Raw genomic sequence first — 66,588 nt, forward strand, 5'->3', positions numbered from 1 at the left:
CCAAAAATATTATTATAATCAGCAGAAAATATTTAGGAATATATTTATTAGTTAGGTGAGGACTCGATCATCTTGTTTTGCTGGTTCAAGTTCTTGTAAAACTTCTCTATAAACTCATTCGCCTCTTTGTCCACACATGTCAGTTAGCCATGATAGAGAATAAAACTGGTCTACAAAGAAGAACTTCGACGCGGAACATTATAAATCAAAAAAAAAATCTTGCACATAACACAAATATTTTAAATTACGTTGCTAAATAGCTTTAGTATCTCAAAACTCCCAAATAATGGAAAATAAGAAGAAATTTTGGATTTTAATCAACTTTAGATTGCACTTTAGATATTGCACTAAGTATTATAGCCATATATATACATGGATATTAGCCTGATGTACTTTTTTCTGATATAAGATAAATTGATATACATATAAAAATAAACTAGTGCGGGTGTATAAACTCGGCCTTCTACCATGATGGTATATACGCTTTACAACTGCATTTTTATCTTAAAAGTGTTCAATTTTTTTTGAAGGAACTGAATTAAAAACTATACTAGATTTTGATCCGCGCTTCGAAAGCGCGGATTTTTTTTTGGACTATATACAAAGTTTGTGAATTAATATTGTGGGATTGATATAGATTATTGTGTTACAGAGACATTATATCAAAGAATGGCATTTGTTTGAAATTATATAATTTATGAATTAGTTTTATTAAATTTTTTATATACACTCTAATATAACTTTTTTAGATCTGAATATTTTACCGGATCCAAAAACTAAACAAAAATCGACTCATAAATATAATTGTGGCGTGGGTCAAGATCCAAGGCAAAGTACATTTGTTTTTTTCTTCGAGCAACAGTATCTGTACGGTTCTGGATTCTATCCGAGACCCAAATCGGGTATTCAAAGTACCTGAAATGTTTTGTGTGTATAAGGTATATTTGGGTATTTCAGATATGTATTCGGTACTTCGTATGTGATTTCAGTATTATGAATATTTTTAAAAAAAATTCGAATCTAGGTTTCCGATTATAGTTTCGAGTTTCTGGTAAAATTTCAAATTATGAAAAATATAGTTATTAGGAAATGTTTTTAGGTATTTTGGTTCCTAAGATCAGATTTATGGAAATTTTTGTGTTTTAATTGGAAATTGAAATATTTTCAGGTATTTGTTGGTGTTTTCAGATATTTTTTTTTGTGTTTCAGTGTTTTGGGTTTTTGGGTACATCAAGTTTTTTCGAGTCCTAAATACTCCAAATTAATTTAGACCTTTTACTTACCCAAAAAGAAGGTATTTTATATGTATTTGAATTATGGACTCGGACTGCAAAGGAATCGACCTGAATCCGAATCATAAAATTTTAAATACCTAGCTATGTCCAAATTTTTAGGATAAAAAAAACCTTGAACTGAAGAGAACCTATCCGTGCTAGACCTCCTCTCTCACATTATATTTTGTTGCGTTTTATAAGAGTTATATTTTTTGAGCTCATGAGACTTAAGATTTACTTGGTAGATTATAGCTAATTTAATAGTAGTGATTCGTAAAGTGTTTTAACAATGTTGAAGCTTATATTAAATAGCAAATTTTATTTTAAACCATTTTAAAAAATTTAACGTAAAATATAATTTTTTTTATAGATCTGAACATTTTACCGGATCCAAAAAAAAACTAAAATCGACCCAGAAATATAGTTGTGGTTTGGGTTCAGGTCCAAGGCAAAGTACATTTGATTTTTCTTCGACCAACGATCTTTGTACTATCCGAAACCCAAATCGGGTATTCGAAGTACCTGAAATATTTTGTGTGTATAAGGTATATTTGGGTATTTTAGATATGTATTCGGTATTTTGTATGTGTTTTCGGTATTGTGTATATTTCTTAAAAGTTTCAGATCAAGGTTTCCGATCATAGTTTCGAGTTTCTTGTAAAATATCAAATTATAAAAAAATAGTTATTAGGAAATGTTTTTAGGTATTTTCGGTTCCTAAGATCAGATTAATGGCAAACTTTTGTATTTTTGGAATTGAAATATTTTAAGGTATTTGTTTGTGTTTCCTGGTATTTGTTTTTCTGTTTTGGTTTTTTGGTACCTTAAGTCTTTTTCGAGTCCTAAATATCCCAAATCAATTCAGACCCTTTACTTACCCAAAAAATATTTTATAGGTATTTGAATTATGGATCCGGACTCCAAAGGAATCAACCTGAATCCGAACCACAAATTTTTAAATATCTAGCTATGTCCAAATGTTTAGGATAAAAAAAAACTTGAACTGAAAAGAACCGATCCGTATCCGACCAGAAGACCCAATGCCACACCTATTCTATCACATTGTATTTTGTTGCGTTTTATAAGAGTTATATTTGTTGAGATCATGAGACTTAAGATTCACTTGGTAGATTAGTTAATTTAATAGTAGTGATTCATGAAGTGTTTTAACAATTTTGAAGCTTATATTAAATAACAAATGTTATTTTAAACTATTTTATAAAATTTAACGTAAATATATAATTTTTCTTTTTTACATATGGTTTGCTAAAGTGTTTGTATTAATTTTTTTTTGTAAATATACTATATAATGTAAGATGATATAGTATTATATGATGTATGATATTTGCTAACTTTTAAATGAGTTTCTAGATTTATTATAAATTTAGTGGATTTAAATAAAATATCTACAGTATATTACTTTTGTTTAAAATATTTTGTAACAATATATAATATATCTTGGTTTTTCAAAATAAAGTGAAAATATATGAATATTAAATTTTTGATTTGTTTGGAAATGAGTAATATATTACCGCACGGGGTAAAATATATTCCAATATACTAATGCATGATGTACTAAAATATAATATATTATTGTACTATTTATATTTTTGGGTGTTTAGAAAATTATTCGATTTGGACTTTCATTTGAGAACCACGAAAGTAACCAATATACTTGAAGAATACCAATATACTTGAAGAATAGAAAATTACAATAATTACATGAACCCAATGCAAAAGCTAAATACCTACCGACATATATACAAAATTTATTTTGCAAATGATATTTGGTAAGTATCTCAAGCGATATATTTTTTTTAATAAAGACCAGATATGTCACAAACTTTCTAAAAGATAAACAAATATCTAACAGTTACCTAAATATAAGAGAAAGATCTTGAGAAGATTCATGTGTTACCAATATATACTTTTGTATATTATATATTTCTAATCAATTGGTCCAATAGACTTATATTCAATTAATGAAATGGTGCACTAACCTGTATAGATTATATTGCCATTGTGGGCAAACCTTTCTTCCTCATACTTACTTTCTAGTTTGTCTTTTAAGAGTTTAAATTCCACATTAGTTTACCACTGGTGTAATGAGTACCATAAAGTTTAGGCAAATAAATTAAAAAAACTAGTGTAGTTGAAAAGAGGTCCAAGTTTCAGAGAAAGGCAGATTCAACAACCCAACATTATGCAAATCTCTCCAAGCAGTAGCACACCTTATATATTTTAACCAGTAAATGAAATATCATAATAAAATGGAGAATACTAATGGAAATGACAACTTGAAACTAAACTTAGCTTCATTACAGTGCTCCAAGAAGAAATAGAGCATGTTAATGGAAATAACCAGCTTAAAATTAGCCGTCTTTAGAGAAGAAAAATAGCTAGTCATAGGGAATCAAAAGAGTATTTTTATATATTTAATCTCTCATAAAAAAATACCGTAAGCCCACTTCAAACTGAATGGAGCCCAACTGAATATCATCTCACTTGGGAAACCTGAATGTTGCGCTATTTTTGTTTTATGTTATCTAATGCGTTGGGATGTAAGTTTGTACTAATTTTTTACAATACACCAATACTGTGCATGTTTGTGCCATTATGTAAAAGTAAAACTGAGAAAGATGTTGAATAATATCTTGCAAGTCACTGAGAACAATCTATTTTGAAAAATTGATGTTGGAAAGGAAGTATAAGGTAGAAGAAACCTTACATCTTGTAAATATCTGCATATAACATGTGTATGAAGTAGTAAGAGAAAGCTATACAAAAGATATCTCCTCTTCCAGATAAGAGAAACATATCCTGTTCTCCTCTCTACATGTATAAGATCAATATAAATAAACCATAGAAGCAAAGTAAAGAATCTAAACAACATCCAACGAATCTAAAAGGGTGTCCATATATCTGTATGTTACTCAAGTCTTTGCTTCTGTTACTATCTCATCTTGATTTGCCTCTGTGCTTTCTCTAGGCAGCTCTGCGTTCTGGCTTCTCCTTCTTCTTCGTTCCTAATAAAACATTCATTAAACCAATTATATTAACATATAGTTTCCACAAACAAAAATATAAATCGCTTTTTTTTTTGTATACCTCTCTAGGCATCACAGGGTATTCATCTGATTCAAGCATTCGAGCCACTTGACTCATCTTCGGCCTCTTGTCTGCATCAGGATCAACACATCTCAAAGCTGTCAAAAGCGCTCGTTTTAGTTCGCTCTTCGATGGTTTGATCTCAATCTCTTTATCCACCACTTCTTCAAACTGTTTCTGCTGAACCATTAACTTCAACCACTCCACCATATGCACCTAAAACACACACACACACACATTTCCATGAAACAAGATCAACCTCTGATTCATGTCATCTCTATTTAAAAGTGTGTGAGTTCTTTGCATTACCTCTTCTTTAGGCCGATCATAATCAACTGGGTACCTTCCAGTAATAGCTTCCAAGAGAACAACACCAAAGCTGTACACGTCGCTCTTCTCGTTTAAGAGACCAGAGTTAGCGTATTCAGGCGCCACATATCTAAATATTAAACAAAGAAAAAATGTTGCAAGTGACCAATGGAGAATACTAAAAACGTCAAGTTAAAGCTACAGTGTTTATAACTCACCCGAATGTACCCATAACTCGTGTACTCACGTAACTATTATCAGCTCCGAGCAATTTAGCAAGACCAAAGTCAGATAACTTGGCGTCAAAGTTATCATCCATAAGTATATTGCCTGATTTGATGTCTCTATGCACCACTTTCGGCTCAATAGCTTCGTGAAGATAAGCCAGACTGTAACAGCCACAACACATTCTCATAAGCTTACACTACCAGAAGAAAAAACAAGAAACAAGAATCATCATAAAGCTTACGCTTTAGCAGTGCCAATAAGAACTTTGATCCGTGCTTCCCACGTGAGATGTCCTTGGTGGTTCATGTCTCCGTGGAGCCATTGCTCTAAGTTCCCATTGTTCACATACTCATAAACCAGCATCCTATGTGTTCCTTCAACGCAGTATCCAAGAAGCCGAACTAAGTTCTTGTGCCTGACATGTCCTATTGCTTCCACTTCAACTCTGAAGTCTTTATCAGCTTGCCCTCTAAATGGAACAACAAGAATGCCAATCTCAGCATGAGCACTAGTTCTGTGCATATTATCCAAAATCCGAAAACCGACCCAAGAACCGAAATTCAAACTGGACCGAAACTTACAAAAATGGAATAGTTCCTATTTCCTTAAATCTGAAAAACCGAAACTTAACCGGACAAATGTTTAGCGTAAATACAATTCATTAACCTAAATATACTATAGTACTGTATATCTAGTTCTAAAATAACTTTATATTTAAAATATTATTTATAGACCAAAAATTATTCAAAAAACGAAATGCTCGAATATTTTCGGGTTTAATTCAGATTTTAAATTTTTTGTTGGTTTTTAAAATACCGGTTCCTAGATGGATGCAAAACACTCCAACCCGAATGAATCTGAAACCCTAAACCCGACCTGAATGTAATGAACATACAGAGAAAGGTGGTATGGTATATCTTACGGATTGTTGAGCAACTTTTTGACAGCCACAGGGGTTTTGTTAGCTAGAGTTCCATGGTAAACAACTCCATAGCCACCATCACCAATGATATTCTCCTTGGAGAAATGATTAGTCGCGAGCTGAAGGTCACGTAGAGTGAACCAATGGCCCCAACCAATGTGAGAGCCCTCTGGAAGACCCGAGAGAGGCGAATGAGCTGTTGCTGCTGAAGGAGTAGTAGCAGGAGACAAATGTGACCTAACCGCGGTCTTTTTCTCTAACGAGCCAGAGTAGTTACCATCACCATTCTCTATGTCTCTCTCGTTGAACTTCTTATCTAGAGTTTGATGAGATGTACCGTTGTTGTTAGACAAAACATGATCAACACTTATGTCTTTGATTTCTTCTGGAAGGTGAGTGGTTTGCGTTATGGGAAGCTGTGTGAAGTTAGATCTTCTTGATTTTTTACGGAAGCTGAGCCATACAGAGATGATGAGGATTAGTATGAAAGCTGCAAAGAGAGCAATGACTATGATCTCCCATAGTTGAAGAGCACCGTATCTCTTGGTTAGAGTTTGTTTCAGCTCAGAGGCCATTATAGATAGAGATTCTTTTATATATCCTGTAGAAGTTGAAATGGATCATTAACGTTATAAAAATGAATGTGAAAGGAACAATAAATCCATACTAGAACCTAACAGAGAAGGGGAAAGATGAAGATATATTGTCTTTTTTTTTCTTTTTTTGCTAAAATATGAAGATATATTGTCGCTAATGTGTATGTAGTAAAATTGAATTAAGAATTTGTAAATTGTGATAATAATAAATAAATTAACATAATCATGATCTGATAACATCAAATTTATCACAAAAATATAATAAAACGAAAGAGAATCATAAAATGAGAAAACAGAGTATATAAGAAACAGATCGAAGCTTTGAAACACCAACAACATCAAAATCATTCAATGTTTGTTATATCAATACCTCTGCTTTTCTAACACGTTTTCTATCTTCTACTTTTTTTTTCTTTCTCTTTCCGGTTTGAAAGATGGAAACTGGAGCTCGAGTTAATGAAGGGATTACATAAAATAAGAGAGAAGAAGAATCAGTGAGATTATCTTCTCCATTTTTAAGAAATATTTTGAGAGATCTTTGTAGGATTTTCACTTGGTGGGGGGGAAACAGAGAAGGATGTTTTAAGCTTTCTTTGATGTTTCTACTTCTTCTCGAATATTTGTACGCTTGTGGGCTCTGTTTGCTTTTATATTTTCGTCTTTTTCCTGTTTAATTAGTTTTTAATATAAATTGCATTTGTTTTGATTTTTCCTTTACATATTCCAGCAATTAAATTATTCGTTTAATTCTTATATTTTCTTCTATTTTTCAAAATAGCGTGGTCAATTTTATCACATTAATTTTTTTGGGATACCTAAGAGAATTGATTGAAACTTCAATAAATCTCCAAAGCTTTTACGTTTCCTTAAACAAAAAAACGTTTGAGTATCTTAATCAATTTATAAATATATAAATAAATATAAAAAATTAATATATTATTAGCATAATGCTTCCTACATAAGTCCAATTAGTTATAAATATAAGATTTGTTATATGATACACTATGATATAATAGACGATTAAATCATAAAATATAATTATTTTAAAGTAATAAATAAAATTGTTATGTTTTAAAATATTATATTAACAATTATGTAATACATTTTTAATTAAATATATATATATATATATATATATATATTATACCATTAGTACAGAGAAAAATATTAAAGTGAAAAAAATATTTATACGACGGTCACGGGTCAAACTCTAGAAATAAATAAAAACAGCGCAACATTATTTTTCTTTAAAAAAATTATTTTAATAGAAATTATAGTTCCAAATATGGTTATATATTTTATGTATTTATAATTTTTTTCTTTGTTTTTGACGGATGCTAAGATTTTTTAATTGGAAAAAATTATGACCACCTCTATATTATTTTAATTAGGAGATTTAAAATTTATATCAGAATATTTTTTAAAATTTTAACTTTAATTCTTATTATAACTGCAAAGATTATTTTTCAATCTAAATTTATATTTAAATATTACAAAATACATCATTTAATATTAAAAGAAACATTGAAAACATAAAATAAATACCTGCCCGGTCGGGCGGATCAAAATCTAGTACGTACTTAATTTGGCTTCAGAGTGAGTTACAAGTTTTTGATAAGAGAAACAATAGTTAAAACTTATCATACAAGCTTGTGCTAGTATCAAAACATCATACATTATGATATACATTTGAATTCTATATTAGATATGAGCTTTTATGATGTTTTATTTGTTTTATTTAAAGGAGACACATATAATATTGCATATGAAGATTATTAAATGAAAGAACCAATCACACACCGTGAAGATACTAATCCATAATTATAAAATAAGAGATTAAATTACCAATGGATAAATGATTAATTTTTTGAAAAACAGATAAAGCACTAATAATTTGCCTTAGCGTTTGCTTTACAAAAGTCAATCTGAGAATGCTTTGCCTTGATGAGTGGAATACAAGATTCATTTCTTCATCATCATCATCATTCTCCAGCTGCACATTTTTGTGGTCAATTTCCTATATAATTAAACCAATTGTTTTTTTTTGGTAAAAATTAAACCAAGTTTTGATCAGAAAAGATTTATTTTGAAGAACAACTTTAACCGGCCGAATCTTGTTTACGTAGGAAAATAAAACACTAATCCTAATCTATTTTACAAATGTATCTGCACGAACATTTCTATTCTTAGGGATGTGGAGCAAACCCGCATTCTCAAAGTTTTCATGCATGAGCCGAACTCTGAAACGAAGACCGGCCAATCCACCAAGCTAATAGCCATATCTACCAAATCTGAGTAAGCCGTTTCAAAACAGATCAAGGGAATTTGGGTAACTCTCATATATGATGCTGTCCAGAGCAATTCTTCTATTTCTACCTACAAAGTTGAGAGGTTTTTGTTGTTATTACGGAGTCCAAAACGTCATTTATTAAAAATGGATGGAGTATTTAAAAAACTATACGCACGATATGGCTGCACCTTCTCGTTTAAACCACACCACAATGGGGCTGCTGGTATTTTGAATTATTGTTTTTTTACACCATTTTTTTTTCTTTCTAAAGGATATTCCGAATTATTGTGTGTTTAACTTAATAAAAGAAAAGTAAGATGATTGGTTGTAGAGGTAGAACAATAATTTAGACAATGCGTAACAAAAACAATTGCATGATTAGTGTCCGCGTCCAAAAGCTAACAAACAATGGGTTTAGTTGGTGTTGTTGATAATATTTTATCTGAACATGTTTATTATTTTTCTTTTTCTTTTTCTATTTGTTTTATTCGTGGCTCTTTCTCTTTTCTATTAATTTTTTGTTTATCATCTATTTTTATGTCTTTTGTATTTGTTGATGTTCAATTATTTTATTATATATGGTCTTGAAGTTGTTGGGTTACATCAAATCTGATCTACTAGCAAAGTAGCATGTAAGATAGTCCACAATTAATATAATTAGAAATCATGTAGAAACAATGATAAGCGATTCTCTAATTCTACTTTGTCTAAACTACACATGCATTACATCCAAATCAAGACAACAATATATCGGAAGTTTCTGTTCAAGAAAAATATCAGAAGTTACATAAAATTACATAGTGTTGTGATAGTTTGTGGTTTGTGGATATGATTATTAGTTATAGCTTGATCCATATAAATACTTTACCATCAAAACATGACATAACATGTCACTAGTTTATGCTAGTAGTGTCCGATAGTCAGTAACCAGAATTGAAACCCATATAATATACGTCGTTTGACAAACTATAACCATTATTAATAGAAGTCGTTCTGAAAGCTAGAAATGTTACAGATAAATTACTTTTCACTACTTCCTAGATTTACTTTTCAGATAGCTTCTGAAAACGCACTACATATAACTTGTGTTTTTTTTTCCATATAACTTATGTTAAGTCATATAGAATATAGATACTCAGAAGTTTGTGTATACCCGACAATTGTTTTATATGGCATATTATTATTAACTGATACAAGGTATGTGACATAATTGTAAATGAATTATAAACATCTCATATTTACAGATAACAAATTAAACTCTTTCTCACACACACACACTCTCGCTGTCTCTGCTACAGATCCTTCTTGTTTGAATCTGTAATTAACAATGTCGGAGAGACCAAGCCGTCACCAGAGAAGACCCTCTAAAAATAAATACTAAAAATTTGGAAAATAGTTTTAAAAAGTATTTTCGAATTATAAAAGAAAATTTGGAAAAAAAGATATTCGAAAAAGTATCTAAAAAGAATATTTATAAAAAATTTTGAATTTGAAAACATATAATCTGAAATTATAATAAAAATTTATTTTTCTTTATTTTTTTATATTTTTATTTATATATTTAGAATATAAAAATCTTTTTCCTTCTTAAATAATATATTTTGATTATTTTTTCCTTTGTTCAATGACAAAAACATAGAAAATGTTATCAAGCATTGCACCAACACAATCAGCGGGTGTGATACACAAATGGGCTGCTATACGTACAGAGTCGGTGCCCAAAACTTTGTATAACCACGTCTCTTTCCTGTCGTTTTTTTTTGTCTTTATCATGTTTACACTATTCACTATTGTATTTATAGTAAGACGTTTTTATTATTTATTTTAGAGCTAAATGAGATTGTAGATTAGTCATGACTCATGAATGTCGACTAACAAAAAAAATACCTCGAATCTCAGAGTTCCTTTTGAGTTTCATATCCGAAATTGATTACAATCCCATTGAAAATATCAAATATATGAAGCTACCTCAAGGCTACACATGTATGGTGATGTTCGTGATCACCATAGATGTATTTTAATCATCAGTAACTTCTTCAGTTCTTTGTGTGAAATGAAAATGAGTTGATTACAACATCTTATCGCCGACAAGAATTGATTAGTAATCCTGATAATAGAATAAGACCCCTATTTATAAATTGGTTAGTATATCACATTCACTTGGTTATTCTAAATTAAATAATATTAAAACCTCCCAAATCCTCACGTTTAAATACAAAATAATACTCCATATAATATACATCATTATTGCATACTTCCAGATTTTTTTCTCCACTTGTTTATCAATTAATGGGCCTAAAATAGAGCAGGAACAAATTAAGCCCACCAAGCTCAAACCTTCTAACTTTCTTGGCGGGTCGTCTCCACATCCGTGAGATAAAACAATGGCCGTTCGATTCGGATTCAGCAGATTAACCTATTTATCTCCACCGTCCCTTTTTAATTATTTTAAAAATAAAAAATCAATTTCAAGTTCCAAGCCCTCTTCTCAAACCAAAACTCACTGTAGCTCCTCACACTTGGTCTACGTTCCCTTCCCTTCCTTCCTTCCATTGATTTAAAAAATCTTCTCCTCTCTGTTTCGTTGATTCCCATAGAATCTCTGATCAATACGTCGTCGTTGCGTTCGTCTCCTCTGATCTCGAGGTAGTAATCAATCTTCTAATCTCCCTCTTTTTTTTCTCGATTAACTACACTCGATCTCGGGGTCTGATCCAATTCGCGTTTTCCTTGATCGTGATTTGTGGAATTTAGGTTTTGGATGACGTATTAGTCCCCTTAACTGTTGGATTAGGGTTTCGCTGCAAAGATTCTCTGGTTTTGCACTTAGGAGAGGAGGAAGATGGTGATAAACAAGACGCTTGTACTGACTTATATCTACTTACTCATCTACATCATACTCTCCTCTGGAGTCATACTCTACAACAAGGTGTGACTGATTCAAATGCTATTAATTATTTATTAAATATATCTAATTCAAGTATTTTTTTGTATCATCTGTCTCTCTCCATAGGAGTGCTAGTATTGTGATGATGTTAGCATCAGATATATATATATATAGATATGCAAAGTGTTTAAACACATAGTTGTATTGATATCTTTCGTTTTAGCTTTTGTTACAGTACAGGCTTACTTCTTCTAAATCATGTTTATTTTTTAATTTTGCAGTGGGTATTATCTCCGAAATACTTCAATTTTCCACTTCCTATAACGCTGACGATGATCCATATGGGGTTTTCTGGATTCGTGGCCTTCCTTCTCATTCGCGTCTTCAAGGTATTATTATTATTCTAAACTCCAAACAATATTACTACTTTCTTTTTAGGTTAGGCTTTTTACTTGCATTAGAATGCTTTTTCTCTTCTCCCATTTCTATGGAGTATGCTTATGCAAATCGTTTATGGTCTTCTCTTTTATGATATGGTATCTTCTATGGAGCCTTGAACTCCTTTTTTTTTCCTGTGCGGTGATAAGTTTTGCTTTTGTGTGTTTTAGGTTGTGATAAGTTTAGCTCCGGTTAAAATGACATTTGAAATGTAAGCCAGCTTTTTCGCTATCTTTTTTATTTTTTTCTTTCTCTCGTACGCTAGTTTCACCACCTCTCTGTTTTGTCACACTTTTTTGTTGTGTCCAACAGATACGCAACATGTGTGGTACCTATAAGCGCATTCTTTGCATCAAGCCTCTGGTAAGTTCCTGTTCCATACACATTCAACACAATTGGTTTTGTTGATGCTCTTCTTTCTTGATCTCTATCTCATATCCTCCGTTTGTGCAGGTTTGGCAATACCGCATACTTGCACATTTCTGTTGCCTTTATTCAGATGCTCAAAGCTTTAAGTATGTCAAGACTTTTAAAATTCTGGCTACATTGTCTACTTTAGAATATAATTTTTGTTACTTTTACAAAGAATATTAATACATGACTTTTGGAATTTCAGTGCCAGTAGCAACGTTTATCATGGCAGTTATCTGCGGCACTGACAAACCAAGATGCGACGTGTTCTCGAACATGTTGCTTGTCAGTGTTGGAGTTGTGATATCTTCCTATGGGGAAATCCATTTCAATATAGTTGGCACCGTCTATCAGGTGACTGGCATATTTGCTGAAGCACTTAGACTGGTGCTAACTCAAGTTCTTCTCCAGAAGAAGGGGTTGACATTAAACCCCATCAACAGCTTATATTACATAGCTCCCTGCAGGTATTCACTCCTAAATCCTGATAGTTCTCAAAGAATTATATTTCGAGAATATGATGTTTCATTACCTAATCTTTGGTTCCCGTGTATCTAATTGGATTACATAACATGATTTTCTCTCATTGTTGATGTCATGACATCATGTACTACTTATTCCTAGAGCATAGATGTGAAATTGTCTCCTCTACCGCACATTAGTTCACATAATCTTCTCTTTGAAACGCTATTGCTTTAATCTTGTGCAGTTTTGTTTTTCTGGCCTTCCCTTGGTATGTGTTGGAGAAACCCACGATGGAAGTTTCACAGATCCAATTCAACTTCTGGATTTTTTTCTCCAATGCTCTATGTGCTCTTGCCTTGAACTTCTCCATATTCTTAGTAATCGGGAGAACAGGTGCAGTAACAATCCGGGTAGCTGGTGTTCTTAAAGACTGGATCCTCATTGCCCTCTCAACAGTCATTTTCCCTGAGTCCACGATCACTGGGCTGAACATCATTGGATACGCAATTGGTAGGTTTCTTCAGTTCACAAGAATTTAATTTGTGTAAACATCTGTTTTTTCCTTCTTGAATGTCTCTGCTCCACACAGTTTGCATCGTTTAAGTATTTATTCTTGCCATGTGTGCTGACACAGCGCTTTGTGGCGTCGTCATGTACAATTACATAAAAGTGAAGGACGTGAAGGCGTCTCAACCAATTGCTGACAGTCTCCCAGATCGAATCAATAAGGTCAGTCAAACATTCGCCATCTCTAACTCTTTGTAGGGTTGAGGTTATGAGGCTTGTTTAAGATTCCTTCAAATCCGTAAATAGGTGCACTGAATCTATAAGCTGTGTTAGAGACCTGATAGCCTCCTCTCATAGTAATATATCACCGGCATAAAGGGTTCTAAAGGCAAAATGAATCTCTAGATTTCCAAAATAAACTGATGAACACAAGCAATATGCAGGAGTGGAAGATGGAGAAGAAGTCTTCAGATAAATTCAATCCAGATGTGGGTGGAGGAGAGAGCCCAAGACTGGGAGCCGAGATTAACGACGAGGAAGCCCCTTTGATAACGTCGCGGTTATCTCATATTGGTAGGACGCAGCTTGGAAATCACGCTGCTTAAGATGCTGGTAAAAACGTATGATAGAGAGGTTTTGCTTCCCAATTCGTTTTTTCTTTCTTTGCTACAATATAAAAGTATCTTTGAAACCAAAAGAAAAGGCACAGCAGAGCATTCGGGACCGCGTGTCCTCTCGTGTCTCAGGTGAAAATGTTGTACTTCTCTTTGAAAATTTGCAACTTTATTACGAAATAGATAGCTGAGTAATACTAGTATGATCGATGATTTAGCTTTAAAAAAAACTTTAGAAGTCGCATATTCGTTTGTAATGAATTGACATTAGAGTTATATATATTCTTGTGGTCTTCATTTTTCCCACCATCTTCATTTTTGTTGAGAGCTGAGCATTCTCTTTTTAACATATCGAATCGGTTTAAATATTGCTATTTGAGTTTCTCTTCCTGGTGGTTATAAGTTTAGTCGGGTGAGGAATAAAATCTTCAAGAGCTGTCCAATACGAAAGAACAGTTGTACCTTGTACAACGGATCAAAAGACTTGCAACAGTTAACTAAAGACTCAAACGTGGTCACGCACGTATTAGTAGTAGTCTTTCATCACGTTCTTCGTTTTGACCAGGTAAATAGAAACTGAACCATATGGACTGTTGTGTAATGGAAACTCCAGATGTGTCCTTGACATTTTCTACAGCTGTGATGTCACTATTGAGAACGTGAGAGAGAGTATGACATGGTCTGGATTTTATACAAAACAAGTGATCAAGTTACTACCAGAAGATGAAATATACACAGCCCTCTCCAGTCAAAAACAACAAAGATTCAAATGACTATCAAACCACACAATCTCTCCTCTCTCTCTCTCTCTCTCTCATGGAGTGTAAACAAATGAATTTAAGCAAAGAAGATCAAATTACCGAACCTCAAGATGCAAATATCCTCAGTCCACGTAAATAAATATACAGACAGAGATTTCTTTCTTTCTTTCTATCTTCGCATGTACTCTGGATTCCTCAAGTAGAGTAGCTTCCTTGATGGCGCTGGAGGAGCTAACCCTGGGATGTCCCTAATGTCTTTGTTATTCGGGTGTACAATCTGTGGAGAAAAAACATTAAAAAACAGAGTTACTACAACTTTCTAATGAGAGCAACCTCCACAACTATTATTGGAATGAGCAAAAAAAAGTACCTTCACTACGATAATGGCTACAACACCACATACAATGAGAAACAGAAACATCATTATGCATTTATCAGTTGCCACCTGAAACAACAGTTAGACATAAGAGATTCAGGGATTTTGCAGTCAAGCAAGAAGAGATATAAATATATGTCAGTATGTATGAAGTTACAAAAACCTGTCTGCCTATCTCTTTGACTAGCTTGGAAGCCTTCTTGAGAGAGAACTGAATCGTGTCCAATTGGTTAACCACACGCCCCATTTGATCCGTCTGCGATATTATTTACAGACCAAATTGAGTTGAGTCTGTGGCAGCAAAAGATTAAAATAGGGGGGGGGGGGGGGGATGAGATGGAGGATGCTTTTTGCATTATTACCTGTCCCTTTAAGTTAGCTGCAGTTTGAGTTCCAACTTCGATTGTTTGCTCTACAACCTGAATAATAGGAAGAATGTTTACCAAACAACGGAACACAATTATTATAATCTGTAACTCTACCTGTTTTGAGCGCTCAATGGCCTGGTCAGTCTCATCCATTCTTTTCATTCCAGCATCAACAAGCTCCTGGTTTGACATAGCTATACAGAACATATAATAAGCTCCACGCCAGTTTTCTTATTCCAAAAATAATCTAACTTCATGCCAAAATTCACATAGGGATATCTTTAAACTGAGAGCCTAAAATAGTCCACCATCTCTTGATGTGTTGGGACAATTCATGTCCTGGTAGCATAAAATAGCAGGCATAGGGACTGACTGACCTGAAGCCACTTGAACATTTTCTTCAGTTGTAGGTGGTTCGCCGCTGGCTCCAGCTCCCATATCAAAAAGCTCAACTTTCTTGTTGCCAAGGGTACTCATATACCTGAAACTCACCAGAACAAGTTTAACACATAAACCAATAGAAATCCTGGAGACAAGACATGTGCTGAACTGATGCAATGTGTAACGGACGGGTACGAGGTTCAAATAATCTATCCAGCTATTAAAAGAGAAAGCACTTACGTTTTTCTTAGTGCAACATAAGAGTTGAGTTCCTTAATCTGTGACATTACACACAAAAGAAAAAAAAATTACAAAGCAGAATCAAAGAGCAAAAGGAGAGCTATAGAAGAAACACAATGACACTAAAGTATCGTCCTGAGAAGTATCCAATTGGTTTTACAAATGCAACTAAATCTAACCAAACTGGAATACGATTACTGGCTGCAAAGTGGAAGAACACTCTAACAAAGGAACTAAGTTAATATTCCTACACCGAAAAAAAGAAAAAGAAAAAGAAAAGCTTCCATGAATTTGCATCTCAACACAATGAAAAGATAGAACTGACCATAGATTGTTTCTCATCGTTCAATTGCTTGTTTACTTCAGGAGGGTTTCTAGCTTCCTCGTCCTTGAGTTCACGGTCAAAGTCCTTAACCAACCTGACATGAAGAAGAAGTAAGCATTACAATTACGAAAAAGGCACTTACAAAACATGACCAACGCAAGGCAAGAAGATGATTCAAGCAAGCAAGGAAGCAACAAATACTAATACTAATACTAATACACTAAGTGCATATACCTTTTACAGTCTCTCATCTTGTCAGTAAGTTCCTCAAGTTGCTTGCTTTGTCTAGTTGAATCTTTGATCTTATCCAACCTCTGGAACCCATTCCTGCAAAACACACAAACATATATAATGATGTGAGAAAAAAATATATTTTGTTTTACCCTAAAACATATCTTTGTAACCACCACCAAAGAGAATGAATAGAGAGAAAGCATTACGCGAGGGCTCGGAAATGGTCACGGATTTCGCCATGGATCTGTTCCAGTTCAGGGCTCATCGGGAGATTCGATGCCATGTCTCCGGAGATATTCAGATTCCGACAGAGATCAAATCGGAATTCTCCCCCACTCAGCCGGCGAACCCTAAAGAAGAAAAGCTTCACCACATCCAAGAAAAACCCTACTTTGACAATTTTAAAAAAAAAACTGAAGTTAATCTCCAAAAAAGGAAATTCAAATTGAAAAAAAGAAAAAAAAGAAAGAATCTGACTTTGGTGAACGAAACAGAGAGCGTTCCAACAACGGCAAGGGAAAGGAGAAGTAAGCTTATGTCAGGTGAAGCCTTCCTTTTTTTTTTTTAATTTCAAATAATCACTTTAAAAGTTTTTAACTCAATTTATTAAATTGAAAAAGACAGATATTCGGTCGTTAAGACAGCGCATCGCCAACTTTTATTTATTTAGTTTTGGGACCCCCATGTTTACGATATATCTGAATTTGTTTGAATAGTTAGAAAATACACTCTCCGCACCAAATCCTATTGAGGGTAGTCAACTACCATCAAAAACTTATTTTAAATTTTTTTCGTCACTAACCAACCGACCAATAAAACTAATAAACTTTTTAATTTATATCAAACGGTCAACTTCAAAATACACATTTTGCTTGCAGCTTGCTACATGTTAGGGACGCTTTATCAGCATTAGAGTAAAACACTAATCCTCGTCACTGTAAACATCAACATTCTCTTCACCATCACCATAATGGTCGTAACAATTCTCCTCCTCCACGTCCCGGTCTTCATCTTGCAAATTCTCCTCCTTCACAAAAGAAACTCAAAACATTCATCATCAATATTCACATTAGGCGTTTGGCGTTTTAGGCGTTTTCAAAGTACCTCTTCTTTCTCAGAAGTCACGAGCCAGTCCGGGAGCAACCGATCGAGCAAAACATAGTTAAGACTAATCGGTGGTGGTCCATCATCATCGTCATCATCATCATGCATCCGCCGTTTCAGCTGTTTCTCTCTGAGCCGTAAGTTGTAATGAACGTAAGCCGCATCTCTCCTTGACTTCCTCACGAAACGACTCTGGCTTTCACCGTTGACTTGATCATACACGCTCCACTTAGGCTCACAGCCAACGGAGCAGCACGTGTGGCTCAGTATCCTAACCGCTACTCTCTGTAGTTCCAAACAGCTTATCCCATGCTGTTGCCACCACGCGGCTGGATCAAGCTCTGTTCTTGTCCCAATGGCTAGTTCCGTTCCAAAATCACCTTTAGCTGAAGTATATTCCGGAATCTAAAAACATTCCAACAAACAAACAAATTGGTTTAGTTACAAGTTCTTAAGAACAACTTACAAGAACAACCGGAAAAAAAAAATTTCAATGAAACTTATGTAGATTATACAAAAAAAAAAAAAAAGTAAAAAAACAGCTGGGGACACGTGACCATGTATCCGTCCCAGACTGCACCTCCACTTGGAGATTAGTCTGGATATTAAAAAAAATAAACAATGTACAATCTGTTTTACTCGTTACCTGCATCAATGCTGTGATTCTTCTCGCATTATCAGGCTCAAGCCGAACAATACACTCATTAACTCCACGGACAACCTCAGAATGCTGCATTTAACAACCAAAAATATAAGCACCTTGCAGAGAGTTTGTGAATCAAGTTAACAAACGAACAATCAATTAACCCTTACCGCCATAAAATCAGAACGGTATCTGTAAGCAGGGTTGAAGAAATAAGCAGCAACGTAGAGCGGATGATGAAACAACGAGTTCCAGTGGTAATCTATCACACGCCAGAACGGTCCATACTTCCTCGCATCATCCCCGTGAACAGACTTGATCGCCATCTTGGCGCGGCACATGTATCCATAAGCATACGGCAAAGACAGTCTCTCCCCAGCGTGGCCAACCATGCGGATCACCTGCATCACCGGATCAACAGACTTCAAAACGTACTGAACCTTCTTCCAGAACGCGGCGCTGGACACGGTCTTCTCCACCTCTCTCCCCTCTTCTGACTTGGCTGCTGCTGATAGAATCCAGCTGTTGGATTGAAACAGAGCTTTTACATTGGCCTTGTGGTCCATGAGGGTTTGAAGAGTGGCGAAACCCGAGGCGTGGCGGGTGGTTTCGGTTCTGAGAAGATCTGCCCCTTGCGTGAACTCGTTCTTCATGAGGTTGAGAAGCCAGGTCTGGTTGTAGATGAGCCTTGTGATTCTCTGGCTCTTCTCCAAGCACTCGGAGACGTGTTCGAGCTTTGAGATGTCTTCAAGAACGAGTTCAGTTGAGTGCATCGCGCAGGGAGACCAGTAAAGATTCTTCCTCTTCTCTTCGAGTAACTTTCCAGCGCTTCTACACACTCCTGTGTTCTGCGTGATGACCTGAACCACGTTCTCCTCGCCGATGTCTTCGACTAGTTTGTCTAAGTAGTTTAAAAGGCTTAAAGAATCTTCCGCCCCAGTTGCATCGATAGAGGAGTGGAAGTAGACGCCTCGAGGGGACGAGACCAAGAAACTGATCATCGTCTTCCCTTCTGCGTTGATCCAAGCGTCTGCGAGTATAGAACAGCCCGTGACCATCCAAGAAGATCTGTACTCCCTCAAGTGGCCTTTGATAGTAGTTATCTCGTCATGTAAGAGTCTAGCGGAGAACAGCTGGCGAGAGGGGACAACGTACCCTTCTCCGTACATACCAATCAGTTGGACCATGTTCCGAAAGTAGAGAGAGTTGGCTGCTTCTGTTGGAACTCCAACGTGGTGGAAGAACTTGGAGATTGAGGAAGTGACTTCTCTTCTTGAGCAGGCAGTGTATGATGATGTTCTTATCTGCCTGCTTGAAGACGGTGACGTAAACGAGCTACCTTTCACTCTCTTTGGTCTTCTTGCTTCAGAGACAAAGCTTCTTCTTCTTTTGTCTTTACTATACCTTCCATAGAAGTCATGTTCCTCCTCTTCTTCATCATCTTGCTCAGGATCCTGAGAGACCGTTAAAGCGCCGTCATCAGGCACGTTCTGTCTCTTCCCAGCTCGATGCCACTTCATGTTCTCTTTAATCTTGGCATAAACCTCCTCAGGAGCGGCTTTACACGGCGCAACCTCTCCAGGTATCCTCGCCAAGTGCTGTTTAAAACGGTTAATACCTCCGCTGACAATCTTGCCACAGTAATTACACTTGACCTTCTTCTTCCTCTCGTCCTGAGCAACACCGTGTTCCCATCCAGGATCAACGTACCCTGAAGACCGTAGAAGAAGAACACTCCCACCACATTGCTTCTTCCCTTTGCTTCTTCTAGACAAACCGCGCTCTTCCTCCACATCATCATCATCATCATCCTCAAGCTGATGACAAGAAGTTCCATTGTTGTTATCTGGGTGCCTCAGCTTTCTAGCGGAACGACACCGTAGCAGAATCTCCTTCATCCTGAGAGACACTTCCTCAGGAGACTTATCGCAGTAAGTGACTTCTCCAGAGACACGAGCCAAGTGTTGCTTCAGTCTGTATATCCCTCCGCTGACTATCTTCCCACAGTAGTTGCATTTGACCTTCTTCTTACGGTCGTCTAGTGCCACACCGTGCTCCCATCCAGGGTCTACTACTCCCGTTGTTGGTGCCATTTTGCTTATACCATTTGCAACCCTTCAAGACAAGAAAACTTTAAAACATCAAGAAAGCTTTAAACTTTTTTTTTATCAATTCCACAAACATTTAAAAGTTTCAGACTTGCATAAGAGCTCTAAGGAAAACAAGAAGATCAAGAAAAGGTACGTGATTAGCCCTTTTTTAGAGCGGAGAAGAAGAGGCGAAGTGGGAACACATTGGAGGCGGGCGAGGTAAGGAGTTTGAGCTAACGAATCGACGGAAGTGTTTTTTTCGCGGGACGAGTCACGGGGGGCGAGACGGCGCTGCGCTGGGTTGAATTAACTCGACTCGGACGATTTCTAGGGTTTCTGTTCTCGACTGACTCGTTTGGTTTTTTAACATAATTTGCAAAATCAGGACTCGTATGTTGACATTATTACATTTGAGCCGCTATACAATTAAAAAGTTGAATAATTAACATTCTATGTACAGGGGTAGACAGAGAACGGATCTCCGGAATTTTAAGGATATCCGTGATCTGATCCGTCCCATAGGAATAATCGATTTTCTATTTGATTATCAGAAAAAATCAACATATTTTACCAGATATTTGATTTCATATATCGATCTGGTAAATAATAATAGAAAGTTCAACAATGTTAGAAGAAAAGAAAAATTTTAATATAAAATAATAATATTTCATTACAAATTATTTTAAAATATATTTTTTAAAAATTTTAATGACCAGTAATTAATTAAGTAAATAAAAATACCTAAAATTATAGACATATAAAATTATATATAGTTATATATATATATATATATGCATATGTATATTACGGATCAGATCGGATATACGTTTTTTTAAATGAGTATTTATGATTTGCTTTTTATTTGACGGATATGAATTTTAGTATTTACTTCGATTCGTAAAATTACGGATATATGACTTTTCGGATCGAATCGAAACGAATAACATATCGAATCAAATTTAAATTAATCCCCAAATAGAGGTGAAATCTACGAAAAAACTCTTTACGAGTATTCAAATGGTTCGGTAGCAATGGATCCATACCACGTGTTGAGATAGTGCATAACTGATTTTGTACTCTCTTTTTGGCCATTTACAGCTCTGTGATTTATATGAAAATGATTCCGACAAGTTCTAGTGTTGCATAAGTGGCAATGGATTGCAAGCAGCTACTGGTTCTTACAGGTATGTCCCTTTAAGCAGGGCATATATTATTGTTTTTAGCATTATCAAATGACTATTGATTCCCAATGTGTTAGACTTAGTTTATGGTTAGTGATAGAGCTTGTGATGAATGCTTGTTTTAGTTTAAGAAGAATCTATGTTTAAGTTTAAGAAGAATCTCTGTTCTTGCTCTGTTTAAGTTTCTTGTGTGATGGTGTTGTTAAACGAGTGTAGCATGTTTCTTGTTCTCGTATGGAGTTACCCTAATCAAAACAAGTAAATTTTTTTTTTAAAGAAACTCAAATTAAGAAACTACCATTGTAGCTCAAAAATTAAGTGATTCTTAACTAAGGTTTTTAGCTAAAATTTATTAGTTAAATAGTCATTAAAGTGTATTTAAGAAACCTTATGGGTTTCTAGGGATAATGATGCTCTTACCTCTCAATGGCTCTCATACACGATGTGGGAGTTTTCCCACTTCCATTCATTAACTTAATGCCACAAAGACTTAATTTTAATGATTGACCCGACGGCCCATTTCGTTTTCACATTCTGCGAATAAATATTTGCCCAACATTGGGTTCTGTTCTACAGATGATTCATTCTTTTCTTCCAGTGGTTTTCCGTCATCTTGATGATAAAGATAAAATTGTTCAAAAAAAAGAAACGATGATAAAGATAGAACAAAAGAAGCAAAAAGAGTGTCTCCAATCTCAGTTTCCAAGCCAAAACAATAACATTTTCTTGGATGTGTTATTTCTCCTCAAGTTGTTGGATATGTGTATAATTCACCATGACATATAATCTTGAGAACTCAGTACATGAACAAAAATCTTCTTCCATGAACATCATCATCAAAACCAGTAAACAATACAACAATGACAAATTTTAATAGGGTTTGAAATTGTCACTGCATCTGACACACCATTATACAAAAAGAAAGAAGTAAATCTAAACCCCTAAACTCAAAGTCTCCAGCTTTCACTGTGAACTAAAAAAAACTGAAGAAGCCAAATGATTTTTAGCTGATAATAGCAAAAGAAGTAGTCTTTTTTAAAAAAACCCCTACGTACCACAGATAAATGCAGAGGATTTTGGTGAGAGAATTTGTGAGAATCAACTAACGGTCACTGTTCTTCCTCTTGTTAGGGTTAGGGTTGTTACTATTCTTCTTCTTCTCCAAAGCTTTTTGCTTGACAACAAGGTCCTGAAGATTCCCCAACGCTTCCTTAGCTCTCTTCTTGGCCTCTTTAGCTGCCAAGATCTTCTCCTCAGCTTCCTTCTTCAACCCAGCCGCCGCGTTATTCATCAGAACCGCTGAGATACTAGCCGCCGCGACGAGAGCGTCGGCTGCTGATGATTCTTGGTCAAGAAGGTGAGATTTGGGGAAGAAGGAGAAATTGGGGTCGGAGCAGGGCGGGCAAGTGAAGGGAGAATCGGCCGCGGCGGAGGAAGGGCAACGGAGGTGGGCGATGGAAGGGCAATTGAGGCAGGCGAGGGTCTCTTGTGGAGGAGGAGGGGTGAGGTAGACTTGGAGACAAATTGGGCAGAAGAGGTTACGATGCTCCTTTAGTAAACAGTCGGTGCAGAGTCGCCGGAGTGTGCTGACGGGGAAGGTTATCAAGGCTTCTTCTTGTTCCCCGCAGCCTGCGCATTCACGTGACGGATTCATGGCTGCTTAGTCGGGACAACTCTCTCTCTCTCTCTCTTAACGGTAACCCTAAGGGAGAGAAGCGTTTGTGTTGTCAGAAGAAGTTTCAAGATCTTTGTGATAATAGAGAAGAGATGAGAAACACAAAACTGTATTTTATATAGAGAGGCCTTAAAAATTGGATCTTGATTCTTGTTGACTTAAAAAAACCATTTAAGAAAAAAAAAATAGAAGATGAGGTGTGTAAAGTTCTGTGTCTCTTAATTGCTTATTGCAAACTCTTAAAAGCATCTGAGAGAGAGATTCAATTCCTTTCTGTTCATGTTTTTCAGTTTCATACATCCAAAAACAACTAAGTAACAAAAAAATACAACCTTTCCTCCGTTTCATCGGCTTCTTGTCTTGCACAAACGTTTTTAAAAACAAAAAAAAATGAAAAAGGCCATCATGGCGTTTTTCATCACTCTGCCAACATAAATGGGTCGACTTCTCCTAGATCTGCGACCAACGGTTCTAGTTCTGATGGATCCTCGTCTTCTGGTGCTAAGTAGGTTGGAAATGGAAGCTTTGAGATGTCTGGCTTCTTGTAGAACGCATCTTTAATAAACACAAAGTTTCCTTCTGCTCCAGGAACCTGTAACATCCATAAATCCCAGTCTTTTCACCTTACCAAAGAATACAAGTCGCATAGAACGTTTTGGATTGAGATACTTACTTGTCCTCTCACCCAGATGAGGTTCCTGGCAGGATCAATCTTGTAAACCCAAACGTTCTTTACTGTCCTCTGCTCTGCACCCATCCTCCCAGGCATCTTTCTTCCCTTGAACACCTGCTCACCGTATTAACAAATGTCAGTCTTGTTTATTACTTTGGAGAAAAAACAAAATCAATTTTTGACACATACCTTTCCGGGATCATCTCTTTGACCAGTGGAACCACCTTTTCGATGTGCCTTTGAACAACCATGTGATGCCGGCCCTCCTTTGAACTTCCATCTTTTCATAACTCCCTGCAAAAAAAAAAATACATCATCAAACAAACACATCTACAACTCTTTACATTCCCTCACTCCATTGCTATCTTTCTACCACATGGTTACATGACTATCTAACTTCCAACACTTGTGTTCTAAGTCAGGCAAAGAAAAGATCAAAGCTTTATAGCAGTTTTGTCTATAGTTTCACCTCAAAACCTTTCCCTCGAGTGACCCCAGTGACATCCCCTCTCTAAACCCAAACACTGTTCCATTACATCACTACATTACCATTCATCTACCACATGGTTACTTCCCTATTCCAACACTTCTCTTCTAAAAGATCAAAGCTTTTAAAATCAGTTTCTCACCTGAAAACCTTTCCCGCGAGTGATCCCAGTGACATCAACATACTGCCCAGGCACAAAATGCCGCACACCGAGCTCAGTACCAACGGGAAGAAGAGCATCTTCCGTCACAGGAAACTCCCTCAACTTCCTCTTCAACGGCACGCCCTGAGCTCTGAAATGACCCAACTCAGGCATCGTCAAATGCTTCGGTTTCTTATGCCCACACCCAACCTAACTTAAACACAAAACACAACACACCATGAGAGACTCTCTCGCAATCAATCATTCATCAAAGAGAGAATCTTTCCTTTTACCTGTAGCGCAAAGATGCCTTCTTTCTCAACGGTTTTGACCTGAGAGACGATGTTGTCGTCAACCCAGAGGATCGAAACCGGAACCCTAGCTCCCCATTTGTCCCACAGCGCCGTCATCCCGCACTTGACGGCGATGATCCCTGTTCTTTTGGATCTCGGAGACATCTCTCCCGGTTTCGCGTCGATGATCCGAGTCGGATTAGCTTCGGTGGTGTCGGATCCGGTGACGCCAGCGTCGGAGCTGAATCGTCGGAGGAGATAGAAGGTGGATTGGGGGAGAGATTGAGAGGGTGGAGGAGTGGTGGTGGACCGGGTTGATAGAAGATGAGCGAAGCGGGAGATGAGGCCTCGCGATACGGCCGCCATGGTTGCGAATCGAATCGAAGCGAGCTTCGATGGAAGAAGAAGAGGAGGAGATGAAGAAACGGGAACTCGGAGGAGGAGGAGGAGGCTTTTGCGTAGGGTTTTAGAATGACGAGTAGCAGACCCTCTAAACGAAAGAGAGGGTCTGAAATGATGATTTTTATTTATTTAAGTTAGATGTTGGGACGATTGTATTGGAAACGGTTTTTAAACAAGCTGGTTTTTTATAAGGCAGGTAATAAGGCAGCAGACAGAATAGCAAAGGCATCTCTCACTTATGTTTCTAGTGTTCCCAAGTTATATTCTGTTGTGCCATTGTGGCTTAAGTTTCAAGTTAGATCAGATATTGAAGTGTATGGAAACAATCATGGGTAAATGAAAGTATTTGATGAGTAAAAAAAAAAAAAAACAAGCTGGTTTTTTATGACTTTTACGGTGAATTTTCCAGTTCCCCTGGGGGAAAATTCCTTAAAAATACACAAACTGAATTTCTTTTGCTGAAAAAATACACGAACTTTTTTGGCTTCCCAAAAAATACACAAACTAATTTTAATTGTCCATAAAATACACGAACTTTTGAATTTTGAAGGTTTCACACCTCGATTTTAACGGTGTAAACAGTGACTAACAGAATAATAAGACGCCGTTAGACGCCGTTAACTCTGAATAAAAAGTTCATGTATTTTATGGACAACCAAAATTAGTTCGTGTATTTTTTTGGGAAGCCTAAAAAGTTCGTGTATTTTTTCAGCAAAGGAAATTCAGTTTGTGTATTTTTAAGGAATTTTCAAATGGAGTTTAGATATTTCATATCCAATTCAGATGCTAAATATCTGGACCCAATACAGATCCAAAATTTTATATTTGTAAACTTTCGGTTTGGTTTTGGAACGAATATTTTCGGATTAGTTTCGATCCAAGTTTTTAAATCCGGCTAAAATATCTAGACCTAATCTTGACATTTTAGCCGGATTCAAAAACTTGGATTGGAACTGACCCGAAAATATTCGGTCCAAAACCAAACTGAAATATTACAAATATTTGTTGGATCCAAAACTCTTCTACTTGAAAGAATTGAAACCAAAAAGAACTGATCCGAATAGACCTGGGCCTAATAAAATCGACACGAATAGATTCAATCCGACAAGATCTTTCTGCTAACAATTTTGTTATTATTTTTGCAATATTTTTTAGTTTTGTTTTTGTAACAGAAACATTTTTAATTAATATGAAACTTTCAATGTAAAATTTAGAGTTTTTTGTGAATTTTTAGATACATATGATAGATTTCGACTAAATTGGACTCAACAAATATTTGTAAACTTTTGGTTTGGTTTTGGACAGAATATTTTTGGGTCAGTTCCGATTCAAGTTTTTGAATCCGGCTAGACATTAATTCGGTCCAAAATCAAACCGAAAGTTTACAAATATAAAATTTCGGACCTGTATCATGTGATAGAGAATGTGTTTTTTCAGGTCTTTGGGTCGGGTTTGGGCCGTTTTTTTCCGGATCTGGATTTTTCAGATCGAAAATATCTGGTCCAAAACCAAACCGAGAGTTTACAAATATAATTTTGGATATGTATTGGGTCCAGATATTTAGCCTCTGAATAGTATATGAAATATCCAAACTCCATTTGAAAATTCCTTAAAAATACACATACTAAATTTCCTTTGCTGAAAAAATACATAAACTTTTTAGGCTTCCCGAAAAATACACGAACTAATTTTGGTTGTCCATAAAATACATGAACTTTTTAATCAGAGTTAACGGCGTCTAACGGCGTCTTACTATTCTGTTAGTCACTGTTTACACCGTTAAAATCGAGGTGTGAAACCTTCAAAATTCAAAAGTTCGTGTATTTTATGGACAATCAAAATTAGTTTGTGTATTTTTTGGGAAGCCAAAAAAGTTCGTGTATTTTTTCAGCAAAAGAAATTCAGTTTGTGTATTTTTAAGGAATTTTCCCTTTCCCTGGTGATCTTAGCTTATTATAAATTATGTAACGAGCAGTACAATCTGTTCAAACGTCAAGAAAAAAAAAAGATTTAAACTGAATGAAAAATGATGTGATGAAATGGTGATCCTGAAATGATCTAAAAGACAAAAGAAAACCCAGTTAAATAAATGCCTTTTGCCCCACACAGGGTGTGAGACTGATTTTTCAGTCATATAAAAATGTCTACACCCATGTCATTGTTAAAAGATATAGCTCGGTTCTTCCACACGCAGCCACATCTAACGTGTAAAATCACAGTAAAAAAAAAATTACAATTCTAAAACAAACAAAAAAACAAAAAATTACAGCATCAAATCAAAGGATAGGCCATAGATTCATAAAACAGAAATTTCTGAAACTTTTTCTATATTTTCAATATTTACTAAAATACTTTTTAATACTGTATGAGCAAAAGATCTATCGAAATATCCATTAATAAATATAACAACATTGTATATTTGATCTACCATATATATTGAGATCAAAAATTCATAAAACAGAAATTTCCAAAACTTTATGTCTATATTTTCAATATTTATTAAAATACCTTTTAATATGAACAAAATATATCTGTCAAAATATCCATTAATAAATAGAACGAGATTCTATATTTAATCTACCATAACATGTTGAGATAATAGATTCATAAAAAAGAAAATTTCAGAACTTTATTTCTATATTTTCACTATTTATTAAAAAAATATAGTATAAACAAAAGATCTATCAAAATATCCATTAATAAATAGAACAAGATTTTATATTTAATATATCATAACATGTTGAGATCATTTGCATTTCTTCAATGGGGCAACAATCCAGTATTAACCAATCAAAATCATAGGCGTTCATAATTTTGATAGATTTATTAATGTTAAGAACAAAATTTTGAGATTTAGAGCCTTTTAATATGAAATAATCCAAATATTTAGTATAATTATTTTTATAAATAATTAGATTATTATAAGCCTGATGTGAAATTAGTTAAAACTCTAATCTCTTCTCTCTTTCTTGTCTGTTTAGCTTTCCTCTCGCTTTCTCTCGCTATCCTACTCTTTTTACTCCTTGAGAGATCAGCTTAGATGGTGACTCCCAATCTTCCATGGGAACTGGAATCAGAAATGCTTTCTAGGGTTCCACCCACATCTGCTAAACAGCTCCGATTAACTTGTAAACTATTAAAGCCCACACCAAGACTCATCTTATGATCCAATATGAAGTGTTTGGTAACCATGTAACTAGGGTTATAGACTCATATATATATGTCGTTATCTGTTCTTAAGATGTAACTTTGGCTGCTGTAATTGCAGCCTCTTTCGAATTCTATTTCATGAATCAATCGATCTATTTTAGTTTTTGGTGACAACTCTAAGTTTATCTCTTCCTTTTATGTTTCTTGCACAATAAAGCTTTATAAACTATTTTATTTTCTATCTTTCAATAAAGCTCTTATGAGCTCAATCTTTCTAGTTTCATAAACATTCACATAAACGATGGTACGCTTTATTCAAAGATCCTATATTTATCAAGAACCACTTGGGCAAAGCAGGAACACAGATGATCTTAAAGAATGATGACTTAGTTTATTCATTCAGCTTCGGTTTCCACGGATATGATCAAGTCATTAAGTTTACAGGTAAACTTAAGAGGCTAAATAATTCAGAAGATGTCAAGATATCTACAATCTCTCACTGTAAAGGTTTATTATTATGCACGACCGAAGACGATAGACTCGTGGTTGGGAACCCTTGTACTGGTCAAACCAGGTGGATCCAGTTGAAACCATCTAGTATCAGTTACGCAAAGTCCTTTCGGTATCATTTAGGATACGAAAACAACAACAAATCGTGGGAGAGTTACAAAGTCTTGAGCTGTAGCCATTATCATCACAAGACTCCAGGTGGCTGTGTTAGACAAGGTGCCTTTGAAATATACGAGTTCAACTCTGATTCATGGAGGGTTACTGATGCTATTAGTGGTGACTGGTCTTTTCTCTGGGGCGTTGCCAAGTCTTTAAAGGGAGATAGTTACTGGTTAGATACAGGGTATGAAGACCCTATGAATAATTGTATACAAAGATTTGATTTCACAGCGGAGAAATTGGAACGTCTCTCTCTTCCATGTCAGGGTGACGAGCATAGTGAAGTTTTATCTTCTGTAAGAGAAGAGAAACTTGCGTTGTTGTGCCAGTACTACTCACGTAATACAGGTTCATTTATGAAGATATGGTTGACCAATACTAATACTGATGAGGCCAAAGATTTTTCGTGGAGCGAATTCTTAGTAGTCGATTTTGGTATGGTAGATAGGCCGGTGGTGAGGAGTTTATTGGTGGACGAGGAGAATAAAAAAGTTATGTGTTGTGATACATACTATCTCAATTACGATGAACCGAGGACCAGAATTTACATTGCTGGAGAGGATATATATACACAAAAATGTCTTTAGAGAGGTCTAAATGAATCACTATCACCTTCCCTTTCTTCACCTCCACTTCTCGTCGGTTATGTTCCGAGTTTGGTTCAAATTCCGACAAAGGCAGAGTGATCCTTGTCGCAAAAGAAAAAGAAAGTGATTAGCTGATTTAGTCGGTTATCAAACTAGAGTTGTTTCTATTTATTCAGTTAATAAAAAAAGAGTATCTGGCTTTACCTTTTTTTTTCTTCTTTGTACACTTTTTGCTTTAGAATCTTTTTTTTTTGTTGATGCCATAGGTCATCAAGTTTAGCATTCTTGTCCAAAACAAACAATATTTACAAGTTAGTGGCGTTCATGTCTTATACGCCATGCAAACAGAATACACACGTAGTTGCTTCAGACCGATCTTCACTTTGACCCAATCAGTCCATGATTCATCCTTAGCCGCTCTTCCTCGATAGTTTCTTTATCACAACACACTGTTACAATAGCCATAAGCACCAAAGATACAACAACCAAACGGTACACTCTTCTCCCCATACACAACATATTGTTACAATAATGGCCTTGCAAGATGTGACTATCTAATGTGAGAAATTTTACAAGCATGGACTGTAAACCATCTTTGTAAGAAGCCTTAAAGAGATTGAGTGAAACCCAAACCCAAATCCGGCAGCCTATTAAGGAAGACTAAACAACTCAATCTATATATTATAACTAATAAAAACGGTAATGCAAAATGTATTATTAACTAAATTATGTCGTAATTTTTTTGCGCATTTTCCTTTTCTCGAGAACCTTCTTTCTTTGACTACCACACCCTCTCTCTCTATATACCAGTTGTGCATATTACAAAGTTAAAACCCTAATCTCTTCTCTCCTTCTTGTTTGTTTAGTTAACCTTAAGGCCCTAATATCTCTTTGCCTTCCTCACGCTTTCTTACTTTCTCTTCGCTACCCTCTCTTTTTATATTCCTTGGGAGATCAAGTCAGCAAAACAATGGTGACTCCCAAACTCCCATGGGAACTGGAATCAGAAATACTTTCCAGAGTTCCAATCACATCTATAAAACAGCTGCAGTTAACTTGCAAACGATGGTATGTTCTATTCAAAGATCCTAGATTTATCGAGAAGCACTTCCAAAAAGCACCAAGGCAGATGATCTTAAAGAATGATGAATCGGTTTATTCATTCAGCTTCAGTTTCCATGGAATCCACAATCAAGTTACTGAGTTTACAGATAAACTTAAGAGTCTAAAGGATTCAGAAGATGTCAAGATATCTAAACTATTTCAATGTGAAAGTTTATTCCTGTGCACGACCGAAGACAATAGACTCGTGGTTTGGAATCCTTGTACTGGTCAAACCAGGTGGATCCTGTCGGAACCATCTAGTAACGATTTCCCAGTGCACCATTGCTATTATTTTGGATACAAATACAACAACAAATGGTGGAATAACTTCAAAATCTTGAGCTGGTTCCATTATTATGATCCCATTAACCAGCGTTACAGAGCTGGTAAATTTGAAATATATGAGTCTGCCTATGATTCATGGAGATATCATGGTGCTATTAGTGATGATCGGTCTTTTCTTTGGCTCGACGTTGCCATGTCTTTAAAGGGAGATGCTTACTGGTTAGATTTAGGGATTGGAAAACCTAGCATACTCAGATTTGATTTCACAACAGAGAGATTTGACCGTCTACCTCTTCCTTCTACGAGTCGTGAGCATAATGAGGTTGTAGTTTTGTCAACTGTCAGAGAAGAGAAACTTGCGTTGTTATGCCAGTACTCAGGTTCACTGAAGATGAAGATATGGGTGACCAATGTTAAGACGGATGATACCGAAGATTTGTGGTGGAGAGAAGAAGAAAAAGATTTGTCGTGGAGCGAATTCTTGGTAGTGGATTTAGGTAGGATTATGATAGATGGTATGCCAAAGGTGAAAAGTTTCTTGGTGGACGAGGAGAATAAAAAAATCATGTGTTGTGATACAGACCGTCACGATGAACATAGGACAATAATTTACATTGTTGGAGAAGATACACATGAAATTGTCTATAGAGAGGGTCCAAAGGGATCAGAATCACGTGTTTCTCCACATCTCTTCAGTTATGTTCCCAGTTTGGTTCAAATTCCAGACAAGGAAGAGTAATCCTTGCTGCAAAAGGAAAAAAGATGATTAGCTGATTAAGTCAATTATCAAGTTATGGTGTTTTCTATTTATTAGTTAATAAACAGAGTAGCTGGTTTTTCTTTGTTTTTATTTTCTTTTTTTGCACTCTTTTTGCTTTTGAAAAAGAAAAACATTTTCTTGATCTTACTCGATTACAATATTTTTTTACGGCTGACCGATCTTGGTGAATTTTGCATAGTTATGTTAAAATGATGAAAGAGAGTGTCACAATCAAACACATTTGTGAAGCGATTTAAAGGCTTACTTTTGATCATCATCCATCTCACTGTTTCGTGACAGAGTCCATGTCCAATGTCTTACTAAATGAAAAGTATCTTCTGACAAACTTCAATTAACAGTTGTTATATAGATGGGTGCACTACAAGAAAACATCACTAACTCCGAATACAACTAGCAAGGTGTTATATAAATAGCTTTACAAGATGCAAGTTTTTTAATGCATTTATGCATGGGGGTCAATTTTGCTAGTAAAGCTAGTGTTATAATTTATACTACTTGCAGGCGCAGCCAAACAATTTGACTCATAAGTAGGGATGTCAATTGGACACTCTGTCCATGGACGTCCATGTCCAAATTAATATGGACTAATATGGACATGCCCAAATCCGTCCAAAATATTTTGTTGTCCAACTGGACAACGTCCAAATACGCCCAAAGACCAATGGACAAGATCAGATGGACATGGGCCGTCCAAATTATTAAAATGTCTAGGGTTTTTAATTGGAGAAAAATTATTTTTTTCATTTGGCCGTCATTCTTATCTCTCGATCTCATATCTCTCGATCTCAAGCTCTCCATGACTCAATCTCTCTCGATCTCGAGCTCAAACATGTAGTTTTAATCTAAATATCTGTTGTTATATATAAAATTTAGAATCTGTATATTTTTTTACATCAAGTGGGCGAACTGGACTCCATGGACAGTCCAACTGGACATGGTCCTATTTGGACATGGACTACTTGGACATGGTTCTATTTGGACATGGACTATTTGGACATGGACCTATTTGGACATCAAGACCAAAAACGCCCAAAAAAAAAAGTCCATCTGGACATGTCCACTTCCTTCCGGACAGCCCAATTGACATCCCTACTCATAAGTCAGAGGCGAGAGTTCCTCTCCTTCCATATATAATAGATAGTAGCCTGAAAGATCAGCTTGACAATAGTTTTGAATATTTTTATCCCCCATAACCTGATCTAACCATGCAACTATCTCAAGCTTGATAGGGAAGATCAATCCTGCTCTAGCCGTTAAGCCCCTCCAAACGGCTTGGGAGAATTGACATTCAAAGAATAGGTGAGATGATGACTCTGCATCTGTTCCGCAGAGCAGACATTCAGCTGGGACTATTAAGCCCCATTCTCGAAGCCTGTCTCTTGTCGACATTCTCTCTCATGACAATCCAAGTGATAAAAGCATGCTTGGGAATCCGACTTTTGAACCAGACAATTGAATACCAACTAACTTTGGGAGGGTCAGGGTGAAGCGACCTCCAAAGTTTCGAAGCTGAGAAATTTGACGATTGATCAGTGAATCAGTGACACGGAAATTCATAACATTTTCCTTAGTCGCACGAACAAAGTAATCACAAATATTGTATTGCTTTTTTCTTTCTGTGTTTGGTTTCGGGTTAATTAAAATTCTTTTTTACTTGTGACTATCTATTTGAGAGTTTCTTTCTTGACCATTATACTCTCTATGTTTATAAATAAATGTCGTTTGACATTTTTTCACACAGATTAAAAATATCAACCAAATATATGTAAATTTTATTAATAATATTTTTGACTATTTGAGATAAATAAAATTATTTATAAAATCAATGCAGTTTGCAATTAATATTCAGCTGAAACCGAAAGCGTTGAAGTTGTAAAGTGACATTTTTTGTGTAACAAGAAAAAATATTAAAATAACACTTTAAAAATAATAGATAAAACACTAAAAATTGAATCTTAACAATTACACAAAGTACAAGCTATATACTCCAAAATTACACATAATTTCTATACACTTATTAAAAATAATAGATAAGACACTTTAAAAATTGAATCCTAAAAATTACACAAAGTATAAGCTTAAAATGTATTTATATGTTCCTATATAAATTTATTTGTATTAATCTTGGTATCTTATAGTTTCATATTCACTACATAAGTAATAAATTCAGATATGATCGACCACTACATTAGTAACACAAGGCTAAACAACCAAACATCTAATCTAATAGTTTATTTATAATTTTATTTTCTGATTTTATAAATCAACAACAAAAAACATAATCCGCGTTTTAACACAGTTAAGAATTAGTTTGCATTGAAATTGCAAAATAACATTTTTTGTGTAATAAGAAAAAAATGTTGAAATAACACTTATCAGAAAATATTTATTAGTTGAGAATTTCACGAGATTTAAAACCCTATATCTCTTGTATCTTTTCGTTTGTTTAGTTAGACCTAAAGCCCTACTTTCTCTTTGCCTTCCCCACGCTTTCTTACTTCCTCTCAGCATCCTCTCTCTTTATTCCTTGGGAGATTGGATCAGAAAAAGAATGGTGATTCCCAAACTCCCATGGGAACTGGAATCAGAAATACTTTCTAGGGTTCCGCCCACATCCGTAAAACAGCTACGACCAACTTGCAAACGATGGTATGCTTTATTCAAAGATCCTATATTCATCAAGAACCACTTGGGCAAAGCAGCAACGCAGATGATCTTAAAGAATGATGAATCGGTTTTTTTCATTCAGCTTCAGTTTCCATGAATTATTCCACAATCAAGTTATTAAGTTTACAGGTGAACTTAAGAGTCTAAAGTATCCAGAAGGTGTCAAGATATCTGACATCTTTCACTGTAAAGGTTTATTGTTATGCACGACGGAAGACAATAGACTTGTTCTTTGGAACCCTTGTACTGGTCAAACTAGGTGGATCCAGTCAGAACCATATTACCCAAGGTGCTATTTAGGATACGAAAACAACAACAAATCGTGTGATAGCTACAAAATCTTGAGCTGCAGCTATTATTATCGAGGCAATATCAGAGCTGGTAAATATGAAATATACGAGTTTAACTCTGATTCATGGAGGGTTCTTGATGCTATTAGTGATTATTGGCCATATCTTTGGCACGACCTTGCCATATCTTTAAAGGAAGATACTTACTGGCTAAATTCAAAGACTAATGAAAACCCTAGCATAGTCAGATTTGATTTCACAACAGAGAGATTTGAACGTCTACCTCTTCCTTCTAGTAGTGATGAGCATAACGAGTATGTAGTTATATCGACTGTCAGAGAAGAGAAACTTGCGTTGTTATGCCAGTACTCAGATAGTACAGGTTCAATAAAGATGAAGATATGGGTGACCGATACTAAGACTGATGAGGCCAAAGACTTATTGTGGAGCGAATTCTTAGTATGTAAGGTTGTGATATATGGTATGACAAGGATAAAGAGTTACTTGGTGGACGCAGAGAATAAAAAAGTCTTGTGTTGTTATACAGACGATGACTATAGGACCAGAATATACATTGTTGGAGAGGATACATATAAAAATGTCTATATAGAGGTTCTACAGGAGCCACGATCACGTGTTGCTCCACGTCTCTTCAGTTATTTTCCGAGTTTGGTTCAAATTCCGATGTCAGAGGAATCCTTGCTGCAAAATAAAAGGCCGCAAAAGAAAAAGGTGAATTTAGTTAATAAACAGAGTAGCTGCCTTTTCTTTGTTTTTTCTTGAACTCTTTTTACCTTTGGAAGAAGATTTGGTTAATCTTACTCAATTACACTATTCTTTATGACGATCCTGGTGAATTTTGCATATTTATGTGTAAATACCAAAAAAATGAAGAGAAGAAAACAAAGGAGTAGGAAGCTAACTAAGAAGGTTGGTGAAAATATCATCACATTGACAAGGCTTTAATTGCTATCCTGTTACCATTTATCTACACATAGCAGATCTCAACATCTTCTAATTCTGTAGCTTGTGAGGTTTCCTATGTTCTAATTCGCTTTTTAAAGTATAAACTATTTGGAGAAGAAGTTGATGACGATTTCTTACTAAGTTTACATCAGAGATTTGATACATTGACAATTACATGCTTTATTATGCCCACCCCTACTAACACAGTAATATCACTACTTCTTGCCCTCTCCTTTAAATTTGCCATCTCGCAAATATCAATTGTATAAAGTACAATGTGCCTAACACTTCAAGTTTTCGGGTACAGCAAGAATCAGTACAAGCATATATTACATACAAAACAAAATTCAGTGGTATAAATCCTCTTTTCGTTAGAAAACGTGAACATATAATATAATTCAATGGTCCAAGCTCTTATATAATCTTATCTTAATTTTTTGGAAACATTACACACGTACATGTTATAAACGTAAATGGATATGCTAAAGAGATAACAAGAGCAATTCCATACAGTCAAATTAGAACGATTCGTCCGATGCGTAGGGTGTTTCTGTTTATTGCATTACAATCAAAGCTTTTGTAATTTTCTTGAAATATTTTTTTATCTTGTTTTTCTTTATATATCATCATGAATTTTATAATGGGATAGCGAAAATAATATTAAGAGGAACAAACCACATCTATAAGTTATAATCAATTATTAATCCCCCAAAACTTTATAATTAACCATCTTATTGAAGTATTAAAACCATCGTGTCTCGTCTCGAGGGTACCTCCAAATGTGATAGAACCACGAACCAAATCATGTTCTGCAATATTTTAAATAGTTCAAAAATATATTAACATATTAGTTTTTATCTTGGTATTATAATATTATAATATCAATTATAAGTTGAGAGAAAGAGACAAGATAATTATGCACCAATGAGGAAAGTCTGTTAGCTGTCATGTAGGATGCTATAGACAAATTAAAGGAGGAGAGTCACATTTATAATAATTACGTAAGAGTAATAAAATTAATAAATATAAGATAATTTTAGTTCATTTTTTAATTCATACTTATCATAGATTTCAATTTTTAATCTAACTAAAAAATATTAGAGTGGTCTATCCATTTATAGAGTAATTTTTTTTTACTATTGATGTAGATTCATTCGTTAGCGAATTAAACAACAAATTCTATTGTAACGAGAAGATGAAACAAGCACTAACAATCTACCATTGTTCCTCTCATGCAAAAGATGCTTTCTAAATTGTTCTTAAACCAATAACAAAAGAAGAAAACTAAAGCATTACTTTTAAGCAACGTCAATTTTACTTGCATAAATGCAGAATGTATCTATAACTCTCCGTGCAGCTCCGCCGCGGCTAGTGGACCAACCCACACCCGTTCTCTAGGTCTGTGGGTTCCATCCTATTTTATGCTTCATTAATTTTTTAAAACTCGAAATCATTGTTTACTGACCATGCAATCACCACATGACTTTTGTTCATGCTTTGATCTCACTCACAAGCTATTGCGAATCACTTTCCGATGGATCACTTATCCTTCCACTAGTCCAGTACAAACACGTTTAACTTTAGAATTATAAACAGATGTATACTAAAAAAAATACACACACTTTAGTGACATAGATAAATAAATCAATTTTTTTAAGTTTTTCCATATATCACAACTTTTGATGTTATAATATCATGCATATGAAAAATGTGGTAATCTGGACCTAGCGTGCATACAGCTGAATTATTTTTCTTTTATCTCAAATAGTCAAATAAGAACTAAAAATACTAACTGAAACAGCCATATGCAAATTCTGATTAAGAAATGGTTAACAATGGTAATGGTTTAGACTATCGAAGAAAGAAAAGCTTGTGTGAACAAAAGAACTGAGAAAAGATGCTTTTGTTCTAAGTTGCGTACAATGAATTATTTATATATTTATGAGGTTAAGTGGGTGAACTATACAGTGGTGATATATGTATATTTAAGAGTAAGAAAAATACTACATATATGAGATAGTTTTAATACAAATTAAGAGATTGATGGAAAGAGGGTAAGAGATAGCGAAGCAGAGAAACATGTGGGAATCACATGGTATATTACTGACCAATCTGTGCCCACCTCAATCCTCCAATCATTGGTCAATCCAATTTTATACATTCGTACCGTTTTCTAACCATCCAATGTAATCAGCAACACACATATATCTCTCGCTCATGAAATTATTGCTTTACTAGATTTAGCTATTGATGAGATAGCAAATATAAAGAAATTGATGTAAAGATGGATGATAAATAAATAAAAAAGGGAGATGGGCATGGGTACATATAATACTGTGGGAAGTAGATGGGGATGAAAAAAAAATCAGAAAGCGTTTGATGATGTAATTGTCAGTACCAAGGAGTAAGGCAAACTCGTGACTTCATTTGCTTCTCATAAGCATTGGTTTGGATAGGTTCAGTTTGATCCGGTTTGGTTACATGATATTAGACACAACTTGAAGATTTTGAATCTAAGTTGTGTTGTAATGTACTAATGTGTGTGTGTGTGTGTAAAAAAGAAGATATCACGTGGGGAGGCATGTGGGAGGGTAGGGAGAGGCCTAAATGAGGTTAAATGGATAACAAAACCTTAAAAGTAAAAACAAAAAAACAAAGTGATGTTTCTTGGAGGCTCTGTTATTGCGGATATTGCCTCTGGGAATCCTCTCTTCCCTTTGCTTTACCTTACTAATCCCTCTTAATTAATAACTACTAATATAATATGCTTAAGAGAGAGAGAGAGAGAGAGAGGGTGTATGTGTATAAATACACCCAACAAGTCGTTCTCGAGCTCCACCAATCCGATTCTCTGATTGGAAGAAGAAGGTTTCCTCTTTTCAAGAATCGAGTAAACAGAATAAAAAATGGCATCATGGAAGAAAACAATAGCAACACCATTCAAGAAGGCAGCAACACTCTTCAACCAACCGCAGCAATCGCCACAAAAGGGTTGCCGCCGTGGTGGAAGAATGGATGCGAAAGCGAGGGAAGAGCACGAGAGGAGGACTGTACAAGAACTTCAAGGAGAAGTCATGGCTTGTGGATACGACGATGTTCTCGTCATGTGGTCTATTCTTGACAAATCCAACTCCTTCAATAACCTCACTTCTTAACCCCAAACCAAACCCCAAAACATGGTTTTCTTTTCTCCTGTTGTACATATGTTAAAAGCGGTATTAGCTCGCCATAGCGGTCACATCCTTCTCCTCTTCCTACTTATCCTTTCTTATTCCTCGGTCGTGGCTTTTTCTTAAGGTCTTCTGGTTTTTTTTCTCTACGAACTATCGTCGAGGATTTAGATGTTACTCTTTTCTCTTTTCATAATCCTTCTGATTATGTCATGGTGGGATTTTTTTTTTTGAGGAAAAAATGTTTATTTTGAGTTCTATATCATTTGCTTGAGATGATTGGCATTAATTTTTCATGAGTTCTCCATAATGTAAAAGCCATGTATTGACGACCGACGTTAAATTATTAATCAGAATAAGAAAACTTAGAAAAGAGATCCACTATTGTGACTGAATATGAAATAGGACTACTGTTATACTGTTCTCTTAGAAGTTGATTGCTTTTTTGTAACGATGCATTGCTTCGGACAGACACGGAATCGAACGATTTAAGCCGTTACTCTGCTCAGTCAACAAAAAAAAACAATTCGGTCTCAAGTAGACTCAACTCAATAATCACAAAGAGAATATTAATTCAACAATCACAAAGAGAATATTAATTCTAAGGCCATCATCAGTAGAAGGTATCTTGGTGTTTTTAAAGAACTTATTGATAAATAAATAGAAAAGAGATGAAAGAGATGAAAGAGAAGAAAATCGTCTATCACAGGAGAGGCTTTATCAAAGTGCTGGAAAACTCATTCGCCAAATGTCAACTCAACCCACTTTTACATGCATACGCTCAGATGGTCTTTCAGTTTCAGTTAGGTGTACTGGAGAACCTTCATTGAAGGTCTTTCAATAGGATTCTACACAATAAACAACAAAAAGAAATACAAAAGAAATACAAAACAAAAACTAGAAAGCAAAATAAAGTATCTCATTTGAGATATTCATTTTTCTTTTGAAAAATCATTACACATGTCATTTTACAATTGAGTTAGTTTTTTTAATTTCAAATTTAACTAAATACTTAATTTAATGATTTAATATTATACATAATTAAATATTCTCACTGTGGCGTGAAAGGAATAGCAGACGTCATGGGGAAGCATCACAAGATCCGACCTACTGGTATCTCTCATTGATAAGTACATCAGAAACCGAATCGACTCGTCCAGAGAGAAACTTCATGGACAATTATGCTGAGACAACGCAGCTCTGGTTCGCAAGAGATGATTTTGTCACTGGGCAAATGCTATACAATATTTTTTTTTGCTTAAACATTTCAAAATTATTTAGCTAAAAGACACATTTATTGTAAAAAATATTTTTCTATTCAAATAAATTTAACATTCATTCAAAAAATTAAATAGTTTCAAGAGTATCTAACCAATGCTCATGTTCTTACTAGCAAAACCTATTCCCTATATATTAAAAGAGAAACACTTTTAATATCAAATCTATTAAAACTGAAGTACAAATAAGATTTAACCCTGACTTTTCCTAAGTATTTACAATCTAATGTCATTGATTTAAACCATATTTAACACTTAAATCAAACCACCTAAATATAATTTAACTAGCTAACCAAACATTACATTTATACCACCGATTTAAAAAAAAACTTACCAAGTAAATCTTCCCATCAAGTAACATCTATTTATTATATACCTAATTAAGCAAATAGATATCTGAAAAAAAATCGTTACTTCCAAATTATATTAGATTTGTTATATGGTAAAAGAAAGAATATTCTAAATTATATCCACCTACAATCAAGCAGTATCTAACTATTAATTAAAGTGTTAAATACCAATATTACTCGGTTTCTAAGCAAGTAATTTCCTTATATATATATATATATATATATATATATATATATATATATATATATTTTGGTATAACAATATAACTTTATTCTTCTCTGTTGTTACCTTGGTTGGTGCTCTTTTAATTTCGTTATGGACTATATATGTAACATTAAGTATAAATTTATAGAATAGAAAGTTTGGCGGGTTTTTTACATATTGTATATGACCAGATGTTAAAACATTTTTCACGAAAGTCTGAGTAGTTTCAGGGCCATATCAATCTTTGTTATATACTTTGGCATATAAGTGTGGGGACTGATGATCATTGTAGTGGAGGTATAATGGTTTAAAGCTATTCCAAATCATCTTTTTTGGCCAAGGAAATGGTTAATATGATTTTGAGATTTATAAATACTCATATATAGGAAATGTGTGGTCTTTTAATTTTGGAGGAGTTTGTGATTAAATTAGGATAATATGCCAAAATAGATCATGTCAGATTTTTTCTTCTTTGGTTGACGCAAAAAAAAGAGAGTAGATATAGAAGATTTAGTTAGTTTTCATATATGATTTATTTTGTTGTGGCTATAGATTTAAGGAAACACTGTTATCACAGGTGTACATTGTGGTTGGTTTAACAATGGTTAATAATGATAAAATGGATTTATTCAGGAAGAATAGGACAAGAGTTTATGTTTTTCAGGAATAAAGAGTCATGAGAGTTTAGATATATTTATAATTTTAAATAGTATATGTTGCAAAATTAAAAGACATTAATATATAACAATTCAGAGAAAATGCCAACATCAAATAATCTAACTCTTGAAAACGAACACAAATATGTTCCATCTCAAAATAACTAAAAATATGAGTAACTCAAGTGTGTTTGGCGATCTCAAGTAATGATTCAGTTAATTTTCAAACCCAAAAGAGTAAAGATCAAATAAACATCATAGAACACCATATCAATATATTGCATCTATAGTCAATTTTTTTGGGAACAATTTAGAGTTAATATTTAATGTTACATATTACATATCTATACAAAATACATTATATATTTTTTAAAAACTATAGGTTATAAAATCAAATGTTTATAAATGAGACAAATCCCATGTTTTATAAATCAATGTTTATGTAATTACCGAAAACAAACACCCGTGCGGACGCACGGGTCAAAATCTAGTTTTCCTTAAAAGTGTATTGGCAAGACATCTACGTAGCTTCATGAGAAACTAGAGTTTTGAAAATTGCTTACGTATCCAGTGGAGAAAGATTCTCACCAAAAATTTGTAATTAATGCTTACATAAACATTCCATAAACAACCTATTAAAAATACAACTCACGTCGACATAATTTTCGAACTCAACTACGCTTCGCTTCCTTCTTAGAAGAATCGCCTGATAGCAAATAAACAAACTCAAGTTCGAGGCCAACGTATTCTCCTTCTGTGTTTTCCTACTCGACCTCAATGTTCATATATGTCTCTGTTAAATTCTGTGTTTTTTCTTCGCGGAAGTTTCATAATCGAAACAACAGTTCCAAATAATGTGTTGGTTATACACATAGCATCACCTCCCCTTTTCTCTTTTTGTCAAACAAGGTTATAGAATGTCTGAAAAATCTTCTACTCTATTTAATTTTTGAACATTCAGGAATGTAGTAGATTATTAACAGATAACTAGAGCAACTCGGACATTTTGTAAAAGAGATGTTGATTCAGAGAAAAGAGGAGGGTAGAAAAACAAGTTACATGTGTGACATACCTAAGAAAACAAGTTCTCTGTGAGACAAACGAGAGAAAACTCTGAGGTTGTTTGGGTTGGAAGAAAACGATATGTGTTATATCCTTCTCCACCTTTATGTTCTATATAACTAATAGAATCTGAGAATCCTCGCTTTAATTCCTTCACGACCGCTCTATTCATGTATGTCTCTGTTTCGTTTCGTCTCTGTTTCTTCTTCGTATCGTCTCTATTTTATGTTCGTTTCTTATCTGTTTCTTCTTCACGTAAAAAAAAACTTTTGCGGTCGGTATTAATTTAACGCATCATGTAAGCTTAGGATCACATTGCATGATTTATCCGTAATAGTTGCAATCAGATGCAGTAAAACACAGTCTCTCAGCATATTTGAAAGTTAAATCTTACGTAGTGCATGTCAAATTTTTTTCAAAATTTTCTTTAGGACCCTTTTGTTTATTAAATATAACAATTATTTTTTATTAAAGATTAAAGTTAACAAATATATTTGTCTTGCTTACCAAGTTTCAAATCAGTAAAAAATATTAAATATCTAATGTACAAACTTATAGAATATCTATTAAACATAATCTAATTTAACATTTACATTCTTATTTCCTTTCTTATTAGCAATAATATTGCAACTATATGGCATATATTGCAACTATATGGCATATGGTATTATATAAGTTGAATGTAGCCACATTTTATTTTTGATCCCTGTGTGTAGGGCTGGGCGTTCAGGTACACATTCGGGTTTCGGTTCAGTCCATTCGGGTTTCGGGTTTTCGGGTCAAAGATTTCAGCCCCATTCGGATATTTCTAAATTTTGGTTCGGGTTCGGTTCGGATCTTTGCGGGTTCGGTTCGGGTTCGGATAACCCATTTAAAATGTTTTTAAATTTTCAAAATTCATTATATACTTTAAATTTTCAAAATCTATAAGAAAGATAATATATTACATATAAATTTCGTAACATATATGTCAAAATACCTTAATTTAATATATAAATTGGTTTTCTTTGAATATTTGGATAAAGAATCAATAGATATTTAACTATTCTGGTGTTTTCAGTATACTTTTAGCTATTTTAAACATTTACTTTTGACTATTTGCATATATTTTACGAGTACTTTGGAAAACTTAAAGGTATCTTATATATTTTTAATATTTTTAATATACATTATATATAAAAATAATGTATATATTTAAGTATATAAATTTATTTCGGATACATTCGGGTACCCAAAATATTTCGGTTTGGATCGGGTTCGGTTTCGGTTCTTTAAATACCGAAATTTTGAACCCGTTCGGATATTTAATTAATTTCGGTTCGGGTTCGGTGCTACTTTTTCGGATTGGGTTCAGTTCGGTTTTTCGGGTTCAGATTTTTTGTCCAGCCCTACCTGTGTGTGACTGAAATAATGTTCAACTGTGATTAAAAATGTAATAGCAACAATGGAATTTTATAAGAAAAAAAATCATTTAAATGGAAGCAAATATTGTTCATCTATTTGCATCTATTTATAAAAGCAAATGAGTTACATAGATTCATCTATTTTACAGTTAAATATAACTATATAATAAACAATTTTCACAGTTATTAAGGTATATTTTCGGTCTCTTTGCTTTATTTTAACATTGACAAAAATTGAAGTAAAGATTATAGATTTGATGGATAACAATTAGTTGAAATTTTTTACAATTTTTTTTATCTTTAAACAAATAGAGTTGTATTAATCGGAAACATATGAATTTGATGAACATTAAATATGGAAGAATATAAAAACTTTTATTTCGTGCTTCTGCTTTGTTTTTTATTTTTATTTTCAAAATTTAGAATTTTGATATTAATTCTAGATTTGATTATTTAATTAGATGATAGAAACGTTTTTTTGTTTTTTATTCTTTTATTTAAATATATAATACTTTTTAATAAATGATTTTTTGACAACATGACTCTAAAATTCATATAATATATAATATGATCTTAAACTAAACAATTATTTTTGGTATAAAACCGAATAAACCGAAAATCCATGATATATAAACCGAACTGAATTAAATATGGATTTATAACAGTAGTTATAATTTACTAACCGAAATACCATAAACCGAAAAAAACAAACCGAACCAAACCAACCGATATCCGGATTGAACACCCATAATTCAATTGGAACCGAATTATTGTTTCATTATGTAAAACATAACGAAAATAACAATTTTATCCCGCGTAAGGCGCATATCTTATCCTAGTATAACTAGTAAAAGACAACCCAACTAAAGTTTAAGTATTTATAACTTAACATTTAACCAAAAACAGTATCAATACATAATCAAAATAACAAAGGTTGGAGAGTATGATGATATACAATTACCGATAAGATTAATAAAATAAACAAAAATTTAATAGTATTTACCTATTGACGTAACGATGATTAAGCTTGTGGACAAAATCATCAGAAACCGTATCTCATCTATTAAAGGAATGGGCTATCAATCCTATGATGGAGTCATGAGTATACGGTTTGCTAATAGATAACTATCAATAGCTATAGAAGTGTGTTTTGATTAATATCCAAACAATGAGTTCCAAAGGCTCGTTCATTGTAAAAAGAATTTCTTAGTTTGAATAAATTAACATTCTTTCAAAAAAATCATGATATACCTATAAGGGGAACAACTGAACAAGTACAACTCATAACTTATACACAACAAAAACTGATCAATAATATCTACACAAACTTACAAATTTCCAACAAAATAATAATATTATTATTCGAATAAAAAGAAATAATTAAGATTGACAGCAGTCTGAGCTTAGAGAGGAACCCAATCACTGAACAAGCATATGACGACCGTATATCGACAGTGGGTTTAATGGTTGATGATTGAGACTTATTAAACTCTCAAGTGGGACATTTGATTCTCACAACGTGCCTTGTCCTCTGAGTCTCTCCTAAAATTTTTTTATTTCATTTAAAATTATTTTATATTCTTTTTTTCTTTTTAGAGAATCATTAACGGTCAAACTCTTGAAAACAGATTCTTAAAGGTAAAATAGTACTATTTTAATTTGTTTTCCGGACACTAATTAAAGACCGATTGTTGTGCCTCTCTCCAATTTTCTCCATTTATGATTTACTTTTTTTAATAAATTTTTATGTAAAAACTCAAGGATAATCATGGTCTTACCTCATTCTCTCGCTCTTTCAGAACATGCCAAAATTTGGAAAACATCTATATTATTAAAATAGAAATACAAATCGAATAAGTCGTGAATTTTTTATTTTATGTACAGAAGTATTAAATGAAACTATATTTAAGGAGGTTTGTCTTTTTCTTTCTTATTTAAATAATAGATCTAAGTATTTAATGTATTTTTCTAATTTAATGTCTATATACTGTCTATGAAATATAAAAATTATAAGGACTAAAATTTCAGGACATACCAGTGGTATATCAAGGTTACTACAAAATTCACCTTCACTAAAGAACCTTATAGTACATGCAGAGGAAGTCCCCTTTTTAACACAAAAAATGGAGGTATTTTTTCACGAAAAATCTATTTTAATTATACAATGCAAGCTAACACTCTCCTCGTTTTATGAACAATGTCATTTTTACATTTCTTCGCACAAGATATATATATATATATTCTCATTAATTATACTTATTTAACTAATAGCTATTAATTATAAGATAAATAAAATTCTTTATAAGATCAATGTATTTTGTAATTAATATTAAGTTAAAAATAGATATTAGATAAAAAATATAAGTTGTATTTGAAATTTTAAAATGACAAGAAAAAATGTCATTTTCACCTTTTTGTTGGGCTAATTTGTGTATATAGGGTTTAACATTTTGTTAAAAAATCACACGTGTTGATATGATTTGAAGTAACACTTTTTATGCTCTACAGGACAGGGATCTGAACGAGTTTTTGGATTCACAAGGCTTGAATCTGGATCAATGTTGGAGATCAAAATACGAGGGGTTTCCTACCTCGAGTGATTTTCCTTTTAAGGATGCAAAGTGGTACTTGAAACTCGTGGCTTCATTCATAGAATGGGTACTAGAGACACTAGACGCTAGTTGTAGTGTTCGAATATCTCCACTGCAATCGTGATGATCCAATATGGTTTGAAGAGTTGCATCAGATGCTTCCAACGCTTTCTAACAACAATAATGTCTCCATTGTGTTCAGACGCCGCTAATGTATTTGCATCGACATGTTTTATTTAAGTCTTGATCTTATACAAAAGTTGGATGTTCAATACTCGTTTGAATCACTTAATCTGTTATCGAGCCATCCTTTGCGCCTTGTCTTTGTCTAGACTTATATGCTAGTTCATCAAACAAATAGTTCACTGAGTAACATAGAGGCATGCAATGGTATTGTACCAAAAAGTTATAGCAAGAGAGATCATTATCATGATATGTACTTCTCGATTAACGTGGCATGTTCATGGATCGACAAAGATGCAAGCATATCTCCACGTTTGCAAACAAATTGATACAATCAAATCATATGTATAGTCCTACAAACAAAATGACTGTGCTAGCTGCTGATGAAAATCAATCATTTGGATAGCACATCGTCAAAAGTGAAATCTAATGATTTGAGTTGATTTTAAGGCAAGTGTCCCTTTGAGTGATATACAGATATTCATCTCAGTAGCCATGATCCAATTTAAAGAAGAAAACGAGTAACAAAAGCACAAACCAAAGTTCGGTAATGGGTCCGGGCTCATATACAGATCCGTTTTGAGTCCTGAATCTTGAAGGATAGTACAATAATATGTTCCTAATTTTGTATTATATCTTGTAAGAGTGCTAAAAAGAAGATTTCAACCAGCACTACTATCTTCTTGAATGACATCTCTAAGATTTTGTATATATGACTACATGATGAGTTTGTTGTGCATGCCTTCTTCTAGGCCATGCAAACAGATACACACGTAGTTATGCCATCTCTGACTTTGTCTTCAAGTACGTTTGTATTATGCTAGAGAGTAATAACGGATCTTAAAACCACATGCTCTGTCAATAAAGGTTGTTTCCATAAAAAATCATGAACCAAAGACTTTACAAGCAAAAAACAGAACAATCAATTAAACATCCCAAATCAGGTAAAAAAATGAAAAGTGCTTTCGGCAACTGCACGCTGTGACCATTGGAGTGAAACTCTTTTTTTTTTTTTTTTTTTTTTAAAAAAAAAAATATATTTATATTATTTATCTACCCGAAAACCGGGAATTAAAGCATCGAGTACAAACGTGATTTGAACAAAATGGTCTAATGTTAAACGTTTCGTCCCTAGCTTCGCTCAACCACCTCTAAACCGACGCATTCCGCTAGTTAGATCCATCAACATCAGACTGTCAATCCCCGTTCTCGACCAGCGATGGTAAGCATTCGAGGGTGGCGTTCACCTCATTTCTGAAGTTGCCGGTTCATCTTATGCCATCACCAACGTAGCTAGTTCATGACGATCTCCTCACATTCGCAATCTCTACTTCCAATTAAGTGCGGAGATGGATAAACATAACCTGAAAGCTTCATACCTGAAACCGCCAGATTGATCGCCATGGCGAGTTCATCCATTGAGAACAAAGGCCGGTTGAGCTGTGACCACTCTGTCTTGTGGAAGGGTACCTGCAAAAGAAGGAGGACATCCTACCGAAGCTTGAAAAGCCAAACTCCAGTATCGGGATAGACGCCAATCCAGCACGCCGCCACGGACAATGAGTTACGTTCCGTAGACTCTCGGACCATAACGTACGTGTTCTTGCATGAAACTCTTTTCTTGCACTTGGAGTGAAACTCTTTTCTTGCAATGAGTTACGTTCTTACGTTTCATCCATTGGAGTGAAACTCTTTTCTTGCACTTGTGGCCTTGCATGAACGTACGTGTTCTTTTATACGCCAACCAAAACTTTTAGTCAAGATTTTTGGTCAAAAACGAGTTGCAGAACTGTATGGTGTTTGATTGGTTTCAGACTTTCAGTGGTCCCAAAGAAGGAAAAAAGAAGCTAATGGTTCGATAATCTCTTTAACCTCTTACGCTCTCTATCTCTCTCCACTCTAGTCTTCATCCAAATCCCAAAAAGATAAAATAAAACCTATTGATGTCTCTTCAACGACCCAATGAGAACTCGAGTTCTTCTCCTTCTTCCCCTAAGCACAAAACTGGTAGTTTTAATATGAAAAAGTTGTTTTTTTTTTCCTAATATATTTTGGTTTTGAGAAAAGTGGTTTGTATTATTTTCAGAGGAGAGTGAGGAGGAGTTGTTGATGGTTCCAGATATGGAAGCAGCTGGATCAACAGGAGTTGTAAGCAGCAGTGCCGACGACGGAGCCAACAATCAAGAGATTGACCAGACACATAATGGAACCTCAAACGCCAAGCGCCCTCGTGGACGAACCCCAGCCGATAAAGAATACAGGAGCCTCAAGAGGTAAACGAAATATGTAAAATCACTTAGAGCCTTTGTTACTAAAGTTACCATGCAGTTGCAATGTAATGAAAAAAAAAATTAAGTGATGAATGTGAGTTGTTTTGTTTGAGTTTGAAATTTCAGATTGTTGAGGAATAGAGTATCTGCTCAACAAGCGAGGGAGAGGAAGAAAGTGTATGTGAGTGATTTGGAATCAAGAGCTAATGAGTTGCAGAACAACAATGATGAACTTGAGGAGAAGATCTCTACTTTGATGAACGAGAACACAATGCTTCGCAAAATGCTTATTAACTCTAGGCCTAAAGCCGATGAAAATCACTGAGAAGAGAGACCCTTTACTTAATCCAATGTTGTGTTGATTCTCAAATCTTCTCCAAACAATCCAATCAAGCATAATATAGCAAACATTTTTTTAGTTCATGCTACTTTGAATCAAATATAAGACACATACATTGCACAATAAACTCTCTACCTTGCATGACTTTCTTCTCTAGCTTCAAGTGCATCAACTTCCTCATCTATTAGTCTTTCCTTTTTTTTTGTCATCTATTACTATTAGTCTTTCATTTTCTTTGAAAAAATCATAAAATGAATAACGTTAGATTTTAGTTCCCAAAAGAAAAATATAGAATAACATTAAATTTTATTTAGAATTTCCGAAATCTATTAAAATACAATTTATCCGTAAGTAAGTAATCAGGCTTCAAAAAGAAAAAAGTAATTAGGCTTCTGATTTAGCGATATTTAAAATGTGATGGTGGGTCCCACATTTTCGGAAGAAAAGAAGAAGCGTCTGGAGAATTGTTTTCGTAGAGACCAAGCTGCGCTATATTTGTATATATATATATATGAAATTAAATTAATAAATTAACTGTACACTATTTGAAGATCAGAAGGAAAGGAATGGCGAATTTTGGCGAAGGAAGAAGAAGAGGAACCGGAGGCATGCTCCCGCTCCTAGCGATCAGCACCGTCGCCGAATACTACAGACTGCCGTGGAAACCGCCGGTCACAGCAGGTCTATTAGCCGCGAACACTCTCGTCTACCTCAGGCCCGCGTTTCTCGATCCCCTTATCCCTCACATCAGCGAGGTCTGGTTCAATCCAAACCTCATCCTCAAGGTACTACACCTCCACGATTGCAGTTTCGCCGAATCTTGATCTTGAATTCGATTAATTTCTGGAGAATTAGGGATTGTGTTCTTACGAGAAATTAGGGATTGTGATTTATATATATATATGTGCTGACTTGTGTGTGTGTTTTATTGAATCAGCACAAGGATTTGAGACGCTTCTTTCTATCAGCGTTCTACCATCTCAACGAGCCTCACTTGGTCTACAACATGATGTCTCTCCTCTGGAAAGGTATCAAGCTGGAGACGTCCATGGGAAGCACACAGTTCGCTTCCATGGTCGTTACGCTTCTCGGCATGTCGCAAGGAGTGACGTTGCTGTTGGCCAAGTCTCTCCACGTCTTCTTTGACTACAGGAGAGCCTATTACCACGAGTACTCTGTTGGATTCTCGGGTGTGCTGTTTGCTTTGAAAGTTGTTCTCAATTCTCAGGCCGAGGATTACACCAGTGTCTACGGGGTGCTGGTTCCGACGAAGTATGCTGCTTGGGCTGAGCTGGTGCTGGTGCAGATGTTTGTGCCGAGGGCTTCGTTTCTTGGGCATTTAGGTGGGATTCTTGCGGGGATTCTTTACATGAAGATGAAGAGTTCTTCTTATTCGGGGTCGGATCCTGTGGCTATGGTGGTTAGAGGTGTCGCTAGAGCGGTGACTTGGCCGTTGAGGTTTCTGAACGGTTTGGTTGGGTCTCGGAGGAGGAGGATTACGGGGAGAGGGAGGGTGGGGAGAGGTCAGAATGGGATTGTAGGGGCTGGTATCTGGAGATGCCAGTCGTGTACGTTTGATAATTCTGGTTGGGAAAGTGTTTGTGAGATGTGTGGCTCAGGACGGAGTGGAGGAAACAGATGGTCAGTAAACCAGGGACAGGCACATTTGTCTTCTTCTAGTGATCTTCCGTTAGATGAGCTGCGGCGTCGGAGGCTAGAGAGGTTTAGTTAATCTCTGGAGCATTCTTAGAGCTGAGGAAGAGTTGTGAATGAAGCTTAAACTGAATCTGAATCTTTCTTCTCTTCTGTTGTTGAAGATTTGGTTCTATGTGTATGGGTCCTTTTTGCAAGTGAGTGTTCTTGTACTTGGGTCTAATTCGAGGGAAAATAGTGAATCTTTCTTATGAAATTAAGTACTTACAGGGAAAAAGAAAACAATGTTTTAATAGTAAAGGTACAAATAGTGTTGGCATAATGAATATGAGACTAGTTTCACAAACTTAACCGCATGTTTGATCATACATTATTGAATCTCCTCCTTTTTAAGAAAATTCTCGCTACTTACTCCGATCTGAGTTTGGCTACAACAGTGCTCGTCCCACCATTGCAAGTTCTTCATTACCCCTGTCTGTCTAGAGAATATACCAGCTGAAGCTTCTCTTAAGCTTTAGCATAAGACCCGTAGCTTCAGTTAGATTTTCTTGATCTCTTTCTTTTTGTTTAGGTGAATGAGACAAACATTGTCTAAAGTTAAACCTCCTTTTGGAATTGATTAGGAGGTGACAAAGAAAGTCGGGGGAAACTATAGCAAAATCCTTCGTGGAGAAAGAATCACAAATGTGGCATTTCACCGTTACCTATACCACGGACGCTCTGACTCTCTGGCTGCTGCAGCACGACAACCCAGTCTTCAGCTTTATGGCGTTTGTTTCCTTGTGGGAAATTCTGAATGTACAGTACACGGCTTTGATGCATATACATTGATGTAAGTGAAATTGGTTGATGTTTATGAATATTTTAAGGGTAAGACACCAAATTGCCCTTTTTCAGGAGACATGTACAAGTGCTTGTAAAATTAGGACAAACTAACGTAACAGAGATCGTGCAGTGTAGGCAGTTCATGTCTGTAAAGGAGAGATGCAATATGGTTGGAAGTTAAGTAACTGACAGTCTATAAATAGAAAATGTGCACGGTGTATGCCAGGACTGGTGTATGCTTACCCTGGAGTTGGTATGTCCACATTCTCTTCTTTCTATTCTTAGCACTGTCGACATAAATAGTTTTCTGTTGCTCCCTTTTATATCCTCACTTCTTGAAGTTGCTTCTGTTTATGAAAAACAGAGACGTAGCAGAATAGATCTTGTTTTCCTTTTCTCCTCCCGGCCAAGTCTCATCCCTCGCTTGGCAATGCAATGAGGGAGCAGACGAAGGCATTATTGAGGGCTTAAGCAGTGTCGCATTTCCCCACCGGTCATCAAACCCGTAAAAGTAAGATCGCTAGTAGGATGGCTAGCACCAATGTTACAGGGGGTTGCCCGGCTGCAATGAAGGCTTCATCTAATGGAGCCTTCCAACACGAAAGCCCTCTTGATTTCGCGCTTCCTCTGATCATCCTACAGATCTGCTTGGTGGTTGTGTTTACAAGGCTCTTGGCTTACCTTCTTAAACCTCTCAAACAACCTCGTGTCATTGCCGAGATCATTGTGAGTTTATTATATAATTTTTCTTTTTCAGTGATAATTTAATCACATAGTAAGAGACTAAAATGGATGGTTCTGTAGGGAGGGATACTGCTAGGACCTACTGCTCTGGGACGAAGCAAGGTGTACATTGACACCATCTTCCCAGAGAAGAGCCTGACCGTTTTAGACACGCTCGCAAACATCGGTCTTCTGTTTTTCTTGTTCCTAGTTGGGCTTGAGCTTGACTTTGCAGCCATCAGAAAAACCGGGAAAAAATCACTGTTGATAGCCCTAGCTGGGATCTCACTTCCTTTCATACTGGGTGTAGGCACATCTTTTGTTCTCAGTTCCACCATAAGCAAAGGAGTCCATCAGATTCCATTTATAGTCTTCATGGGTGTTGCCTTATCAATCACCGCCTTCCCTGTGCTCGCTCGTATCCTAGCTGAGCTGAAGCTTCTAACAACCGACATTGGACGTATGGCCATGTCTGCAGCGGGAGTGAATGATATCGCGGCTTGGATACTCCTCGCGCTCGCGATTGCTCTCTCAGGAAATGACAGTTCTCCTCTTGTACCTCTTTGGGTTCTCCTCTCTGGAACTGGTTTTGTGATCTTTGCAGTTTTGGCGATCAAACCTCTCCTTGGTTATATGGCTCATCGCTGTCCCGAAGGAGAGCCTGTGAAGGAACTTTATGTCTGCGTCACTCTAACCTTGGTTTTAGCGGCGAGCTTTGTGACAGACACTATTGGGATACACGCGCTGTTCGGGGCGTTTGTTGTAGGTATAGTGACTCCTAAAGAAGGACCTTTCTCCAGGATCTTGACAGAGAAGATAGAAGATCTTGTCTCAGGTCTCCTTCTACCACTCTATTTTGCGTCTAGCGGTCTCAAAACTGATGTTACAACGATCAGAGGAGCACAATCATGGGGACTTCTAGCTCTTGTGATACTCACCACTTGTTTCGGTAAGATAGGAGGAACCGTTGTGGCCTCGATGCTCTGCAAGGTTCCTTTCAGAGAAGCCATGTCGCTTGGAGTCCTTATGAACACCAAAGGTTTAGTCGAACTTATTGTTTTAAACATCGGCAAGGACCGTAAGGTGCTGAACGATCAAGCGTTTGCGATCTTAGTCCTGATGGCACTGGTCACGACCTTCATCACGACCCCACTTCTGATGGCGATTTACAAACCTGCGAGAAGAGGAGCACCGTACAAGCATAGAACGATCCAGAGAAAAGATCACGACTCCGAGCTAAGGATACTCGCTTGCTTCCACAGCACGCGAAACATCCCCACGTTGATCAACATGATCGAGTCATCGAGAGGGACGGGACAAAGAGGACGTCTCTGCGTCTACGCCATGCATCTGATGGAGCTCTCCGAGCGGTCATCAGCGATAGCTATGGTTCACAAAGCTCGGCTGAACGGACTCCCGGCGTGGAACAAGGTGGAGAGATCGACTGATCAGATGGTGATCGCCTTCGAGGCTTACCAGCATCTCCGAGCCGTGGCGGTTAGGCCGATGACAGCCATCTCTGACCTTAGCAGCATCCACGAGGATATCTGCACGAGCGCGCACCAGAAACGAGTCGCGATGATTCTTCTTCCGTTCCACAAGCACCAGAGAGTAGACGGAGCGATGGAGTCGATTGGACATGCCTTCCACGAGGTGAACAAACGTGTCTTGCAGCGAGCTCCTTGCTCCGTGGGGATTCTTGTGGACAGAGGACTCGGAGGAACGTCCCACGTGGTGGCCAGCGAAGTTGATTACAAGATTGTGGTTCCCTTCTTCGGAGGGTTAGACGACAGAGAAGCTCTCGCTTACGGGATGAAGATGGTGGAGCATCCAGGGATCTCGCTAACCATTCTCAAGTTCGTAGCTGCGAGAGGGACGCTGAAGAGATTCGATAAAGGAGAAGAAGACGAGAAGGAGAAGAAGGAAAAAGAGATGGACGGAGAGTTCTTGAGGGAGTTGATGAACGATCCAAGAGGGAACGAGTCGTTGGCTTACGAGGAGAGAGTCGTTGAGAGCAAAGAAGATGTCAAAGCGACGCTTAAAGCGACGAGCAAATGCAATCTTTTCATCGTGGGGAGAAACGCGGCGGTTGCTTCGTTGGTTAACAGTACGGATTGTCCGGAGTTAGGACCAGTTGGAGGGTTGTTGTCGTCGTCGGAGTTTACAACCACAGCGTCGGTGCTCGTCGTTCAGGGATACGATCCTGCGGCGGATACACGGCCGCTCATAGAGGAAGATGTTGACTACGAAGGTTCCTCCAGAGATATTTCTGACTCGACTGTCTGAACGAATCTAATCAGCTTATTACAGAGCCAAAACAAACAAAGAAAAGTGTCTGTGTTTTTTTTTTTAACTTTTGCCTCATGAAATGTTTTGGTTGGGACATGATCTTTTTGTGCTAATCGTTGTCATTCTATTTATGCACATGAAATTCGACTTGGAATTTTAAAACTGAAATCAAACCAGCAAGTTTCTCTCCAAAACCAATTTGTTATGTTATTTTAGTGGTTTTTTTTTGCAAAATTGACTCAAAACTCAAAGTCAAACACAAAACTAACCTATGATTTTTTTGAATTTTTCTTTTGTCTTCTTCACCCCACAAGTTCATATTATTCACGAAAATGCCATTACTTTTTTTTCTTTTTTTTTCTTTCGAAAATGACATTTTTACTCTCTCAACCTCATCATCTTCAAGTATTTACAAGATTACCACTACCATCAATACCCTAACCACCATGAACAACCAATTTGAAGCTCTTAATGCATCTCAAATCGATTTACACTTTTTTTTCCCAATTGTTATGAACTAAAAACAACATCTCTTTCACTAAAAACAACATCTCTTAAAATGTTGTATCAGTATAAGGCTACCAACATTCTTATTTATTACATATATTACATCTTGGAAAACATTATTAATAATTTTACAAAAAAGTCACAACTAAGGGAGTACACATGCAAATCACAAAACATACCACAAACAAACTATTATATATCATTTCTCTACAAAGACAAGATTAAACTCCACTTAAAATGGAAGAAGACTTCTTCAGAAGACTTCCAGGAGGTCCAGACGACTTCCAGAACATCGAGAAGACTTCCAGGACGTCCAGACGACTTCCATGAGGTCCAGACGACTTACATGAGGTCCAAACGACTTACGAGAGGTCCAGACGACTTCCAGGAGGTCCAGAAGACTTCCAGGAGGTCCAGACGACTTCCAGAAAGTCCAGACGACTTCCAGGAGGTCCAGACGACTTCCAGGAGGTCCAGACGACTTCCAGGAAGTCCAGAAGACTTCCAGGAGGTCCAGACGACTTCCAGGAGGTCCAGAAGACTTCCAGGAGATCCAGAAGACTTCCTATAAGTCGTCTGGACTTCCTGGAAGTCTTTTGGACCTCCTGGAAGTCGTCTGGACCTCCTGGAAGTCTTCTAGACCTTTTGGAGGTCATCTGGACCTCTTGTAAAAGTCGTCTGGACTTCTTGGAAATCGTCTGGACCTCCTGGAAGTCGTCCCAGAAGTTTTCCAGATCTAAAAAACCTGCATATCCAGATCTGAAAAATCTGCACATCCAAAAATGTTCAAATGGTTTAAAAACATAGAAAATAAGTGGAAGATTAGATATACATACTTATATAGAACACACAACGTACATATCCAAGTGGAAGTTGAGAACCATCTGATTAAAAACCTGCAAAAAAAGATAGATTATTCAGAAAGACATGAGATAAAACTGAAAAATTTATATAAAGTTTGGTGTTTTGAAGTCTAAGAGATTAGAGTGGCTTTGGAGAGTATTAGTTTGTAAAAAAAGGTAAGAACTTTATGCAATAAAAAGTTACAAAATGAAGAAAAATGAGACATAAAAATACATATCTAAAATTAATAGATCTACCTTTAAATGAGTGGAATATGAGAATCATGTGATGAAAAACCTGCAAAAACAAGATAAATTAGTGAGAAAGACATGAGACAAAAACAATCAATTGATATAAAGCTTGGTGTTTATAAGTTCAAAGAGATTAGAGAGAGGTTTGAGAGTTTTAGAATGATGAACATTACATTTTTGTTGCAGCCATTTGAGAGGAGGAGAAAAAATGTGTAAATTTTTCTTTATATAGGAAGACAAAAAATCCAATTAGGTTAAATATTTTAGATTCAGAAGATTTTCAAGTAAGTCTTCTGAATAGAAGACTTTCTAGAGAAGACTTCAATATTTTTAGGGGGAAACTCAAATATTTTTAGCGGGAAACTAAATATTTTTAGCAGGAAACTAAATACTTTCACTTATCTATGTTGAAAACAATTCACTTTTATTGTATCTTAATTTATATCACTTATAACATATGTTAATTACATGATTTCAATTTTTCACTTATCGAGATATATTTTACAAATTTTATAAATTATTTTTAAGATCAATTATACCAGAAGACTTTCAAGTAAGTCGTCTCGTCCAGAAGACTTACTTGTAAGTCGTCTCGTCTAGAAGACTTACTTATAAGTCGTCCAGTCGTCTAGAAGACTTACTTGTAAGTCGTCTAGTCGTCTAGAAGACTTACTTGTAAGTCGTCCAGACCCTAAATTTAACCCCTAAACTAAATTGACTAAAATTAACTAACTAAACACGTTATAAAATCAAATTAAACTTGCTTAGTGTTTACTATACACAGAAATAAACACATTTGGGTAAATTTCATATTTTTCAAAAATACTTTTATGCTTTCCGAAATCTAACCCTAAGAACACATATAATACTACAACATATGTTGGCAAAACCTAAACCAAAAAATATCATGACTCACTACTTTCACTCATTTATGTTGAAAACTATTCACTTTTGTTATATTTTAATTTATAACACTTTTAACATATCTTAATTACATGATTTCAATTTTTCACTTATCAAAATATTTTTTTTTAAATTTATAAATTATTTTTAAGTTAACTATACCAGAAGACTTTCAAGTAAGTTGTCTGGACGACTTATTTGAAAGTCGTCTGGGCAGAAGACGTACTGGGGTTAAAAACGTAAAAAAACTATTTTTTTTGTTTTGTCACAAGGGGCTGGTTGTAAATTCAATAGCCATTTAAGTTACTTCTGCATTTGATTCAAGTTTGGATATACTTTTGCATTTGAAATCAAGTTGTGAGTCATATTTGACAATTTTCCCTATTTTAATACCAAAATATATTTTGATTCACGCTTTTAAGCGCAGATTGATTGTCGATTTATAAATTACCATTATTTTTATTTTGGATCATAACAATTGAGTTTTTATGTATTATTTTTCATTTTTACCTTAACTATTTACCATTAATTTTAATTGAAAAATACTATTATACCCCTAGTTTTATAACTTAATGCAGTTTAATGTAATTGTACTATTTATATATTAACATCTTGTTTTTTGTTTATTTATTTAAAAAACGAAACAACATACTAAAATTGTAAAATATTTGTATTAGTTTATTATGAATAATTATTAATTGTATGATATTTTGTTTTCTTTGTACTCTCGAAGTATTTATATTTAACTAAAATAAACTAAATAAGATAATATTATATATAAATCTTTTTTATATAATATATACTATATATATTTCAGTTTATATTTTTATTTTAACCACAAATAAACAACAGCCATAATTTTGTTATAGCCGCTAATAAAATAATACCGGTTTAACTAAAATGATTAACGGTCAAGATACTAGCTAATATCGATCAGATTAGATAAGCCGTAGAATTGTAATTAATTATTTTCAATTATTTTAAATATTGTGGCAGAATCTAAAAAAAAATTAAAATGAAGTATTTAATTTATTATAAAGCTGTAACTAGATCTGTAAATAAGAGGAATACCAAAATTTATTTTAGATTTAATAATATATATAAATTTTAAATGATGTGACATAATCTTAAGAAAAAAGAAAGTATAAAAATGAAATATTTAGTTTATTCTAAATGCAGCTGATAAATCTGTAAATAAAAGGAAGTCTAAATCTGTAAACAAAAAGAAGTACCATAATATACTTTAATTTTAATAATATAGATAATATAGATTAGTTTTAAATATTGTAATAGAATTGGTAAAAAAATAGAAAAATGAAATAGTTAATTTATTCTAAATGCATGCTAAATCTGTAAATAAAAAGAAGTCAAAATCTGTAAATAAAAGTAAATACCAAAAGATACTTTAGTTTTTAATTATATAGATTAACTAAAATTATTTATAATCGGATCGAATCAACCGGTCTATTATATTCAGTTATGAAAAAGTAAAAATTTATGAGATTGTTTTTCAAGTTTTCTTGTTTGCCAAGTTACTTTAGTTTCTATACTGAACTTTCTTATCTAATCATATTACTATATATAGCCTTCATTATTTCCTCAGACAATAATTTCCCTATTTCTCTTCTAATGAAACGAAAGAAGTTTTACAAAAAAACACATATTGTTTGATTTTCCCTAACAAGGACGAAAAATGTACATATTGTTGGATCATATCTTATATATTGTTTCCATTTTAACAAGGATGAAAATTGTACATCGAATCCTATATTAGCAGAGAAATAATTTAGTAACTAAATCGCAAAGAAGACCTAATGGATCTGCGTGTTAGCCTTCCGTGGGAACTAGAGGAAGATATACTCTCTCGCCTTCCACCTCAATCTCTTGTCCGATTCAGAGCAGTGTCTAAGAGATGGAACTCTCTTGTTAACGACAAGAGTTTCATCAACAAGCACTTGTCTCTCTCCCGTCCCCAGTTTATCTTCCTAACCAAATCAAAGATTTATTCGATAGACATCATCGATCAAAGGATAAAATTGCGTGAGCTACAATCTTCTTGCAGCCGGGAATTAAATTCGACATATGGAACCATCACTACTTGCGATGATCTCTTGTTCTGTAAATATCCAGACCATTGGAAGAAGGAGACAGCGCTCTGGAATCCATGGTTGAGACAGGTTAACTGGATCAAGTTGTCCGAGCACAAAGACTTCGAAGTTTTCGGCTTAGGATACGATAGTAGTGGACCCCAAAAGGTTCACAAGATTTTATTCTACTTAGGTTACTACTCCCAGAGGCAGAGAGTTTGGATGTACGAGTGTGCCTCTCAAGCGTTGAAGTTTATTGATACAGCTGACGAGGACAGGCCCATAACTGAAACAGATAAACGGTCACCTGTGTCCTTGTATGGAAATTTGTATTGGATTACTTACAATCGCCAGACTCATGAATATTTCATCCAAAGCTTTGATTTCACTAGGGATATTTTCAAACCCGTTTGTCTCGTTCCCTTTCAAGATAACCATTGTCTCGATCAAAATCTCCTTGCGGTTTGGAAAGGAGATCGGTTTTCGTTGTTAAAGCAGTCCTTTTTAACAAGGAAGATTGAGATTTGGGTAATGGAGAATAAGATTGATGATAAAGAGGAAGTGGTTTGGCTAAACTTGATGACTTTAACAGCAAGTAACTTGCCAGAGTTGTTTCATAAGATGTATGGCGTTAGTTACTTCATCTATGACATGACCCTATTCATGTGTTGTGGCGACGATGAAACTAGTGAGCCTTGCATCTACATAGGGAAGGGAGACGTGTGCAATAAGATTCAGATAGGTTGTGGCCAGGTCGGTTGGTTTTCTCACTGTGCCTATGTTCCAAATTTGATCTCAGTTCCTTTAGAATTTCAGATTTGAACGAATTGTCGCAAGTAGTGTTATCAGTTTTTCTTCTAAGTTGTTGCATGTCTTCTTTTTTTTTATTTAAAGTTTTAGTGTGATTTTTGTAAGGGTTCTGTCTCATTTTGATACAAAGACTATACAAAAGATCTTTCTTAGATGATAAATATACACTGTAGATGTGGATTGATTGGGAATTGAAGGAGATGGTACACATGACATGTTGAAATTTCAAGTTGTTAAACGTCTGTTAATATTAGCTAAATAGAGCATAACTTACATGTTTACTTGTGATTATATGTTTACTTGATAAAGTATGTTTACTTGATAAAGTATAGTTTATAAAACTGTAAATATATGTTTACTTGTGATTATTTTATATCCAAATCGTATCAAATCTATACTAAAAGTGTCCTTTTTTTTTCAAATTTCCCTAAAACTACTGCGAACAAAAAAGGAAATATTGGATCATATATTATATATAGTTTCCTTTTTAACAAGGATGTGAAATATATATATAGATATCGAATCCTATTTTATGAGAGATATAATTTTCTAACTAAATCTAAAACAGAAGACCTAATGGTTCTGAATGTTAGGCTTCCGTGGGAACTGGAGGAAGAAATACTCTCTCGTCTTCCACCGCAGTCTCTTGTTCGATTAAGAGCCGTGTGTAACAGATGGAACTCTCTTTTCAAAGACAAGAGTTTCATCAACAAGCACTTATCTCTCTCCCGTCCCCAGTTCATCTTCCTAACCGAATCAAAGATTTATTTGATAGACATCATCGATCACGCTATAGATTTGCAACAAAAAAAAAGCTATGGATTTGCAAAATTTATAGATTATGTTTTCAACATGTTTACCAAAAAAAAAGAAAAAGCTATAGATTTGCGTGAGCTACACTTTTCTTGCAGCAGGGATTTGAATTTGGAATATGGAACCATCACTACTTGCGATGATCTCTTGTTCTGTAAATATCCAGACCATTGGAAGAAGGAGACAGCGCTCTGGAATCCATGGTTGAGACAGGTTAACTGGATCAAGTTGTCCGTGCACAAAGACTTCGAAGTTTTCGGTTTAGGATACGACGATAGTGGACCCCAAAAAGTTCACAAGATTTTACTCTACTTAGGTTACTACATTCACAAACTTGCGATCTACGAGTGTGCCTCTCAAGCGTTGAGGTATATTGATACACCTGACGCGGACATGCCCATACCTGAAGAAGCCGAATCGTCACACGTGTCCTTGTATGGAAATTTGTATTGGATTGCTTACAATCTCCGGACTCGTGAGTATTTCATCCAAAGCTTTGATTTCACTAGGGAGGTTTTCAAACCCGTTTGTCTCCTTCCCTTACAAGCTAACCATCGTTCCGATAAACTTGTACTTGCGGTCTATAAAGGAGATCAGTTTTCGTTGTTAAAGCAGTGCTTTTTAACAAGGAAGATTGAAATTTGGGTAATGGAGAATAAGATTGATGACTTTGACAGCAAGTAACTTGCCAAAGTTGTCTGATATGATTTGTGGCGTTAGTTACTTCATCTATGACAAGACCCTATTCATCTGTTGTAGCGAGGGATGTAGACAGCCTTACGGCCCTTGCATCTATATTGTGAAGGGAGACGTGTGCAATAAGATACCGATAGATTGTGGCCGGGTTTGTTGGTTTTCTCACTGTGCCTATGTTCCAAATCTGAACTCGGTTCCTTTTTAGAATTTCAGATTGAGTGAATTGTGTCAAGTTCAGTGTTATCAGTTTTTTTTTCTTTTTTATATTGTTCCTTGTCTTTTGTTTTATTTGTATTGGATAACATGCCCATATCTGTAATGAAATAGGAGACTTGTTGAAACTTCGTGTCGTTAAAGGTAGTAATAATATTAGTTTGAACGGAACATCCTCTAATCTTTTAAGTTAAACATTCACTCACTATCACACACTCTCTATGTGTTCATTATTACTCTCTCTCTCTCACTCTCTTTCTTTAAAATCTTTCACCAAACTAAAAGTAACAAAGTGAAAGAAGACGATACTATAAACATGAACAACATGAGCTACACTTTCTTCCTGCTTTTGCTCACTCTCGTCTACTCCACATTCTCTTCATTAGCTCCTATGGGACCGAGCCGCTCTTCCATCAGACACACTCTCATCAATGTTCCTACAAAGAAACAACTTCACGTCAGTCACCAACACCACATCCATTTCATTACTTAAAAGGATCCACTGTTGATCTGAGCTATAACTCTCTCTGGAGAGTTACCTCCTTCTCTGGCCGGAGCAGAGTCTCTGTTCTTGAACAACAACCTATTCACAGGAAGCTTGACCAACGGTACAGCAAAAACGCCCTTCTTGCAACATAACTACTTGACGATACTCCCTTGGAACTCTGCTTCTCAACTACCAGACTGTTTCGCTCTGTTTGTCTTATAACAGAACCAGTCGTAGGTTTGTCCACGTGTGCAATAGAAGTCTCTCAAGGCCTTCTATACAATGTTCTCGCTTTTATAATCACACCTCCACTGGTTAAACAACCGTTCACCATTGTATCCAATAGTGTTTTCTTAAATTTTTTTTTTTTTAATTAATATTTGTAAAAATGTGGTCTCATGTGTAAATTAGATTGTAGTGTAATTTAGAGCACCTCCAACAATATATACTTAGTGGGTATCTGTATAATTAAGAAAAAGAAAAATATATAGAAATTAGAAAAAAGAGAGCAAAATTTTTAAAAACCAGCCTCTTAAGATACTCTCAACAATCTATATGGACATGTGTTAAGTTAACCTTTTTTCTACAGATCTTAATATAATAACTAAAATTACTAAAATACTAATTTTTTAAAGTTTATGACCTCAGTTAGGATACTGCACCATCAAAGGTGCTCTAAAGATTGGTCCTTTTTTATTTTTCAATTTAAGATTCAGTAATATTTTATGCTATTTTTGAGTTGATAAATAGGGAAATAAAGACACCATTGGTTTCCTCATATTCTTTGCCTTATCTTCAGTTAGTATTATCTTATAATAAGAAATAAAAGGTATAAACTTTTATTCCATTTTGTGGTCTGGAGAGCACCGAGAGATATTTTCATTCCAAGGTTGTTGGATAGAGAATGAGTTTAAGAACTTGTTTTAGAACTTCATAATGTTGATTGTATAAAAACCATTAACAACTTAAAATTCCAGGTAATTAGCTATTTACAGACATACCGACAAAGAATCTTAAGTAATAAAGAAACACCAAAGCTATCTGATTTGTCAGAATGTTTAAAATACAGAGTCGTCCAAGTTGTCAACTTTCAGCCTTTGATTTTAGTTCTCAATAATAATACAGTCCTTTACTTTCTCACCACCTCGTTTTTTTCTTTCTTAGATCTAAGAAACAGAGAAGATGAGAAAAGGGTATCAAAATCCAGACAGAGTTGTGGAACATGAGTTGCAGGAAGTTGAGTTTAGTCCAGATTCTGGGAAGGATAAGCATGTAGATGAAGAAGAGGAAGAAGAAGAGGAATCCGTGGAGAAGATCTTTGAGAGCAGAGAAGTGCCTTCTTGGACAAAGCAGCTGACTCTGAGGGCTTTTGTGGTGAGCTTTGTGCTAAGCATCTTGTTCAGCTTCATTGTTATGAAGCTTAACCTCACTACAGGAATCATACCGTCCCTCAACGTCTCCGCTGGTCTTCTGGGGTTCTTCTTTCTCAAGACGTGGACCAAGATGCTTCATAAGTCCGGATACTTGAAACAGCCGTTTACTCGCCAGGAGAATACTGTTATTCAGACCTGCGTTGTTGCTTCTTCCGGCATTGCCTTCAGCGGTAAGGATGTTTTAGTTAGTGAAACTTTCATTAGTTAGTGAACATTCATTTTTTCTCATCTACAGGAGGGTTTGGGACATATCTCTTTGGCATGAGCGAACGAATTGCAAAGCAATCAGGAGATGTGGCTCGTGGCGTCAAGAACCCTTCATTAGGTTGGATTATTGGTTTCCTCTTTGTTGTCAGCTTTCTTGGTCTCTTCTCAGTTGTTCCTCTGAGGAAGGTTGGTCTCAGTTTTTGTTAATTTGAACCAAAAAAGAGAACAATGTGTTGAAGAGATCAGTTTCTATGTGTGGTTGCAGATAATGGTAATAGACTTCAAACTAACATATCCAAGTGGTACAGCAACTGCTCATCTTATCAACAGCTTCCATACACCTCAAGGAGCCAAGCTAGCCAAGTACTCTTCTTTTCACTACACTTTAATGCTTCTTTTTTTTTTCTTTTTAAACTCTATACTGCTTCTCTGCATCAGGAAACAAGTGAGGGTATTGGGGAAGTTCTTCTCCTTCAGCTTCTTATGGAGTTTCTTCCAATGGTTCTTCACCGGAGGAGAAAACTGTGGGTTCTCCAACTTCCCTACCTTTGGACTCAAAGCTTACCAATACAAGTAAGTTCACTTACTCAAAAAAGAAACAGCAATTGGCTTACTGTTCCTTTTCTGGTGAGAGCCTGATGTACAAATAGGTTCTACTTTGATTTTTCAGCAACATATGTGGGTGTTGGCATGATATGCCCATACATAATCAACATCTCTGTTCTCCTGGGAGGAATCCTCTCTTGGGGTATAATGTGGCCTCTCATTGAAACCAAAAAGGGTGATTGGTTTCCTGCAGATGTAGAAACCAGCAGCATGCATGGTCTCCAAGCTTACAAGGTATATATATATATATATATATATATTAAAACGAATCCTCCTGAGCTTATTCTTATGGTATAACAATGTTATTTCCTTTTCAGGTGTTCATAGCTGTTGCTATCATCCTAGGAGACGGGTTATACAACTTCTGCAAAGTGCTGAGCCGGACGCTATCAGGACTATTCGTACAGCTCCGAGGTAGTAGTAGTAGAAGTACTCCATCTTTTTCAAGAAGATCTTTCACAGAAGACCCTCATGCATCCCCACAAACCCCAATGGAATCGTACGACGACCAGCGTCGTACTAGATTCTTCCTCAAAGACCAGATACCAACTTGGTTCGCAGTAGGAGGATACATCACCATCTCCGCAGCATCCACAGCCATACTCCCCCACATGTTCCACCAGCTCAGATGGTACTACATCCTAGTCATCTACATCTGCGCTCCGGTCCTAGCCTTCTGCAACGCCTACGGAGCTGGACTAACAGACTGGTCCTTGGCCTCGACCTACGGCAAACTCGCTATCTTCACGATAGGAGCATGGGCGGGTTCAGAGCACGGCGGGATGCTGGCCGGGTTAGCGGCGTGCGGAGTCATGATGAACATAGTCTCAACAGCTTCTGACCTGACTCAAGACTTCAAAACAGGGTACCTCACTTTATCATCTCCCAAGTCGATGTTCGTATCACAAGTGATCGGTACAGCGATGGGCTGCGTGGTCTCCCCTTGCGTGTTCTGGCTGTTCTACAAGGCCTTCGACGATCTAGGCATCCCGAACAGCGAGTACCCCGCCCCGTTCGCCACGGTGTACCGAAGCATGGCTAAGCTGGGAGTCGAAGGCGTTGCTTCTTTGCCAAGAGAGTGTTTAGTTCTATGCTACGCCTTCTTCAGCGTGGCGATTCTCGTGAACATAGTGAAGGACAGTTTGCCGAGTAAGTTCGGGAGGTTCGTGCCGCTGCCGATGGCGATGGCGATACCGTTTTTCTTGGGGCCGTACTTTGCGATCGACATGTGCGTGGGGAGTTTGATACTTTTTGTCTGGGAGAGAGTGGATGCGGGGAAGGCTGAGGCTTTTGGGACTGCGGTGGCGTCTGGTTTGATATGTGGAGATGGGATTTGGTCTTTTCCGAGCTCGGTGTTGGCGATAGCTGGTGTGAATCCTCCTGTTTGTATGAAGTTTCTCTCTGCTGCGACTAATTCGAGAGTTGATAGCTTCTTGAATAGATCTTAATATGTTATGAATAAAGTGTATTTGTACAGATCATTAGATATGCACACAATACATGCTTTATAAATGGTTGTTTTCAAATCACAAAAAAGACATAATCTTGTGAGGGTTAAGAAGATAGAAACAGAGTTTTCGTTACCTCTTCCTCTGTTTTTTTTTTGACCCTTGACTGTCTCCAACGTCTTCTCCTCTGCTTTTTATTTTACTAATTGTTTTTACTAAATTTAACAAAAAATAGAGATAGAGAAAGAGCTGACGTGTCGCGGACACACAGATATAAAAGGGTAACGAGAAACTCTCTTCCTTGTCTTCTCTCCTTGAAGTCCGTTCTTCCTTGAGAAATCAGATCATTCTCGCTCTCTGCTTA

At 35.5% G+C, this 66,588-nt stretch overlaps 15 protein-coding genes and 2 pseudogenes across 17 annotated transcripts in view; 12 read left to right on the forward strand and 5 right to left on the reverse strand.

The window, feature by feature from the left end:
• Positions 1-3,987: 3,987 nt before the first annotated feature.
• Positions 3,988-7,027, reverse strand: LOC108806332 (probable receptor-like protein kinase At3g17420). The gene is made up of 7 exons (XM_056987875.1): positions 6,808-7,027; positions 5,842-6,442; positions 5,161-5,388; positions 4,910-5,080; positions 4,692-4,821; positions 4,383-4,598; positions 3,988-4,300 (listed from the first exon to the last, which is right to left on the reverse strand). The coding sequence occupies exons 2-7, from the start codon at positions 6,414-6,416 to the stop codon at positions 4,208-4,210; spliced, it is 1,413 nt and encodes a 470-aa protein (XP_056843855.1). The 5' UTR covers positions 6,417-6,442; positions 6,808-7,027; the 3' UTR covers positions 3,988-4,207.
• A 4,162-nt stretch (positions 7,028-11,189) lies between these two features.
• Positions 11,190-14,360, forward strand: LOC130494742 (probable sugar phosphate/phosphate translocator At3g17430). Its single transcript, XM_056988327.1, has 10 exons — positions 11,190-11,373; positions 11,482-11,656; positions 11,896-12,003; positions 12,223-12,263; positions 12,365-12,415; positions 12,506-12,567; positions 12,669-12,930; positions 13,173-13,438; positions 13,563-13,657; positions 13,879-14,360. The coding sequence occupies exons 2-10, from the start codon at positions 11,570-11,572 to the stop codon at positions 14,038-14,040; spliced, it is 1,134 nt and encodes a 377-aa protein (XP_056844307.1). The 5' UTR covers positions 11,190-11,373; positions 11,482-11,569; the 3' UTR covers positions 14,041-14,360.
• Positions 14,361-14,670: 310 nt separating this feature from the next.
• LOC108811862 (novel plant SNARE 13) lies at positions 14,671-17,300 on the reverse strand. Of its 2 annotated transcripts, none has more exons than XM_056988325.1 (11): positions 17,212-17,300; positions 16,941-17,121; positions 16,735-16,827; positions 16,501-16,594; positions 16,176-16,213; positions 15,932-16,035; positions 15,669-15,748; positions 15,549-15,605; positions 15,350-15,442; positions 15,181-15,255; positions 14,671-15,087 (listed from the first exon to the last, which is right to left on the reverse strand). In XM_056988325.1, the coding sequence occupies exons 2-11, from the start codon at positions 17,015-17,017 to the stop codon at positions 14,980-14,982; spliced, it is 819 nt and encodes a 272-aa protein (XP_056844305.1). In that variant the 5' UTR covers positions 17,018-17,121; positions 17,212-17,300; the 3' UTR covers positions 14,671-14,979. The 2 variants fall into 2 exon arrangements, with proteins under 2 accessions (XP_056844305.1, XP_056844306.1); XM_056988326.1 differs by having other exon boundaries at positions 16,941-17,124; positions 17,212-17,297.
• A 257-nt stretch (positions 17,301-17,557) lies between these two features.
• On the reverse strand, positions 17,558-20,947 carry LOC108811865 (uncharacterized). The gene is made up of 5 exons (XM_018583971.2): positions 20,726-20,947; positions 18,652-20,596; positions 18,485-18,568; positions 17,839-18,243; positions 17,558-17,761 (listed from the first exon to the last, which is right to left on the reverse strand). The coding sequence occupies exons 2-5, from the start codon at positions 20,572-20,574 to the stop codon at positions 17,657-17,659; spliced, it is 2,517 nt and encodes an 838-aa protein (XP_018439473.1). The 5' UTR covers positions 20,575-20,596; positions 20,726-20,947; the 3' UTR covers positions 17,558-17,656.
• Positions 20,948-22,552: 1,605 nt separating this feature from the next.
• On the reverse strand, positions 22,553-23,561 carry LOC108811867 (E3 ubiquitin-protein ligase ORTHRUS 3). Its single transcript, XM_056989912.1, has one exon. The coding sequence runs from the start codon at positions 23,404-23,406 to the stop codon at positions 22,855-22,857; it is 552 nt and encodes a 183-aa protein (XP_056845892.1). The 5' UTR covers positions 23,407-23,561; the 3' UTR covers positions 22,553-22,854.
• Positions 23,562-23,670: 109 nt separating this feature from the next.
• On the reverse strand, positions 23,671-25,529 carry LOC108811866 (50S ribosomal protein L3-2, mitochondrial). The gene is made up of 5 exons (XM_018583972.2): positions 25,023-25,529; positions 24,730-24,939; positions 24,290-24,394; positions 24,101-24,214; positions 23,671-24,019 (listed from the first exon to the last, which is right to left on the reverse strand). The coding sequence occupies exons 1-5, from the start codon at positions 25,386-25,388 to the stop codon at positions 23,846-23,848; spliced, it is 969 nt and encodes a 322-aa protein (XP_018439474.1). The 5' UTR covers positions 25,389-25,529; the 3' UTR covers positions 23,671-23,845.
• A 2,935-nt stretch (positions 25,530-28,464) lies between these two features.
• Positions 28,465-29,830, forward strand: LOC108807684 (putative F-box/kelch-repeat protein At3g17570). Its single transcript, XM_018579942.2, has 2 exons — positions 28,465-28,553; positions 28,870-29,830. Exons 1-2 carry the CDS (start codon positions 28,465-28,467, stop codon positions 29,828-29,830), a joined length of 1,050 nt encoding a protein of 349 aa, XP_018435444.2.
• Positions 29,831-30,800: 970 nt separating this feature from the next.
• On the forward strand, positions 30,801-31,961 carry LOC108807685 (putative F-box/kelch-repeat protein At3g17570). The gene has a single exon (XM_018579943.2). It carries the CDS (start codon positions 30,801-30,803, stop codon positions 31,956-31,958), a length of 1,158 nt encoding a protein of 385 aa, XP_018435445.1. The 3' UTR covers positions 31,959-31,961.
• A 2,496-nt stretch (positions 31,962-34,457) lies between these two features.
• LOC108807686 (putative F-box/kelch-repeat protein At3g17570) lies at positions 34,458-35,860 on the forward strand (annotated as a pseudogene).
• Positions 35,861-38,694: 2,834 nt separating this feature from the next.
• LOC108813381 (uncharacterized) lies at positions 38,695-39,372 on the forward strand. Its single transcript, XM_018585920.2, has one exon. It carries the CDS (start codon positions 38,830-38,832, stop codon positions 39,076-39,078), a length of 249 nt encoding a protein of 82 aa, XP_018441422.1. The 5' UTR covers positions 38,695-38,829; the 3' UTR covers positions 39,079-39,372.
• Positions 39,373-48,652: 9,280 nt separating this feature from the next.
• On the forward strand, positions 48,653-49,513 carry LOC108813380 (transcription factor HY5-like). Its single transcript, XM_018585919.2, has 3 exons — positions 48,653-48,827; positions 48,907-49,093; positions 49,217-49,513. The coding sequence occupies exons 1-3, from the start codon at positions 48,764-48,766 to the stop codon at positions 49,413-49,415; spliced, it is 450 nt and encodes a 149-aa protein (XP_018441421.1). The 5' UTR covers positions 48,653-48,763; the 3' UTR covers positions 49,416-49,513.
• A 377-nt stretch (positions 49,514-49,890) lies between these two features.
• LOC108812983 (rhomboid-like protein 14, mitochondrial) lies at positions 49,891-51,409 on the forward strand. The gene is made up of 2 exons (XM_018585394.2): positions 49,891-50,215; positions 50,368-51,409. Exons 1-2 carry the CDS (start codon positions 49,997-49,999, stop codon positions 51,160-51,162), a joined length of 1,014 nt encoding a protein of 337 aa, XP_018440896.2. The 5' UTR covers positions 49,891-49,996; the 3' UTR covers positions 51,163-51,409.
• A 615-nt stretch (positions 51,410-52,024) lies between these two features.
• Positions 52,025-55,114, forward strand: LOC108812981 (cation/H(+) antiporter 19). Its single transcript, XM_056989214.1, has 3 exons — positions 52,025-52,161; positions 52,273-52,634; positions 52,713-55,114. Exons 2-3 carry the CDS (start codon positions 52,437-52,439, stop codon positions 54,915-54,917), a joined length of 2,403 nt encoding a protein of 800 aa, XP_056845194.1. The 5' UTR covers positions 52,025-52,161; positions 52,273-52,436; the 3' UTR covers positions 54,918-55,114.
• Positions 55,115-59,068: 3,954 nt separating this feature from the next.
• On the forward strand, positions 59,069-60,333 carry LOC108810832 (protein SUPPRESSOR OF NIM1 1-like). Its single transcript, XM_018582906.2, has one exon. The coding sequence runs from the start codon at positions 59,239-59,241 to the stop codon at positions 60,331-60,333; it is 1,095 nt and encodes a 364-aa protein (XP_018438408.1). The 5' UTR covers positions 59,069-59,238.
• A 551-nt stretch (positions 60,334-60,884) lies between these two features.
• LOC130496100 (protein SUPPRESSOR OF NIM1 1-like) lies at positions 60,885-62,910 on the forward strand (annotated as a pseudogene).
• Positions 62,911-63,489: 579 nt separating this feature from the next.
• LOC108813038 (probable metal-nicotianamine transporter YSL5) lies at positions 63,490-66,363 on the forward strand. Of its 2 annotated transcripts, XM_018585467.2 has the most exons (7): positions 63,490-63,507; positions 63,695-64,133; positions 64,199-64,356; positions 64,436-64,533; positions 64,609-64,743; positions 64,821-65,010; positions 65,094-66,363. In XM_018585467.2, the coding sequence occupies exons 2-7, from the start codon at positions 63,713-63,715 to the stop codon at positions 66,222-66,224; spliced, it is 2,133 nt and encodes a 710-aa protein (XP_018440969.2). In that variant the 5' UTR covers positions 63,490-63,507; positions 63,695-63,712; the 3' UTR covers positions 66,225-66,363. The 2 variants fall into 2 exon arrangements, with proteins under 2 accessions (XP_018440969.2, XP_018440968.2); XM_018585466.2 differs by lacking the exon at positions 63,490-63,507 and having other exon boundaries at positions 63,580-64,133.
• Positions 66,364-66,478: 115 nt separating this feature from the next.
• LOC108813039 (probable ADP-ribosylation factor GTPase-activating protein AGD15) overlaps positions 66,479-66,588 on the forward strand; it is a 1,712-nt gene continuing 1,602 nt past the window's right edge. Inside the window, exon 1 of the mRNA XM_018585469.2 lies at positions 66,479-66,588. This exon is cut by the window's right edge and continues 101 nt beyond it. The gene's annotated coding sequence lies outside the window, so the exon portion shown is untranslated.

The sequence above is a fragment of the Raphanus sativus genome, chromosome 6, assembly GCF_000801105.2.
Source record: "Raphanus sativus cultivar WK10039 chromosome 6, ASM80110v3, whole genome shotgun sequence".
Taxonomy (NCBI): Eukaryota; Viridiplantae; Streptophyta; class Magnoliopsida; order Brassicales; family Brassicaceae; genus Raphanus; species Raphanus sativus.

Coding starts and splice junctions, on each gene's coding strand:
- LOC130494742 (XM_056988327.1), top strand. CDS start 11,570: ATGGTGATAAACAAGACGCTTGTACTGACTTATATCTACTTACTCATC. Junction 12,004..12,222: donor TTCTCATTCGCGTCTTCAAG/GTATTATTATTA, acceptor TGTGTGTTTTAG/GTTGTGATAAGTTTAGCTCC. Junction 12,568..12,668: donor TCAGATGCTCAAAGCTTTAA/GTATGTCAAGAC, acceptor TTGGAATTTCAG/TGCCAGTAGCAACGTTTATC.
- LOC108812983 (XM_018585394.2), top strand. CDS start 49,997: ATGGCGAATTTTGGCGAAGGAAGAAGAAGAGGAACCGGAGGCATGCTC. Junction 50,216..50,367: donor ATCCAAACCTCATCCTCAAG/GTACTACACCTC, acceptor TTATTGAATCAG/CACAAGGATTTGAGACGCTT.
- LOC108813380 (XM_018585919.2), top strand. CDS start 48,764: ATGTCTCTTCAACGACCCAATGAGAACTCGAGTTCTTCTCCTTCTTCC. Junction 48,828..48,906: donor TTCCCCTAAGCACAAAACTG/GTAGTTTTAATA, acceptor TATTATTTTCAG/AGGAGAGTGAGGAGGAGTTG. Junction 49,094..49,216: donor GAATACAGGAGCCTCAAGAG/GTAAACGAAATA, acceptor TTGAAATTTCAG/ATTGTTGAGGAATAGAGTAT.
- LOC108806332 (XM_056987875.1), bottom strand. CDS start 6,416: ATGGCCTCTGAGCTGAAACAAACTCTAACCAAGAGATACGGTGCTCTT. Junction 4,599..4,691: donor ATGATCGGCCTAAAGAAGAG/GTAATGCAAAGA, acceptor TGTGTGTTTTAG/GTGCATATGGTGGAGTGGTT. Junction 4,301..4,382: donor ACCCTGTGATGCCTAGAGAG/GTATACAAAAAA, acceptor ATGTTTTATTAG/GAACGAAGAAGAAGGAGAAG.
- LOC108811862 (XM_056988325.1), bottom strand. CDS start 17,017: ATGGCATCGAATCTCCCGATGAGCCCTGAACTGGAACAGATCCATGGC. Junction 15,256..15,349: donor TCAAAGAGATAGGCAGACAG/GTTTTTGTAACT, acceptor CTGTTGTTTCAG/GTGGCAACTGATAAATGCAT. Junction 15,088..15,180: donor TAGCCATTATCGTAGTGAAG/GTACTTTTTTTT, acceptor TTTTCTCCACAG/ATTGTACACCCGAATAACAA.
- LOC108813038 (XM_018585467.2), top strand. CDS start 63,713: ATGAGAAAAGGGTATCAAAATCCAGACAGAGTTGTGGAACATGAGTTG. Junction 64,134..64,198: donor TTCCGGCATTGCCTTCAGCG/GTAAGGATGTTT, acceptor TCTCATCTACAG/GAGGGTTTGGGACATATCTC. Junction 64,744..64,820: donor CTCAAAGCTTACCAATACAA/GTAAGTTCACTT, acceptor ATGTACAAATAG/GTTCTACTTTGATTTTTCAG.
- LOC108812981 (XM_056989214.1), top strand. CDS start 52,437: ATGGCTAGCACCAATGTTACAGGGGGTTGCCCGGCTGCAATGAAGGCT. Junction 52,635..52,712: donor GTGTCATTGCCGAGATCATT/GTGAGTTTATTA, acceptor ATGGTTCTGTAG/GGAGGGATACTGCTAGGACC.
- LOC108807684 (XM_018579942.2), top strand. CDS start 28,465: ATGGTGACTCCCAATCTTCCATGGGAACTGGAATCAGAAATGCTTTCT. Junction 28,554..28,869: donor AAACAGCTCCGATTAACTTG/TAAACTATTAAA, acceptor TAAACATTCACA/TAAACGATGGTACGCTTTAT.
- LOC108811865 (XM_018583971.2), bottom strand. CDS start 20,574: ATGGCACCAACAACGGGAGTAGTAGACCCTGGATGGGAGCACGGTGTG. Junction 18,244..18,484: donor GAATCACAGCATTGATGCAG/GTAACGAGTAAA, acceptor GAATGTTTTTAG/ATTCCGGAATATACTTCAGC. Junction 17,762..17,838: donor TGACTTCTGAGAAAGAAGAG/GTACTTTGAAAA, acceptor TCTTTTGTGAAG/GAGGAGAATTTGCAAGATGA.
- LOC108811866 (XM_018583972.2), bottom strand. CDS start 25,388: ATGGCGGCCGTATCGCGAGGCCTCATCTCCCGCTTCGCTCATCTTCTA. Junction 24,395..24,729: donor CTCGCGGGAAAGGTTTTCAG/GTGAGAAACTGA, acceptor TTTTTTTTGCAG/GGAGTTATGAAAAGATGGAA. Junction 24,020..24,100: donor TCATCTGGGTGAGAGGACAA/GTAAGTATCTCA, acceptor TGGATGTTACAG/GTTCCTGGAGCAGAAGGAAA.
- LOC108810832 (XM_018582906.2), top strand. CDS start 59,239: ATGGATCTGCGTGTTAGCCTTCCGTGGGAACTAGAGGAAGATATACTC.
- LOC108811867 (XM_056989912.1), bottom strand. CDS start 23,406: ATGAATCCGTCACGTGAATGCGCAGGCTGCGGGGAACAAGAAGAAGCC.
- LOC108813381 (XM_018585920.2), top strand. CDS start 38,830: ATGGCATCATGGAAGAAAACAATAGCAACACCATTCAAGAAGGCAGCA.
- LOC108807685 (XM_018579943.2), top strand. CDS start 30,801: ATGGTGACTCCCAAACTCCCATGGGAACTGGAATCAGAAATACTTTCC.